At 38.2% G+C, this 72,089-nt stretch overlaps 2 protein-coding genes across 8 annotated transcripts; one reads left to right on the forward strand and one right to left on the reverse strand.

The window, feature by feature from the left end:
* Window positions 1-6,657: 6,657 nt before the first annotated feature.
* On the reverse strand, window positions 6,658-28,607 carry bcas1 (brain enriched myelin associated protein 1). Of its 7 annotated transcripts, none has more exons than XM_053643488.1 (16): window positions 27,935-28,607; window positions 27,517-27,578; window positions 26,825-26,903; window positions 24,963-25,315; window positions 24,068-24,355; window positions 23,153-23,437; window positions 22,237-22,521; window positions 21,363-21,647; window positions 16,386-16,538; window positions 14,869-14,928; window positions 14,150-14,185; window positions 13,872-14,063; window positions 11,782-11,820; window positions 11,338-11,463; window positions 9,481-9,702; window positions 6,658-7,963 (listed from the first exon to the last, which is right to left on the reverse strand). In XM_053643488.1, exons 2-16 carry the CDS (start codon window positions 27,553-27,555, stop codon window positions 7,898-7,900), a joined length of 2,508 nt encoding a protein of 835 aa, XP_053499463.1. In that variant the 5' UTR covers window positions 27,556-27,578; window positions 27,935-28,607; the 3' UTR covers window positions 6,658-7,897. The 7 variants fall into 7 exon arrangements, with proteins under 7 accessions (XP_053499463.1, XP_053499462.1, XP_053499464.1 ...); XM_053643487.1 differs by having other exon boundaries at window positions 21,363-21,650; window positions 24,068-24,352; window positions 27,935-28,606; XM_053643489.1 differs by having other exon boundaries at window positions 13,872-14,057; window positions 21,363-21,650; window positions 27,935-28,606.
* Window positions 28,608-39,454: 10,847 nt separating this feature from the next.
* Window positions 39,455-45,084, forward strand: pfdn4 (prefoldin subunit 4). The gene is made up of 4 exons (XM_053644226.1): window positions 39,455-39,531; window positions 41,943-42,050; window positions 42,156-42,296; window positions 44,718-45,084. Exons 1-4 carry the CDS (start codon window positions 39,505-39,507, stop codon window positions 44,847-44,849), a joined length of 408 nt encoding a protein of 135 aa, XP_053500201.1. The 5' UTR covers window positions 39,455-39,504; the 3' UTR covers window positions 44,850-45,084.
* Window positions 45,085-72,089: the final 27,005 nt, after the last annotated feature.

The following is a 72,089-nucleotide window of genomic DNA, read 5'->3' on the forward strand; positions in this document are numbered from 1 at the left end:
ACTATGTAATGTCTTGTCTTGATGTCTTGAAGTTTCTGCTAGCTTTTTATTTTTAAGTTCGAGTCAAACTTGTCTACAAGGTGTCCCAAAAGTCTCCATAAATAGGGGAAATTAGCACTTTTTAACAAAATGTCTTCCACATTTTTCCAAATGTTTCCTTTTTTAAAAAAAATAAATAAATACATAATATGTATAATATATTTAAGACAAAAGAAGAATGTTTTGAAATCATTCTCATGGCTGGATCGGGAAGCTCTTTCAAGGTTGTGATGGACTTTAACAGGAAACATGGCAAGGAACCACAAAATACACACAACACCACTGCCAAACCTATTAACAAATTCTAAATGACTGGAAGTGTTACGGATGTGTGTGTGTGTGTGTGTGTGTGTGTGTGTGTGTGTGTGTGTGTGTGCAACCCCAATTCCAAAAAAGTTGGGACACTGTGTAAAATGTAAATAAAAACAGAATGCAGTGATCTGCAAATCTCATGATCCCGTATGATATTCACAATAGAACATAGAAAACATATCAAATGTTTAAACTGAGGAAATGTACCATTTTAACTAAAAAAATAAGGTAATTTTGAATTTGATGGCCCCAACACATCTAAAAAAAATTTGGGACAAGGGCAATAAAAGGCTGGGAAAGTAAGTGTTACTACAAAGAAACAGCTGGAGGTTAATTGGCAGCAGGTCAGTTACATGACTGGGTTTAAAAAGAGTATCTTAGACAGGCAGAGTCTCTCAGAAGTAAAGATGGACAGAGGTTCACTAATCTGTGAAAAACTACATCTACAATTTGTGGAACATAAAGTTCCTCAACGTAAAATTGCGATGACGTTGAATATCCCATCATCTACAGTACATAATATCATCAAAAGATTCAGAGAATCGGGAGAAATCTCTGTGCGCAAGGGACGAGGGTGAAAATGAATGCCCGTGATCTTCGGATCCTCAGGCGGCACTGCATTAAAGACAGGCCTGATTCTGTAATGGAAATCACTGCATGGGCTCAGAAACTCCTCCAGAACTCAGAACGTGCCATCCACAAATACCAAATAGCCATATGTGAACATGATCCAGAAACGCCGCCGTCTTCTCTGGACCAAAGCTCATTTAAAATGGACCGAGGCAAAGTGGAAAACTGTTCTGTGGTCAGATGAATCGAAATTTGAAATTCTTTTTGGAAACCATGGACGCCACGTCCTCTAAACTGAAGAGGACTAAAGAGGAGAGGGACCATCCGGCTTTTTATCTTTGCTCAGTTCAAAATCCTGCATGTCTGATGGTATGGGGTGCATTAATGCCTATGGAATGGGCAGCTTGCACATCTGGAAATACACCATCAATGCTGAAAGGTATACACAGATTTTAGAGTAACATACGCTTCCATTCAGATTCCATCCCATCTTCACTTCTGAGAGACTCTGCCTCTCTAAAATACTCTTTTTATACCCAATCATGTAACTGACCTGCTGCCAATTAACCTCATTAGTTGCAAAATGTTCCTCCAACTGTTTCTTTTTAGTAACACTTACTTTTCCAGCCTTTTGTTGCCCCCGTCCCAACTTTTTCGAGACGTGTTGCGGCCATTAATTTCGGAATTAGCTTATTTTGTCCTTAAAATGGCACATTTGAAATGTTTCTATGTTCTATTGTGAATAACATATGGGTTTAACATTTGCAAAACATTGCATTCTGTTTTTATTTACACTTTTACACAGCATCCCCACTTTTTTGGAATTGGGGTTGTATATATATATATATATATATATATATATATATATATATATATATATATATATATATATATATATATATATATATCTCCAGAGTTCCCAGTTTGGTCCTGAGCTTAGGTTACTGTCCATGTGGAGTCTTTGTGAATGTTCTCCTCTGGTCTTCCAGGTTTTCTTATTTCCTCCCACTTCCCAAAGAAAACATGCCAGTAGGTGGATTGTGTACTCTAAACAATACAGCTTTTATTATTTGTATCGATTATATATGTAAAGCATTTGAAGACGATGTTGTTTATCTTTATCCTTTATATCTTTAGCAATATAAAGTTTTCTCATTTTCTACATTGGTGCTTCCTTTATATGAGGGAAGCAGTATGACAAAAATATATATATATAATGGACGTTTTTCATCTTTATCCTTTATATCTTTAGTGATAGAACGGTTTCTCATTTTTACACTGGTGCTTCCTTTATATGAGGAAAGCAGCACGAAAAAATAATAATAGATGGCCCAGAACTACAAATGATGTAATGAGATAATGCACTTGTAAAATATCATCTGAAACTCGTTGAATATTTAGCAATTCAGCTGTGCTGTTAAAGTTCCAAGAAAATAAATAAATACAGAGGAGAAACAGGTACAGTCTTAATATAACGAGATAGCAGATTACAATATGTGCACTATAGTGAACATTACTAACTTAAAGGAAGAGGAAGTATGTACACAAAAAGGCTTTACTTAGTATTACTTACTGACACTACAAATACCCCTTTATGCTGAGTTATATAGTATCTCTTTGGTGAAAACCAGAAATGTCTGTTACCATATCAAAACCTGCCATTCATTGCTTGCTACAGTAATTCCATTGAAGAACGTGCAGACTGAATAAATGCTGTGTTGTTGCTATTCATTTTTACAAGCTCGTGGCTTGCTACTGTCTTTTCTCAGAAGAAAGAGGGAGCTCTTAGGCAATGGCTGCAGCTGCTGGGGAGGAGATACGTCGAACAAATCCACATCAGACCATGTTCGTCGGCATTTGCCCAAACACCTCGATATTACGAATTACTCCACTTCCTTGTGCTGCGGTTAATTAGGAGAAGACAGACCTAAGGCTCTCAAACATAAGTTCATCACATCTCATGGCTTGCTTAAGCTCATGAAAGACAATTTGTGTCACAATTTGTTCAGTGTTGTATATGAAATATGTGACTTCCTCTTCCTAAACTTCAGCTATAGTTCCAAAAGCCTGAACTAATTTTCTTTCATGTCTGTCATTGCATCATACAGGTGTGGTAATGGTGTTCAGTGGTTTATCTGTAATGTAATATAGACATAGACATAGTTATAGATTATTGTATAACGTGAGTTTGACATCATCTGCTTTTAAAAAATAAGAATAATATTTTTTATATACTATTATTAATATACATGTGTTTGGCAAGTACTTTACAAACAGGCATGGTAAAGTAAGCAAGTAGGTATGAGGCAACAATACATTTAGGATTAAAAGAAGATATGAAATGTCTGTTTTCGGTTTTCATGGCACAACTGGAAACTTTTCGAGAGAACAAAACCTATTACTTCCTATTATTACTCACTATTTAGCTGCAGGGATTGTTCTGCATTATGTGGACATGGGACACGTTTTAAATAATGTGTGGATCCCTTTTACCTTTGGAGAATTCTTGCTTCTTCCTGAGTTTCTGTCATACAAACAAGTCTAGAATGGTAATCAAAGGCACCACATGTGACATGCCGAGGCCTCCTGCTCATTTGCTATTGTTGTGGCACCACAAAAGCTCTGTGAGCAGCTAGTAATCTGGAATGGGGTTATTATCTCTGGGGGAGATGAAGCTGCCTGAAAAAGATATGTGTAGATGTAAAAAAAAAAAACAAAAAAAAAACTAAACAAAACATGTAACAGTAAAAAGTCAAAGGTGTCCTATATCACACTTATATAAGTGTAGGTAATCAGCCAAAAGGTTTATCGTGTACATTAAAGCGTGCTATTTTTTAAATTACCTAGAAGTACAGCAACCATTTAGAGTTATCTAGCATTTATTGAAGATCTCAGGATAAACAAGTTTGCAAGAATGGTATGTTTGTTCAGTCGGGTGATTTTCTGGAATTTTCTTAGTCATGACACCTGATATATATGTATTCACAAAGCAAAATTGTCCAGTCAAAGCCGAAATGCTAAGAGAAAATGTCCAAGGAGTGCTTTTGACATTTTTTTTTCTTCTTTTTGGTACTTTTTTAATGCGACTGTAACATGACAGCACAGCAGAATTGTCCTTTTCAGCGAGTGTGAAGTTGACACAGTTGGGCCACAGGGGAGGGGGTGGATTCCCTCAGGGATTAAATCAGCCTGAATAGCTGCTCAAATCAGTAGATAACAAAAGCATGAAATGGAACAGACTGTTCTTATGTCTTCTGATTGATTAGATTAAAAAAAAAAAGAATGAAAAGAATGATAGGAGAATATGTTTGTTAATGCTTTAGATAGAATACAAACTTAGTGATCTACTGTATGCAGAAATAGATAGAAGACATGAATGAATGACTTATTCTACTCTACTCTATTCTATTCTGTATATATGTATGAAGTATGTCTATGTAGTTTGAAGTTAGTCTTTACACTGTACACTAACAGCACAATTTACTGAAAAGTATTTTTGATTGACTAAACACACTTTGTGTGTAAATATGTCATATAAAAACAGATTTTAACTTGCTAAATAAAAGATTAACACCGACCATTCTATTCTATTCTATTCTATGCTATTCTGTTCTATTCTATGCTATTTTATTCTAATGAGTTTATATTAAATAATGTATTGGTAAAACTTCAAATTTAACCCTTAACACTTCAGATGTAACACTTTAACACTTCCCTCTGTGGTACTGAAACCTTTGCATGTAGTGTGAGTTTGAATGTATATTCAGCAACTAGCTCATGGCTGCCTGAGAGATGTGTGAGTGTTCGTGTGTGTGTGTGTGTGTGTGCGTGTGCGTGTGCGTGTGTGTGTGTGTGTGTGTGTGTGTGTGTGTGTGTGTGTGTGTGTGTGGTGAAGTCTGGTTTTGTCTTAATGTGTCAGGAGCAGCTGACTTCATTGTTCTCCCTACGACTCTCACCATAGCCTGCTTGGAATGGAACGTCTGCCGGATAATATGCAGATATTATTATTATTATTATTATTATATTTATGTATGTATTAGCTCCATAACAAGCAGAGGGATAAATAAAGCAGGCAGATAAATAAATAAAACAATTTTCCTACAGTAGAGAACTTTAATACACAAAGAGGGAGAAATTAAATGATCAGTATGACTAAATCACATGGTTGCTTAAAGCATAAACAGTTCTTAAGAACTCAAATGACTCAACATAGAAATTTGGGTCTCAAAACCTACACTTATTCTGTTCTGTTAAATTGCATGTATTGAGAACTAATATTACACTGCGCTAAAACTCCTGACAAATTAATGACTTATATTAATTGTTTGTGTAATATACTTTATTTAATATAATAAGTTTTTCCCCCTTTCCCATCAAGTTTAATTTCCATATAGTTCCATATCTCATATATATATATATATATATATATATATATATATATATATATATATATATATATATATATATATATATATAATAGTGGGGTTTTTAAAAAAAAAAAAAAAAAAAAGGTCAGAGAAATTAGTAATAAGCATAGGCAGAATGAACGCTGAGAACAAATGCAACAGGTTAGGGGCCAAGCAAGTCCTTTGTTCTGCAAATCTATCACTGAAGTTGCAGCTCAAGCCCAAACAGGCGTCTTTTGAAATGGAAACGTTGCTGCTGGATGCACTGTGACATGACAAGTGGGAGTAAATGTCGTTGAGCTCAAAAGCCAGGCCATCTCACTATCCCAGCCATTGTGTATACCGTTTTAGGATGAGCACTCGACTTAGCAACATATGCTGATTTCCTGATGGATGTGTTGTTTCGCGTTGTGGAAAATCTCACTGGTTCCGAAAAAAAAAAAAAAAAAAAAGGGAAAAAGAAATTCTCACTGACAAACTATACTAAACTGCTTACATAAAATGTACACAGAAAATAAATATCTATGTGAATAACTGTGGTTGAATGAAGTCAACTCAACAGGATGTGGTTTGAGAGTCGAAGGCTTTCAGACACCATGCTGTAGAACGAAGGGTATGAAAAATAAGTATTTGCAGTAGATTTCATAATATCACTTTTCAACGTATGCCTAAATTTGAGCTAACTAAGACAAACAGGGGATTGCAAACAGGCATCTTTTGTTCTCACATATTTGCTGTAGCCTGACATACTATATACATATATGTATTCACAAATAATTGGGTTGTTACGTTCTTGCCAGGAAAATGGAGCAATTCCTATAGTTCGTATTATCCAGCAATTCATGTGATTCATACCAGACCTTCATTCATTATTGAGTCTGTACAATTTCATAAGATTGTGCTCCAGTCATCCACTCTTGTTGGAATTCCTACTAATTTGGTAATATAACAGGTTCCATTATTCATAAAGTGGCTTGGGACCCCTAGGGTCTTGAAATCTGATGCCTGCAGCCTCTCCCTTCCTCTCTCCGTCCTTCTCTCTCTCTCTATCAAACAGAAGGCTTTGAGGCAGTTCTGCCTGTGACACACATTAACACTGACACAGGGGCCTCCAGGCCTACTGCCACCCCCCCTGCAATGGCCTCCCTCCCTTTATTACACTGCAGCTGATAACACTGACAATATAGCTCTTTAGCCCTAATCAAAGTACTTTTTTTTTTTTTTTTTTTCATGCGATCAGAATGCCTGGAAAAATGTATTGATTTGACATATTTGTCTGTATGGATCGGAATAAAATGCAGGCCTGAATGAAAGAGAAATCTTCACCATGTTGTGTTGTACCCTTACATTTTATTAACAAAGACTGCATAATTACAATTACAGAGACAGATTTCATTTTTAACATTAGTTGATTACAAGCACAAAAAAAAAAAAAAAAAAAAAAATTGTAATGCAAGTCTGTGTCTCTCAAATTCAGAAATAAAATTCAGAACATGTGAAATTGGGACATGTGCAGTAAGAGTAGAAGGAAATTCTCATACTCAATACCATTTCACAGAAAGCAATTAAACTGGATCCACCAAAAGCTAGTGAGAATTCAGTAAGCGAGTAAGAGAAACCAGATGGATTCCACCCCATATGAACAGTGTGCTAACTTCAGTATATTCCATATAGTTAGTAAAGGCTTGGTTACAGATAGCATATGTTTTCAGTAGTACCAAAAAAAAAAAAAAATAATAAAGGAGTGCCCATTTTGAAAAGCTGATAACTAACCTATTCAATAATGAAGCCTGTATGCAATAGTCTGACATGACGATATGTTAAAAATACGCGTTAGCATGAAATACTAGCGACGGCCAATGGTTCTGAATGATTTAAGAGATCATTTTTAAGTATTGTCACCACTACACAACAAATGAGTGATGTCAGAGGTTTTGATGAAGCGCTGTAATGGAAAGAGTAAGCCTTTGCAGATTGTTTTTACAGCCGTATGAATGATTATTGTGCACAAATGTGCAAAAAAAAATATATCAGATGTTCCATTTAAAAAAAAAAAAATGCAGAAGCTGGAAACAAGACAGTGGTTGTAATACATCCTGCATGATATGCGATCAAGACCATATTGAGGAGTTACAGAGTGACGGTATAGACAGGCTTGACGTTTACATTAATGTTCCTGTTTAAGAGGAACAGCATGCCATTGTAATGTTGCGTAATCCCCCTTTTTCAGCTCTCTTCCATCACACGTTCTATAAAAAAAAAAATCTTGCAAAACATGCAAAGCTTTAAGCCGTTCGATTGCGTTTCAACATACCTCTTGCAAACCGTTAAAGAACCAACCATTTCTATGTGACTTTGATAGTATTAAAGGACAACCCAAGAAAGTGTTGGGAATGGGAATGAATAATTGGAATGGCCAGTTTTAAGATACTTTAGTTCTCAGTTCACCTCAAGTAGTGGAGATTAAATAGGAATTAATCCCTGGTCTCTGGTCAGGACATTCAGATAAGGATACATATGTACAAGCGATGCGTGTTTTCTGTGCAGACGATGAAACCAAAGCAAGGTTTTTATTTGGCCTTCTCCTGTGCCACTGGCTCCGTTTGCACTCCGGCATCAGAGTGGCGTTTTTGACCCTGAGAAACAATCAAAAGGCACAAACAGATGGAGACTTAGTTTCATTATTTGCGTTTGGTAAGTTTCACAGCCTTGAGCACAACTGATCGCAACCTGTCTGACAACTGGATTCTTATTTAAATAAGCTTCCTTTATGCATCGAGCTCAAACACGTCCTCACTGAAGCTCACTGCTAGCACCACGACTAATATATTTACTTCCCGTAGTGTACTATCTTGGCTACTGTGTACTTCTCAATTGACTTATATAATATAAAGATGAGAAAACATAAAAATAGACTCAACATGTGGACTTTTTGGCAATGTACTAAAATATGACTGCTGTTCTGCTGCTCTCTTGAGATACCACTACCATTTACAAGTATTATTATTATTATTATTATTATTATTTACCCTAAACAACTTGGAACAATGTGTAGAGGAATCCATGTATTATTAAGACCTCTTTTGGAAGAGTACTAACAATAATGTATGAGCTTACAAGTCTATTTTTGCCATCTGAGCTCACCTAGTGGTCAGAGCTTGTCACTGTTGGTCAGACACAACATGAAACAAGTCTGAAAGAAGTGTCTCAAAAGAAGTGACTCATTTTTTTTTTAGAACCTTTCAGAATGCTGGGTAAAGGTTGTTGTTGTTTTTTTTTTTTTTTTTAAACCCAGTCAATAATGCTCAACATAGAGTACGTAATATTAAATTACACCTCAGCACTGTTGAATGCTCAATTCTGATTGGTCAAAATATAATGCTCTCATTCTGATGTTATTGTTTTCTACAGTAACTATATATCTGACTCGACATTAACTTCAATAAAAGAGAAACTGCTAATGACAGGAACAAACTAGAAATGAAATAAAAAATATCATTCTTTTATGAATAAACGTTGTAAATGTCTGCAAACTTTTTTTTCTTTTTTTTTTTAACAACTTTGCCAAATCAACTTTGGCACGTCACATCACTCTGTCATTGATTATTTTCCTCTAATAACAAACCCCGTTATGTTTTATTCCTTACTTAAGTAAGGCCATGTTATCATAAGGCAGTTAAGCAATACAAAAGCCAGTAAAGACTATACTGTTATTGCAATACCTTATGAAATTTCTTTAAAGGAAAGTACAATACTGTGATATAAATATAAAATATCGCAATATAAATGACTAGTCCGTCCATTCTGGAGTAAGTCTTAAAGGGTCTACATAAAACCCTTCAATAGAGTGTTTCCTATCAGATAAGGTTCTAAGTAAAGTTGAAAAGCTCTTAAGAATGCTGGAGAAACCTTTATTGATCTCAAGCGTCTGCAAAAACGAGCAGATCTTTTCATTCTTGATATGTGCACAATTCATTCACTTTTTTAAAATAATTTTTACTCTTATACTGTCCTTAATACAGTGTGCTATCATTTCTATGTCCGTGTCGCTGTAATTGATCTGTCATTTGGAAAACAGAATGAAATGGTTATGCAATGCCTGACTTCCACCTTTAACATATCTGACTACTTGTTAGGGTTATTTTCAGTTTACCAAGCTTTTAAAGAACAGATGGATGGAGTTCCTCTTCTCTAGTTTGCGGGAGGTGCTGGGTGAAGAATTATCTGTACTCCCCACCGACTTGTTGTCTGGAGAGGCCGCAGCAGGAGCAGCAGCAACAGCTGCTGGTTTGGGCTCTTCTTTGGCCTTGGTGCTTGGGGTAGCCTCTGCAGGTGCAGTGGGGGCTGTAGGGGCTTCCTTCTTGGACTCTGCAGCCTTGTGGAAAATAAATAAACTAAATAAATAAACAAAACTTTTAAATGGCATATTATTTTATTTCACAAACTCCATGGCTTATGTTATCTACAACGCAAAGGCTTTGAAAAGATGAGAGAACAAGAGCACAGAGCAAAAAGGAATTAATGTGATTTTAAAATAAAGAAATAAATAAATAAAAAAGGTCAAGGGTGCATCTCGATCCGCTTCTTAGCTCCCTAGGTCAGTGGTCTTCAAAGTGGAGGCCGCAGCCCCCTTGGGGGCCACCAGGGGGCGCCCGGGGGGCCTCAACAATTTGGTGTGAAAAATAAATTCTCACTCTCAGACCACACACACACACAATCAAATCCTAATATAACGTAATGTAAAGATGTAAGATGTAATTATTAATAAATAAAAAAAGGGGGATATATTCAGAAGTCTGTATTTTTAATGTGTCTTAAAGACATCTTGCAAAAGGGGGGCCTCGGTCAAATGTTAACGCCATTTGGGGGGCCTTGCCCTGGAAAAGTTTGGGAACCCCTGCCCTAGGTCATGAATCAGTATATTGTGTACATGAGTTCGGACACTGGTAAGGACCCTGGCTCACTACACATTGGGACACTGATGACTCAATTTCAAGCGACATGACTACGTTGTAAAACGTCACCACTGGCATTTATCAACAACATGCAGGACTGATATCATTCTGACATTATATGGCATAAATTTGTTAGCTTAATCACATGCATTTCTGTCATGCTGCTTCAAGCAGGATCGTAGCCCAGCTAGTGGATTTTTTAAAAAATCATTAAACACTTGAAAGTTATTAGACTCAAACAAACCCTACACAGAACGTCAAATAAAGTTAAAAATCGCGAACATAAGCAATCATTTGAGAGCTACAACAACGATAACAAGCTACTTTCAATTGTAGACGAAGTTGTCTGAGAGTTCATCTGCGTTTTTTTTTTAGTTTGTTTTTTTAGCTGAGAAGCTTCAGAAAACATGATGTCATTTTCAGTAAGGGAACATAGTGAGCATCGATGGCCCCTAGTTTTTGCGGTGCGTTGTGGGATTTTTACGGAATGAACGTCCCAGCGCACTGGAAGGATTTTGCGATCGAGACAGCCCTTAAAATGGCCGACTCCCTGATCAGTGTCTGGACTACTGAACTAGGGAGCTGATTGAGACGCACCCAAGGAAAAGCCATTGCTATGACAAGATAGCTTTGCATCAGGAACAGGGTTATTGGTAAGGCATAAAAAGTGTAAAACGTGACAAGTAGTCCTGGTTTGTGTTATAATACAAGAATCCACATACAACATAATTATGCTAACGTTTGAGTCAAAAATCAAGCAACTGACAATAATAACGAGCCACAAAATCAAATCAGGCGTTAATCTGACCACTTTTTGTTTTTTAGTTCAGTCAGTGTTAACAAACAAAAATTGCCACAAGATACTGGGAATTTACCGCTCCTCCAGCACCAAGGGAGATGCTGGCTGCGGCACTCGAAGCAGCTGAATGGATCTTAGAGCTCACTTGGCCTAGCAGTACCTCAAATTCATACAAGTCATTTTTACTACATGCAATCACTCATACCACATGTTTGATAAGCTCTAGAGTTTTGCATCTAACTCCAAGTGTATTTACCTTTGGTTTGAGCAAGTTGGCGAAAGGTGAGGGCTTCTTCTCTGCTTTCTTTTCTTCTGGTTTGGGTGCTGGAGGGGGTTCGGGTTTGGCGCCGGCCTCAAGGGTGCTGGTCTTGGACGCATCTACCTTAAAGAGGGTGCAGCAGAAAGCTTGAATATGATAAGAAACATGACTCACGAAGAAGGAAATGAATGAGAAAGAGATAGAAAAGAGGAACAATGGGGGAAAGGTTCACAGCAGTATTGCGAGAGGAAGCACTGAAGCAATGAAATTGGAACAAAAAGGAACATAACTGGAATAAAAGATGCCATCTGAATTTCCTATAGAACAAAGACCCATATTCAGAACATAGCCCAAAAAGGACACGGAGAAGCTTTCAAGAAGTTGTCACTATGATCAGCTGTCAGCAGCTGATCATATTGGAACAGTGCTGAACTTATTTACCTGTATCTCAACTGGCTTTGGTTCCTCTTTCACCCCAGACTGTAGGTAAGCAGATATCTGGATTAACTAGGCATGAATCTACAATACCCAAGAGCATTCTCTTCAGTCTCACAAGAACACTAACTAAGCTGTTTGGAATACAATGCCTCCGTATCAATAAATGTGATGTCATTATTAAGTGAAATGAGACGGATTCAATAAAACCCAAAGCTCATGGTTTAGTTGGCGGACAGTGATAATACAGTATGAGGTAATGGCTGCTGTCAGAATGATGTCACTGCAATGAAGGCTCAGCTGTTTATTCATTATCATGGGTGTTTTTTTTTTTACGTCTCGTTGTTATGGCACAGTATAGACTCTGTTCACTGAATATCACTAAGGCCTATAGGAATGAGATTGCAATAACAAATGTCTCCAATTCGATTATAGGTATAACACCAACAAGCTGCAAATAATCATAATAATAAGACACATAGTACTTTCTTATTCTCAGGACCAGTGCTAAAGACTTGTGGGTGAAATGATGAGATTAATTAACCCAATGGGATAAGCGATGGAAAAAACACTGAATGCACTGCAAAAAAAAAAAAAAAAAAGGCTTCTTACACTCTCAAAAAATATAGGTTCTTTAATGGTTCTTTACAGCATCATAGACACTGCAAAGAACCTTCTTCTTGTCAAGAACCATTTTCCATTGTATAGGGTTCTTGAGTTGAGCTAAATGGTTCTTTGGAGATTAAAGAAGTTCTTTATGGTTCATTATACTTTAGGTCCTTCAGAGCAGTGTATTGGTTCTTCAAGGTATTATCCCTTAACCGGTTGAATCCTATGAGCTTCTTTGTGGGACTGGAAAAGGTTCCTAACCTTACTTTGGTTCCTTAAAGCACTAACTAAAGGATTACATGATAACATGGTTCCTTGTGGCACTGCTGCAAAGAACCGTTTATGGGTTCTTCAAAGCACCAGTAAATAGATGGTTCTCTAAAGAACTTGAGAGTGAAAGGTTCTTTGTGCAACCTCATAGGGTTCTCCAATGGCATTGGGTTGAAAAATTTTTGGTTCTAATTGGAATCTTTATTTTTAAGAGTGTAGCAAGTGGAAATACCTTGAATACAGTCAGATTTGTCTAGTATTTCTTATTATAAGATTACAGTAAGTCAAACATAAGGCCCCGGTGGTCCAGCAGCTAAGGATCCTGTGCTCTCACCACCCCGGCGTGGGTTCAATTCCCGAGCAGGGAACCAACCCGGCTGCTGGGTTGCACTCAGTGCCAGTCCCAAGCCCAAGATAAAATAAATGGGATCAAATGGGTTGCGACAGGAAGGGCATCTGGTGTAAAACCTGTGCCAACAATACATCAAATATACAATCATTAAACCTTTTTCTAGACATCATTATTCAATTCTAGCTTGTAGTTTTCCTGTTCTGTTGGCTTAAAATGAGCAAAACTATCTGCCAATAGAAGCTTGAAATGACATAAAATGGCTTGAAATTGGTTTAGTAGTCTTACATGTAGTTTCTATGTATATTGCAATCTTATAATTAGAAATACTAGATAAATATGACTACATTCACGGTATTTCCACTTGCTAAGATGACATTTTTTGCACTGTGGGTATGTCCTGTTACGTGTGTTGCTCTTTACCGCTGATGATGTCTTGGCAGGCACGCTGGCTCCACCAGCTGTTGAGACCTGAACTTTTGACACCTTCTTGCCTAGCAATGCCTCAAATTCACATCATTCTGTTATAGTGTGCTACACTATAGTCCAAAAAACAAATCATCTAATAACCTACCACTGGCTGTTCTGTATACAAATAAAATATTGCAATATGGAAATGTAGCAGAAAATGTCATAGATTTATACTTTAATATATTTTTTCCTTTTTCTAACTCTACACAAGTAAATTCTGGTCTAAGTAAATTCTATTTTATATCACAGACGGTCGTAAAAAAGTATTTCAGTACACGTCATACTCTGTATGGTTGTGTGTGTGTGTGTGTGTGAGTGTGTGTGTGTGTGACAAATAAAATGTTCAGATTTTCAGTATATTTTGGATATGGAAGAAGCAGATACTGTAGGTGCCTACCTTTGTACGGAAGAGTTTGCCGAATGGGCTGTCTTTAGTTTTGGCCTTGCTGGGGGTTTCTGGTTCTTTGGCTGCGGCGGCTGCTACGTCTATTGGTGGGGCCTCCTCTTTCTTTACAGCTGGCTCTACTTTACTCTCCATCTTGGGTGGTGCTGGTGGTGGAGGAGGGGGGATCTTTGATGCTTCCTGTACCTTGTGAGACAGACAGTCAGAGAATTGGAGCGCAATTTTCAACTCACTGCCAGGTCTAACATTGTATTATGGAAGGAGCTTCTTACATTTGCAGCTGGAGCTGGTGGAGTTTCTTTCTGTGACTGCACATACACATAAACATACACGAGAGAGTATATATATATATTTTGTTATTTAAGATTATTTGTTTGCAAATGTACATAGACTCCAAGAATATTTCTGTTAGTCTTTTTGTCCCAGAGCTTTGGTTAGATGTCAAGCTGTGAGGCCTGTGGAGGCATTGTTTGTAGAAGGCTCTTCTTTTGATTCAGCTGCTAGTGTAGAAGGCCCTGACACAGCAGGAACCGTTGATAAAAACACAAACACATACAGTAGTTCCAGCCTGACAAGTCATAAAACTTCACATCTCTTTTCCACCCAATAAAGGATTAACCAGTCAGCTGGGGATTACTATAAATGACTATCAAGAACGAAAATGGTTTTCTTCGGGCCGCAGTCTATCACGATGCATTAACTTCCACAAATTGAACGGCAGGAAATAGAGATCTGACTAAGCAACTGAAGAAAATGAATAGTGCCAATAACTTTGGCAGTGAAGGAAAAAAAAAAAATCTGTGAAACCTCATTACACACACAGAGTGCACCAATGAGCAAATGAGAATCAGATACACAATCAGAGAAGCTGTCACAATTACGATCTGAAAGGAATTTTATTAAGCTTTGCATTAAAATCAGCCAAAGTGCGATTGGAAATGATCTGGAACCTCTTTTGAATGGTGCAGTTGAGGTAGCTCGAGCTATTTACCTGTTGTTTTGAGACATCCGGACTAGCCGTCGCTTCTTTCGTTGTTTTGGTTGAAGTCACCTTTTGAATATAAAGAAGAATGTTTGGGTTACTCTGAAAAACCATGAAGGCTGCATGCTTTAGCAAAATACCATGGCGCTGTTCTCCAATCTGATTGGTCAGAAGATGTTGATTAGTTGTAGGTTTATAGTAACGTGCTCATTTTGAATATGCAAGTGTTTCTATAGTGTTCTGTAAGGATGGGAGTCCTTGGTGTGAGCTCTTTGTAACTGTTTAGGACAGATGATATTGTGCTTTCTAGTCCCTCATGACCAGTTCATTTTTTGTATTATTAACTTATTAAAGACGAGCGAATGGCAGGAAGATGTCGGTGATAACGGGAACTAACTATAAAGGATTGACGTTGCTTATTAATAAATTACAAATTGTTGGCGCTGGCAAACTGCCGCGGTATAACAGAAATAAAACCCTTTAGGACATGCTGTAATTGAAAAATGATTAACATCATACCACCCTGTCATTGATTACTTCGTATTATAGCACATCTTGAAGTATCTTATTCTTTACTTAATGTACTCCATCGTGAAATCCTATGCCTTTAGATCTGAATCTGGTGTCTGCCAGGATAGTAGTACTAAGGCTAGACAACTCAGATACATGTCTATTTAAAAATATAGATATTCTTAGAGTGCAATGTTTCACTGTCAAGTCTCGCGAATTTGAACCACAAACGCACACAAAAAGGCTCCATGACAGGGCTCACAGTGAACATGGTCTCTCATATTGAGTCAGCCATTGTCCTCTAGAGATGGCGTAGGCCTGCCCATGCTTTATCACAGCCCATCACTACTTCCAAACACACAGAAGTCTCTTGTGAGCACACATTATGCAGCACAACAAAAGGCTGCCACATTCTGACATGTTCAGAGGCTTGATTTAGCACAGTGCCAGAGAATAGTTTACGTCCTGAAAGAGATCAACTTCAGTGCGGTCAGGAAACGATAAATCTCCTGAAAAGCAGCAGGCAATTCATGGAGGGTTTAATGTACAGGGTGTAATGTACAGATATTGATCACTTACAGTTATTATCCAATTTACTATCATTTCCTTTTCTTTTCTTGTCTTTTTTTTTTTTTTTTTACAGCGAGGCAAAATGAATGACTATACACATGGTGATGACCGTACCATAAAAAGAAATACTGTTGTTTTTATTCCTGTGCCATTTTAAAACATAAGAATTTAAACAACATTATTGACTCAAGTGTTAAGTGTTTAACAATTTATTCTTATTGATTCTTTTTACGCACGGTCAGTAGATTTGACACGTGAGCCAATTAGAAGCCAGTATGAACGGTACATATTCTTGATTATAAACCGTTTCAAACATTTCTGTTCCTAACAAACAACCTAATAATACATTCCTGATATCCCTCAATCATATTCCTCATTAAACATCTCACTGAGACTAAGCATAAAATGGCTGCTAATTGGTTTGGATAAGAATAAAATGTACTTACAAGTGTTTTGAAAAAGTTCATAACTGACTTTTCCTCGGTGCTGGTCTGCTCAGATTGGGTGCTGTCTTGCGTGACCTCAGTGGTGCTGGGTTTGGGAGCTTCACCCTGTGGCTCTTTCTCAGTCTGTGTATTTGCCTTTATGTCTGTAGGCTCCTATAGACAAATGTAGAGACTTAGCGCTTGCAGACGCGTTACGGCCCTACAGCTGATGTGCAGTAGCTGTTAATCGGCGCATTGAAGCACTGCACAATTCCAGCCATGCCTCTGCCTACTCGGGGCTCGGGCAACAATCACCCTTTCATTAATGCCTGCTTTTTCCCCCTCACTCATTGATATTCAGCAATGTTCTGGACTTAAGGCCTGTGTGTGTTCCATGCCTGCCTGTCTTGCTACTGTATGTCATCTTTATTTAATTTACACAGTTCGAATTGATACTGGGTGCAAACTTCCAACATAAATATATACAGTATAGTATATAGTTAGTATAGTACAGTATAATTAGTATATAGGTAGTTATTTGACTTTATGGTGCATTGTTAGACTTTTGATCTAACAAAGATCTCAGTAAAAGGAATCTCAACTCAACTTTATTTTATTTTACTTCAGTTTAATTTGGTTAGTTATGATTGACCCCTTGAAGTCTGCTGTCGAACCATCGAGCTAGGATTAACTTGAAGTTGCTCCAGATTGTTTCAAGAGGGTATCCATCAAAATGCTCTCATGCCACTTTACTATAAATTGGAGCAAAATGGTTTACTCCAGTGTTTTAAGTATTGGTCAGTTGAGATGCTCTGACATTGTTGTAGTTTGAGTAAACGGACGACGGTATTTTAGTAAAAATATGTTCTTGAGTGAGATTAGCTTGTATTATAGTGTAGATTAGCTCTATTAAAATATTACATGTTAGTTCATTGGTGAATCGCTTCATGCAGTGAGTTCATCCATGCAACGGATCTCCATTTTCTGGTTCAAATCCCAGATTCCATGCGTTTATCGGAGACGTCAGACTTACGCTACTCCACACATTGTCATCATCTGGGATATCACTGGCGAGTTGATTTTCCTCGGCTGTTGATTTGACCTCTGCAGAGTCCATGTCATAACTAGCGTCATCCACATATTTGATATCATTGTCCATGCTGGAGCAAACATCAATTGTAATCTGAATGGACCTTCTGTTAGTATGGACATTCACACGGAGAGGTTTATAGGAAAAGTCTTCTACAGTCTCAATGCACACAGACTTTAACCTACAGAGCATCTGTGTGTATTCTGCTGAATCACCTGCACACACTGGGTCTTCAATAATCACCCAGGTTTCCTCTTCAGAGCACTCAAGATAGTCAGTCTCATTATTCAGATCCTCATCTCCCACTAATCCAGTTTCAGTTATTTCAGTGTTACTGTCTGAGGTGTTCTGAATAATATCTTCAGACATGGGTGCAGACTGAGTGGAGGCAATCAGCTCCAAAATCAACTTCTCTGCAGCTTCTGTAATGTCATAATCAGGGTCAAGGGACAATAGCAGAGACACATCATCAGCTTCTTCTACGCTTTCTTCTATATCCTGTGTGTCTGTGTCCTTTTAAAATGAGGGATCAACAAACAAGTCAATGAAAATACCTTCGTTCTTTACATGGATACAGTACAGGTCTCTGGTGTAGCATGCCTGCCCTACAGTAAGTGCATTTGGAAGCTGTTAAAGCTCAAAGCATGAGAAACAGCATACATGTAGAATTATCTATTATTAAAGATGTACCGTTATGAAACCATTCATCTTCACAGTCAATGAAAATATAAATGTTGTGTAATGAGCATAAAAGATATGTTTTTTTTTTTTTTTTTAGTAATATTACAATCACACCTTGCGGATATATATATATATATATATATATATATATATATATATATATATATATATTTATATTCTTACATACTGTACTATATTATTACATTTTTAGAGTTTTTAAGGTACATTTCAATGAGGAAAATGAGTTTTACTGTCATGGCTATGCTGAAACTGGTGCTCGACTACACTTCCCAGCAGCCCCAGCAGGTCACATGTCTCAATCAGATAAGTTCCTGTTTCTCAACCTCTTATTGTCTAGCTTCTGTTGTGGGTGTGTGTCGTCATGTGTACCTTAGTTTGACTCTAAGTATATGTATGTTTGCCTTGTGTCTCCTGATCTGGGTTATGTTTCTAGTTTCACTGTCTTGGTTGTCTGTTTTTCACTTCCTTATTTAAAAAATCTGCACTTGCAACCGCCTTTGCCTCCATAACGTGGCATTCACAGAGATGTTGGTGAGAATATTTCTTTACAGTTTAATCAAGAAAATACAATTTTCAATATTAAATCTAATGTAAAGCCAATAATAATGAACAATTTAGGAAATTCCTCTGTAATATCCTTCTAATTAGGGATAGGGATGAAGATATGAAATTTCATGCGTGCTGGTCATCTGGAAACTGAGATTTTTGGTTCTGAATATAGAATTTTTATTTATTTAATTATTTTTTGTAACACGGTGTGGTTTAACTCTGTCTACCAGAGGCCTGTTTTGGGGGTGCCCATCACACTCTACAGTAGTAGTTAATGGCTCATATGAAAGTAGACACTCAGGGCTTCAAGAATTTGCAGGTTTTCTGTTTTTAAATGTTATAATTTTATTGTGGTAGTTTTATTCAGTGTTTTAGTTAAAAAAAAAAAAAAAAAAAAAGAATATTTTTATTTACTTTATTTGTGCTGTCTGTTTGATCTCTGTACCTATGTTATTGTGGGATGGTTTGAAATGTTTGCCCAGCCAGGGCCTCACACCCCTCCCCTTTCCCTTCGCCCTGCTCACCAGCAGCTACATAGCCACTATACTCTACACACAGGAACCCAACCGTGTCCTGACTAATCTTATAACAGTCTTGTGCCGATAAGATAATTCATTTGTTTATACTGATTGAAAATGTCTGATAAGTTGGTTTCAATTTCGCCACTGGAATGGAACGCCAGTGTTACCACTCTAGTTAGTATGGTTTGTAATATTTATAAAGGAAATTGATAACTATATCATAATGACACATAACAGCAGGAATGTGTGACATATTATGCCAAGTGGGCGGAGCTGAAAGCCTTCATCAAAGTTGGGGGTCACGAGTTGACAAAAACAGTGGATTAAACAATTGAGTCTTGATATTCTGTTGCTACAGTTTAAGAGAAGACATGTCATAGATGCAGGGTATGCAAAATGTATACTGTTTCAACCTGTAGTGCCTTGCCATCTAATAAGCATAAACCTATGGATTTTTAAAAAATCCTTCACATTGTAGTTCCTGCTTTCAACTGTTTAGTACTAACAGGATTGTTTGATTTGGATAATGTTTCATTGATTCACTAGGGATGATTCCAATGCAGCCAAACCCTTATAACCCTTAAGAATATATCCATGTTTGTGCATACCAAGACTGTGCATACCAAGCAGCATGAAGAAGCATTAAGAAATTATGAAATGATTTGTACTATCAAAAAACAGAGTGGTGAGATGTAACAGAGTGCACTCACTTTGTTACTGTACATAAGTCTGGTTTTTAAGTATCTGAGTTTTTCTACCTTTGCTTGAGTTTTGCTTTCACCTAACTTCCCTTATGAATACTTTACTACAAAAATCTCCACAGTTTGTATTGTGACAGCTAGCTATTAGCATTCAGCTAGTTTGTTTGGGCAGAGATATCATGCTAGCTGAAATTTCAGAGATATTACACTGTCGTTAAAGCTGTTGTTTATTAGCCCTAGCTAATGTTTCCTAACATTACAAATTTACCATGGTTATCTCAAATGAATGTGTGATTTCAGGCAGGCAACTTTTTCCTTTGTGAATGTCTCCTGTTTTTTATTTATTTATTTTTTTTCACGCTTTATGTAAATTTAAGATTTTATACTTTTATAGTTTAACTGAGCAAAGAATTAGAAGCTGTTCTTCAACTTTTTTTTTTTTTTACCTGAGTATTTATTTAGGTGAATAAAGAATTTGTGTACTATTACCATCTCTGTGAAAAACTCACTGACATAAGTTTCTGAGGTTCCGCTTTAATCATGGTTTCATTTGCACACTCCGGTGATGTTGCTTCACTGACATCAGATCAATTTTTCCGTTTGCAGATTACAAAGTCAAGGAGGATTTAACGCTGAAACTACAACTAAGCAGAATTTGTGTTCAGAAACTGGCTTAAACACGTCTTTGCATCTATGAGTACATATATATATATATTCTTGAGTCACGAGACAAAAAACTAACTCTATTTTATGAGATTCCTGCTGTATACCATCTGATAGTCATGTAGTAATTCACAGCCAGTGCTCCGTCAGGGTGTCAGGTTGGACTTGGCAGGAAATTTGTTCTCATACATCATGCAACAGATAGTTACAATGGCCAATAAAGTCCGGCTGCACGGTAACACATGAGCGTCAGCAGCCATTCAGGGACGCGAGAGTAAGAGCATTATAATGTAAAGCAAGAAAAGTTGATGTAATAGTCAAGATTATACTATAAGTGGAAAATGGATTCAGGACTGATGGAGTTTTAGTTTTTTTTCTTGCTGAATAGACTTTTTTTCCCATAGGATTTTACTCATTATCTGGTGCTAAGTAACAATGACAGTTAAACTGATTTGCGCTCTAAAATGTTTATTTTCATAATTCTTCTGTAACATTGCGAACAGCATTGAGAAATATTGTTGCAATATTTGAGAAGTGAGAAATTTAATTTAATAAGCCTATAATTATGTCCATAGCACAATAGGACACCATTGGTGTCATTACTATTTAGACAGTCTACTTAGTATGCATTATGCCATTTGGGACACGTTAAGAAAAATATTCATATGCAAGTAGCTTTAAATAAACCATATAAGATCTTTGAATTTCAACTGTAACACTTATGAGGAACAGAGGTGAACTATGTATAAAACTCACGAGGTGATGTACTTACAGACTTCTGGCTGTCGGTCTGTACTTCAGGGACGATCACTACTTCGGCTACCACATTAGCCTCAGATGCAGGAGAAACAGGTCCGGTCTTCTTCTTGAACATCTTATTGAACACGCTGGGAGTCTCAGCTTGTTTCTGTGTGTCTTTGGCTGGCGTACTGGACTCTGCTGGAATTTTTTGTTCAGCTGATACAGTTGTAACACTGACCTGGTTACCAGCTGCTTCCACAGACACAGTCGGACCTTTTGCTTTGGTGCCATTAGCTTCTACTGATGCTGGTGTTGGCTTCTGTAATATTGAGGAAAATTAAGCATATAATTAGATATTTGGGCCACATCTGATCCGATAGCTTTAAACGGACATCTACATTTGTTTGTGTATTTTTTTACTATGGCAAATAAATATAAAATATAATTTATGAAAGTTTCAAATTATTATTATTATTATTATTATTATTATTATTATTATGTAGAAAATCTTTACATAAGGCATTCATCAGAATGCAGATGTCAGTGATTAGAATAATTTCAATCTTAAAGATACACTGTTAATTGATAAATCATTGATACATTGATAAATCAATTTCTTTAAGCCAAACGCACTTAAATAGAGTGAATTTTTGTTATGTTAAGTGTATTTGGCTTAAAGAAATTGATTTATCGACTTAAAATTTTTGAGGTAATTAGTTTCCTCAAATGTTTTGAGTTAAGTGAACTTATCCGGTTTTACAGTGTATATTCTATATGAACAGGGACAAATTGGAGGCTATTTCTCCCATAGAGCTCACATACCGTAAGTTCATTAACTTTCAACTGTAACACTTATGAGGAACAGAGGTGAACTATGTATAAAACTCATGAGGTGATGTACTTACAGACTTCTGGCTGTCGGTCTGTACTTCAGGGACGATCACTACTTCAGCTGCCACATTAGCCTCAGATGCAGGAGAAACAGGTCCGGTCTTCTTCTTGAACATCTTATTGAACACGCTGGCAGTCTCAGCTTGTTTCGGTGTGTCTTTGGCTGGCGTACTGGACTCTGCTGGAATTTTTTGTTCAGCTGATACAGTTGTAACACTGACCTGGTTACCAGCTGCTTCCACAGACACAGTCGGACCTTTTGCTTTGGTGCCATTAGCTTCTACTGATGCTGGTGTTGGCTTCGGTAATATTGAGGAAAATTAAGCATGTAATTATATATTTGGGCCACATCTGAAAGTGTATAGCACTGTACTAAATAATACACCACTGGTGTCATTACTAATTAGCATTACCACTAAGTATACATTCTGCTATTTGGGACACGTTACAAAATATTCATAGGGAAGTATCTTGTAATAAGATTTTTATTACCAGAGAAGGAAATTACAAAATCTTACATCTGCCAGTTTTAAATAAACATCTACGTTTGTTTGCATAATGTTTTTTACTATGGCAAATAAATATAAAAAATTATTATTTAAGGTTGCATTATTATTATTATTATTATTATTATTATTATTATTATTATTATTATTATTATTATTATATGCAGAAAATCATTACATAAGGAATTGATCACAATGTTTGGTGGACAATGTAAGTGTGCAATTTGTAATGCAGACATATTTAAAGAGCTGTCAGCGATCAGAATAATTTAACTTTAAAATATGTATTCTATATGAACAGGGAAAAATTGGAGGCTATTTCTCCCATAGAGCTCACATACCGTAAGTTCATTAACTTTCAACTGTAACACTTATGAGGAACAGAGGTGAACTATGTATAAAACTCACGAGGTGATGTACTTACAGACTTCTGGCTGTCGGTCTGTACTTCAGGGACGATCACTACTTCGGCTGCCACATTAGCCTCAGATGCAGGAGAAACAGGTCCGGTCTTCTTCTTGAACATCTTATTGAACACGCTGGCAGTCTCAGCTTGTTTCGGTGTGTCTTTGGCTGGCATACTGGACTCTGCTGGAATTTTTTGTTCAGCTGATACAGTTGTAACACTGACCTGGTTACCAGCTGCTTCCACAGACACAGTCGGACCTTTTGCTTTGGTGCCATTAGCTTCTACTGATGCTGGTGTTGGCTTCAGTAATATTGAGGAAAATTAAGCATATAATTAGATATTTGGGCCACATCTGAAGCACTGTACTAAATAATACACCACTGGTGTCATTAGTAATTAGCACTACTATTAAGTATGCATTCTGCTATTTGGAACATGTTACAAAATATTCATAGGGAAGTATCTTGTAATAAGATTTTTATTACCAGAGAGGGAAATTACAAAATCTTACCTCCGATAGCTTTAAACGGACATCTACATTTGTTTGTGTATTTTTTTACTATGGCAAATAAATATAAAATATTATTTATGTAAGTTTAAAATTATTATTATTATTATTATTATTATTATTATTATTATTATTATTATTATTATGATGATGTAGAAAATCTTTACATAAGGCATTCATCAGAATGCAGCTGTCAGTGATCAGAATAATTTCAATCTTGAAGATACACTGTAAAACTGGATAAGTTCATTTAACTCAAAACATTTGAGGAAACTAATTACCTCAAAATTTTAAAGTTGATAAATCAATTTCTTTATTTCTCCCACAGAGCTCACATACTGTAAGTTCATTAACTTTCAACTGTAACACTTATGAGGAACAGAGGTGAACTATGTATAAAACTCACGAGGTGATGTACTTACAGACTTCTGGCTGTCGGTCTGTACTTCAGGGACGATCACTACTTCGGCTGCCACATTAGCCTCAGATGCAGGAGAAACAGGTCCGGTCTTCTTCTTGAACATCTTATTGAACACGCTGGCAGTCTCAGCTTGTTTCGGTGTGTCTTTGGCTGGCGTACTGGACTCTGCTGGAATTTTTTGTTCAGCTGATACAGTTGTAACACTGACCTGGTTACCAGCTGCTTCTACAGACACAGTCGGACCTTTTGCTTTGGTGCCATTAGCTTCTACTGATGCTGGTGTTGGCTTCTGTAATATTGAGGAAAATTAAGCATATAATTAGATATTTGGGCCACATCTGATCCGAAAGCTTTAAACGGACATCTGCATTTGTTTGTGTATTTTTTTACTATGGCAAATAAATATAAAATATAATTTATGTAAGTTTAAAATTATTATTATTATTATTGTTATTGTTATTATTATTATTATTATTATTATTATTATTATGTAGAAAATCTTTACATAAGGCATTCATCAGAATGCAGATGTCAGTGATTAGAATAATTTCAATCTTAAAGATACATTGTTAATTGATAAATCATTGATACATTGATAAATCAATTTCTTTAAGCCAAACGCACTTAAATAGAGTGAATTTTTGTTATGTTAAGTGTATTTGGCTTAAAGAAATTGATTTATCGACTTAAAATTTTTGAGGTAATTAGTTTCCTCAAATGTTTTGAGTTAAGTGAACTTATCCGGTTTTACAGTGTATCTTCTATATGAACAGGGACAAATTGGAGGCTATTTCTCCCATAGAGCTCACATACCGTAAGTTCATTAACTTTCAACTGTAACACTTATGAGGAACAGAGGTGAACTATGTATAAAACTCACGAGGTGATGTACTTACAGACTTCTGGCTGTCGGTCTGTACTTCAGGGACGATCACTACTTCGGCTGCCACATTAGCCTCAGATGCAGGAGAAACAGGTCCGGTCTTCTTCTTGAACATCTTATTGAACACGCTGGCAGTCTCAGCTTGTTTCGGTGTGTCTTTGGCTGGCGTACTGGACTCTGCTGGAATTTTTTGTTCAGCTGATACAGTTGTAGCACTGACCTGGTTACCAGCTGCTTCCACAGACACAGTCGGACCTTTTGCTTTGGTGCCATTAGCTTCTACTGATGCTGGTGTTGGCTTGACGTTAATTGCGACAGTCACAGGAGGAGGTTCAATGTTCTGCTGCACTGATGTCACACAGGTTACTAAAAGTGAGTAATAGGTGAATTTTTTTTTTTTTTTTTTTTAAAGAGACAATCCAATATACATGTACTGACGTCTAAATAATCACTGATATACGTATATTTGTGACTTCAAATGCTGTGCATAAACAGTCAACACCATAATTATTAGCACCTGTCAGAAAACAGGACTTTCATCTAACATGGACCTAATATCCATGCCATTGAGATAACATTTTCCCCCCATTCTGATGTTTTATGTGAATATTAACTGAGGCTCTTGACCTGTATGTGCATAATTTTATTCATTATGCTGCAGTCACATGATTGGCTGATTGGATAAGTGCATTACTGCACAGGGGTATGGGGTGTCTCATAAAAAATTTTTTTTTAAAAAAAGGTGTTGTGTTTCTGTATTAGTATTAATACATAATTTTCTTCAACTTGTGATGTTGCCTCATTGACCGACCGCATCATCCCTAGTTACAGCACTAAGACTCTCGGTTCTGTACTTGCTTATGATTAAAAACTTGTACAACTCTCAACATTAATTAATGAGTTAATGAGCAATTCCAGCGTTATGGACGTGACATTTACAGCCAAAACTTGAAAAATAAATTCTCAGAGAATGTATTTATTATCAGTATATCGAACCATCTTTTTATATTTCCTAACCCACTGACGATGAGTCCAGACATGAGAAAAGTATCCGTCTATACACATCTGAGTGTATTTATTTCTTAGACATTTCTTTTGAAAACATGAAATATGGCTTGTTGAAAATTTGAGTGTTTTTAATGTGGTAGATGAACACGGCAATTTCCTTAAAATTTCTATTACAGCACATCAGTGCAGTAAAATACAGAGCTAAATGGACAACTTAAAAAGAGTTTGGTTCTTTTGTTTCATTTTTAAAGGTAAGGTTGCAAACCCAAATGGCTGACACCAGCATTACAGACATGACTGTATTTACTTTTCTTGCTCTGTGCTTAGACTCTATCTCTAGTTTGTCAGTTTGATAACCACTCCCTAACGAAAGCTTTGTCAAAGGTGTTACCAGAAGTTGCAAAGGGTTTATCCAACACTACCAAGTGTACACAAAGCCTAGTGGACTTGTACTGCAGTGCTTTCCAGTACAGATAAATGCCATGAGCTAACTGTACACTTATGAGTCATCAATAATGACTTATGCAAAGTTGACCCAAGAAGTCTCTGATTCCGCCTCAAATTCTGCCATAACATAAATATTTTCTCAAGGCATCATTCTCCATGCAGCTTAGTTATATTAAGCTTACAGAGCTAGATGTTGTATGCACAAGAGAAACTCAAACAATACTCACCAGTCTACGCCCAAAGATTATATAGCAACATTATATCCTACTCAAAAATCCCTAAACACATGTATGGAGTTGAATTTGTTTGTAAACTGTTTTTTTTTTTTTTTTTTAAATACACCAGTCCTGGGGTGAGGGAAAATCTACCCAAATAATGATAGACCCCACAATCGATACAATTACATTCAGGTTACATTACCAGCGTCAGTCAAATCCAAACCAGGTATCGCGTGCCCATTTGCTTCGTCTTTTTTAACATGTTTTACATCGTGCTCCGCCTGGAAACAAACAAAGATAACAAATAAGATATGTATGTTATAATGTCTAATTCATCGAAACGTTTCGTTTGTGTGCTTCGACTATTACGCTACTTCATATTTACTTATAATAGCTGAGGAACTTTTCAACCGATAATTCATCAAGGAATGTAATAGACATGCATAAGAACATTCATAAGAATTAAGCATTGAATTATACACTGTCAAAATGATTCATTCTGTTATCATAACTTTTTTTCATTTTGTCAACTCAACCAGATTCACGCACATAGCGTAATAGTCATTTAATGAGTTTTGAGCATATTTAATGCGACTAGGATACTAGGATGCTTTTTTGTTTAAACTATGAATGTGTACAAGGGTGACATGAACGTTTATAGCTAGTATTATAGAGTAAAAGAAAAGAGAAAAACATGGTAGCAAGACCCTGGAGGTCGCTTGCCTTAAACGTGTGTTGCATAATGAAACAACAACATCGCTCAGGAGAGGGACTTTACAATCTGCAGCTGATACAAAGCCAAATTTGATACAACGTCCAGCTCGAATCGATCTCTAAACAGTTCATACGCAGACACGAAACAATATTTAAGAAATGCAGATAAATGTTGGATACCTTTGGATGTGTTATTGTAACAGACTGCCTATTCCCCATCTTGGAAAAAATAATCTGAAAGCCTGTGTTAAGAAAACAGAGAATGATATGTTTTAGATTTCATTTCTGCATTTTAGACCTGAAGAAAATTAGCTTATTGTGCTTAAATTATTCGATAAGTTGATGCCATTTGGTTCATTTCTTTTCACATGATTCTTTTCAAAAAGGTTTTTTTTGTTTTGTTTTGTTTTGTTTTGTTTTGTTTTTTTACACGTAAGACCTGTGATTTTATTTTTCACATATTTTTCACATGTGGTTACTTACAGTTCACATGTGTAATATTATGACACACTGTTTGGGTTTTTTTTTTTTTTTCACATGAGTAGTTTTAATTTAAAAAAAAAAAAAAGAAAAAAAAAGAAAAGATGTTTGCCCTTACCTTTCTAATGTTCGTCTGGCTTTTTTGCCCACTTAGGCAGTAGTTTGTCCTGAAACTCTGAACAGTAATCCAGGTTCTGAGAGCGTGATCAGCAGTAATGAGTGACTAAATCAAACAGAGCACACATATACCTACCCTAAGAAAAATGGGTTGGGCCCAAAATTCGGCAGCAATATAAGAGCCTGGTTTCTGCTCACAGCTCGGCCCACCAATGGTGTTATCTCTCACTGATATCCCTTTCTGATTCATTGTTCTCCAGTAAAGAGAACTTCAACCTTGCAGGAAAGTCCTACAAGCTAGCAAGCTTTAATCATGCATTAATCAATACATGCAGTACATGGGGAACAACTTTTGGCACATGCTGCACTCAGATCTATAAGACCCCTAGTCTAAGATCAATCCTAAAAAAAAAACAAAAAAACAAATTCAGGCTGTCCTGAGAGCACCTTGTAAGGAAGATGTTCTTTCTGCCTTAGGTGTGGCTGTCCTTAAACAGGATGTATGAAGGATATTCATGCACTGGGTGAGCCACTGAAAACAAGGCGTATTTGCTTGGCATGGCTCTTGCCCAGAAGTGGAGCACGTGCTTCGTTGGTGCTACTTCAATACAGTATATATCATATGACAATATACAGAGCCCTCCACTAATATTGGCACCCTTGGTAAATATAAGCAAAGAAGGCTATGAGAAATTGTCTTTATTGTTTAAGCTATGGATCTTGTGTTGACAAATTCACAAAACATACTCTGCTCTCATGGATATCAACCAATTGCAAACAAAACACAGGTTTATCAAAAAAAAAAAATATATATATATATATATATGTTTTTGTTAAACATACTGTAGGTGTTCAACAATTATTGGCATCGTTTTAGTCAATACTTTGTGCTAGCTCCTTTGCCAAGTTAACAGCTCCGAGTCTTCTCCTATAATGCCTGATGAGGTTGGAGAATACATAGCGAGGGATCTGAGACCGTTCCTCCATACAGAATCTCTTCAGATCCTTCAAACAGTGGTGGACTCTCCTCTTCAGTTCACCCCACAGGTTTTCTATGGGGTTCAGGTCAGGGGACTGGGATGGTCATGGCAGGACATGATTTTGTGGTCAGTAAACCATTTCTGTGTCGATTTGGATGTATGTTTTGGATCATTGTCCTGCTGGCACCTTTTAATCTTTCTGGCAGAGGCAGTCATTTAATATCTGTTGATATTTGATAGAGTCCATGATGCCATTTGGTTACTTGGTTTCATCTGAGCATAGAAGACGCTAGAGTGTGTTTTTGGATGGTAAATGGTAAATGATCTGCACTTATATAGCGCTTTTATCCAAAGCACTTTACACTGTGTCTCATTCACCCATTCACACACACACACACACACACACTCACACACCAGTGGTAGCAGAGCTGCCATGCAAGGCGCTAACTTGCAATCAGGAGCAACTTGGGGTTCAGTGTCCTGTCCAAGGACACTTTGGTATGTGGAGTCACGTGGGCCAGGAATCGACCCGCCAACCCTACGATTAGTGGACAACCCGCTCTACCACCTGAGTCACAGCCACCCCTGGATTAGAGTAGAGGCTTTTTTCTTGAAACCCTTCCAAACAACTTGTGGTGATGTCGGTGACTGCGGATTGTAGTTTTGGAGACTTTCTGACCCCAAGACGCAACTAACTTCTGCAATTCTCCAGCTGTGATCCTTGGAGATTTTTTGTCCACTCGAACCGTCCTCTTCACAGTGCGTTGAGACGATATAGACACACGTCCAATTCCAGGTCGATTCATAACATTTCCAGTTGACTGGAACGTCTTAATTATTGCCCTGATGGTGGAAATGGGCATTTTCAATGCTTGTGCTATTTTCTTATAGCCACTTCCCATTTTGTGAAGCTCAACAACCTTTTACCGCACATCACAGCTATATTCTTACCCATTGTTATGAATGACTAAGGGAATTTGGCCTATGTGTTACATCATATTTATACCCCTGTGAAACAGGAAGTCATGGTTGAACAATTTCCTGTTTCCACCAAGGTGTACTGATTTATTTATTTATTTATTTTAAATATCAGTGGGAATATACTTCAAATATATTTTGCTCATATGAATTTATGGGGCTTTTATAATTGTTGCACACCTATATTTAACGAAGATATTTGATGAATCTGTTTTGTGTTTGCAATTGTGTGACACCCATGAGAGCAGAGTACTTTTGAGATTTTTTTTTTTTTTTTTTCAAAAGCTCAAACATTTAAACAATAAAGACAATTTTCACAGCCTTCTTTGCTCATATTTACCATGGGTGCCAATATTAGTAGAGGGCTCTGTATATTACTTTAATGTACATAACCAAATTTTTGTGATTTTTTATTTTTTTTTTACAATATTTAAACATGTAATTATTTACTGAATAAATCACCTGTATTTAAAGCAGTATTCGTCTGTCTGTTGTGTTTTTAAACATTTTAATGACTTCCTCACGGTTAATTGGAATGTCACGCTCGATAGAGAGTATCAGTAGGTCAGGGAGCCTCTCTTCATTGGATTTCATGAATTTTAACTTTCAGCTGTAGATGTGGAGACAGGTAATGTGGCATATATTTGTAGGAGTTGAGAAAGAGAGGGGAAAACAGTCTCGATCTCATTGTCTTTTAGGCAATTGAGCATTTCCTGCACGTTGCTTTTGAAAGACGTTGATACGGATACAATTCATAACACATAAATCAAACAAAAAAAAAAGGGATATGATAATATTACTAAATATTAATTTCTTTTATTTTTACGAAACAAAACAATGAGAATCAAGAAGGTAATCATGTTGAATTCGTGTTCAATTTTGATGATGTTGTAAACTTGCAAGCTATCATGAAGTCAAAGATATGAATGCCTTACACATTCACTTAGATGCATTTCCCCAAAACATACCACAAAAGCATTAAAACGTGTCAACTATTACGCACTGGTAACTAACACTTAAATAAGCACGTGAGGACGTGCTAAACCACTGTATGATTCTGTCGTTGAATGGTTTTGGATAAAAAACAAATAAACAAATTGGATGTCATTGTCAGAAATGCCACAGCAGTGGAGTTAAACCTTTATTATAATTAATTAAGCATAACTCGCATGCTGCCGCATTCTCTACGTTTGCAACAGCATGGTATATACATGTAAATTTTCCGTATTATTTGGAAGTACCACTCCACCCCCACCTAATGCTTCTGCCAACAATAAACGTATTGTTATATATATATATATATATATATATATATATATATATATATATATATATATATATATGCCACTGCTGCAAAACGCCTACAATAAGTTATTTCTGCTAAAGGGGAATTACTTAGGGTGTACTTACTCTTTCCACAGAAGACCAGAGCACCATCCCATCTTTTGAGATTTCTGTTGACTAAATGATTGAAAAAGCTCATTTTCCTTGTGATTTTGTTCAAGGTATATCAACTTTATTAATAGGCACTGTTACAAAGATGATCAAATGTTTGTCAAAAAAGCCAACAATTTCCATGGGGTGTACTTATTTTTTCACATGACCATATGTGCCTAAAAAAAAAAAAAAAAATGATGTGATTGTTTACATGTGAAGTTATTGTGATTTGTCTGTAAGGGGTATGAAATATATAATAAAAAAGTATAAAATATCATCTATTTGCACTCCAACGTGTGTGTTTTGAAATCTAAAGCTTGTGCATTGATTATAGTTCATTATCTGAGCACAAGAGTCACTTTGGCTTGAGGTAGGTTCATCATATTTCCATTCTGAAACACCCCAGTCACTGCGAGAACAGATGGAGTTGCTGACGTTTCAGTGTTGTGTCCAAAACCCCACATGTATCCACCTGGAACACACTTTATACTCGTATTAAAAATGTTACTCGGGGTTTGGATGGGTTCTTCACTTCCTGGACGTGTGCTACTTGGAAGATTCTTTTACAGTATATGTGGGAACCTTTACAGGCTCTCCTAGAGAGCCAAACCAAAGAACCCTCTAGCGTGGATATCTAACCAGTTATTTTCTAATATGTGTTTCCAGAAGATACCAATTCCAAAGCAAACACAGCACTAATGTGAAACCATAATCGAGATCCACTGGCAATACAGTTCATGTTTCTACTTATGACATTAGAGAGGGCTTCGTTAAGTTTAAGCCTCTTTCAGATAGCCACCATACTGTAGGTTGTGGCAGTAATGATGGAGAATGTGAGTACGCATCTCACATTACAAATGTATCATGCTTAAAAAATTTGTGGTTAATGTTTATTTTTTTTCCATGAGTACATTGTAACATGAGTTCAAGTTATAAATGACGAGTGGATGCAATAAGTTTTTCATTCATGAATTATTTACAATGTCCAGATTCTATCTATCTATCTATCTATCTATCCCTCTATCTATCTATCTATCTATCTATCTATCCCTCTATCTATCTATATATCCCTCTGTCTGTCTGTCTGTCTATCTATCTATCTATCTATCTATCTATCTGTCTGTCTATGTATCTATCTATCATCTATCTATCCCTCTATCTATCTATCTATCTATCTATCTGTCTGTCTGTCTGTCTATCTATCTGTCTATCTGTCTATCTATCTATCTATCTATCTATATATATATATATCCCTCTATCTATCTATCTATCTATCTATCTATCTATATATCCCTCTATCTATCTGTCTGTCTGTCTGTCTGTCTATCTATCTATCTATTTATCTATCTATCTATCCCTCTATCTATCTATCCCTCTATCTATCTATCTATCTATCTGTCTGTCTGTCTGTCTGTCTATCTATCTATCTATCTATCTATCTATCTATATCTATCTATCTATCTATCTATCTATCCATCTATCAATTTTTTGTAATCAGCATTATATATTTTAGATTTGAATGTTAATTTTTGTTTATATCAGATCTATCTATCTATCTATCTATCTATCTATCTATCTGTCTGTCTGTCTGTCTGTCTATCTATCTATCCCTCTATCTATCTATCTATCTATCATCTATATATCCCTCTATCTATCTATCTATCTATCTATCCATCTATCCATCTACCTATCTATCTATCTATCTATCTATCTATCTCTCCCTCTATCTATCCATCTATCTATCCCTCTATCTATCTATCCATCTATCTATCCATCTATCTATCCCTCTATCTATCCATCTATCTATCTATCTATCTATCTATCTAACAAAAATTAACATTAAAATGTAAAATATCTAATGTTGATTACAAAAAATAAATAAACAAAATCTAGCAATATTCTTGAAAGAAAGTACACCGTTTAGGACGGTTGCAAGATTAAGGCATTCATTTGCGTGTGCCACAATTTAATTTGATTTTTTACTAAGTTTTGGACTTTGTGTAGAAAGTTAAATACTAGTGGCATGAGAAACTAGCCTAGCAAATAGCCTAGAAAGCAACTGAAATCAGGACAATGACTTATATTAAATGGCAGCAACGGTGATGTACCTCTTATATGTTGCTACTATGCATGAACGGGTGAAGACATGCACATTTGTGCTACCTGTTGATTTGTTATTGCAAAACACACAAAAAAAGTGAAGCCTGTCTTAAGAAAACACGCATTTTCTTGATCCAAGTGTGAGAGCAGCATTCTTGGTCTCAATTTAGAATCCCACATTTTGTCTGTGTTGCACAACAACGACAAAAAAAAAATTATGCTGAATCTGCCGCTTTCATTTTGATGCAAAGAAATATTTTTGTTGATTTCATTTCTGCTTTTCAGACATGCCAAAATGAGCTTTTCTTCACTGCTTAAACGATTTAATAATTTTGTACAATTTGCCTCCCATAATGTATATGGTTAAGTAGTTTAAAAAAAAAAAAAAATTTTACCTTTCTAATGAGAGTGTGACCATCGGTAATGTGTGACTAAATCAAACGGCATAATTGTACTCCAACATGTGTGCTTAGAAATCTAAAGCTTGTGAGCACTGAGTATAGTTCATTATCTGAGCAAAGAGTCCATTTTGCTTTAGGTTGATCATCTTTCGATTTTCACGCTCTCCGCTCAGCATCATGTGTTGCTAGAACATTCCATAAATTCCAGTTTTTTGAGAGACTTTGAGGCTTTGTGTCCAATGCCACCCTTATAAAGAAAAAAATAAATAAATAAACATGTCTGACCCAGAATCCACCTGGAACCTGGTTTGGAAAGGTTCTTGACTAGACATGTGCTACTTGGAAGAGTCTCTGAAAAGGAAAATATTTTGTATGTGTATGTGTATAAACCTAAGAACCTAAATCTAACTCTTTTTTTCTTCCTAATATGCATTTAAAGTGGAATTAGAATGAAATCTTTAAATGTGATTTTCACTGTTTTCACATTCGGAAGTAAACTTTAAAATGCTAGAACTTGAGATACATCAAAAGAGAAACGTATTTCAGTTCAGGAAAGCCCGTAGCTTCCAGAACTATATATAGTGTAAATTGGTATTATTTTGTTTAAATATCTCATTATTTTCATTTAGTACTGCAATTCAGAATCTACATAAGATATCTAAATGTTTCTCCGAAGACAAAATAATAACAATTTATACTGATCATCAAAAGTTCAAAAGTTTACACCCCCCTGGCTCTTAATGTATCGTGTTGCCTTCTTGAGCATCAGTGAACGTTTGCACCTTTTGTAATAGTCGTGTACGAGTCCCTCAGTCGTCCTCAGTGTGAAAAGACGGATCTCGACATCATATAGTCGCTGTTGGAAAGGGCTCAAATATGCAGAGGATGCTGGAAAAGTAAAGAATGTGCAGGACCTGGAGGATTTTTCTGAAGAACAGTGGGGCAGTTTAACTGCTCAGGACAAACAAGGGACTCGTGAACAACTCTCACAAAACACAAACGCAGTAACCCAGGTAACGACACACGGGATTAATAATCAAGGGTGTGTAAACTTTTGAATTGGCTCATTTGTGTAAATTCAGTTATTATTGTGTCTTGTGGACTATATGTAAACATCTGTTATGTGAAATAGTTTATTCAGGGCAAGACTAAATACACAACAATATAAATTTTTTTTATGATTCCTCTTATTTATTTATTTATCTATTTATTTATTTAAAATGAATAACATTTTGCAGACTCTGTAAGGTGTATGTAAACTTAAGGCCTCAACTGTATAGTAAAAAGTTTACCGTCTGAAGGGTTTTCCCAGGCCACCACACAATTGTAGACTGGCTTGGGGGTGCTCTCTACTAACCTACAGCCCTGTATGTAAAGTCGTTTACAGCAGTGGTTCTCAAAGTGGAGTCCGGGGACTGCAAGGGGTCCGTGTAGTGTTCCCGGGGGTTCTGCAAAAAAATTTTTCCCATTTAGTTACAGCAGTGGAAATCCCAAAACACCAGTGAACTCGTATACTTAGCAGCCAGTTTGACTGATCACTTGAACTGAATTGGTTTAATACAAATCTCAATAAATCAAAAACGACCTGGACTATAAACAACACTTACTTGGATCTATTGTGCTTTCTCTCAAACTTTACAGGAATTAAAAGCTTTAAGGCTGTAATAAATAGACATAATATTATTGTACACATTTAAACAAAAATGATCGTGGAAAATTTATATATATATATATATATATATATATATATATATATATATATATATATATATATATATATATATATGTAGGGGGGGAGGGGGGGTTCTTTTTCAATGATAGAGTCCCTAGCTACAAAAAGTTTGAGACTTTACAGTGTCTCTAATGTTTTTTAATCTGCGCTCTGAGTCAACAATACAAAGTCTATTCTTTAAAGTCGTGAAATTTTTCTGCTGCTCACGCCCAATCCAGGAATTTAGTTCATTCTCATGCATTCCTATAGTGTAGAGGCTTGAATTTAATCACGGAAACAAGAAAGAACATTTCCTTTCACTCAAACTAATCTATTATTTAAAAATAGTTTGCCCCCTGAACAAAGAAGCCAACATGCCCAAAGTGTATAACCCTAGTCACAGTGATGCATGATGATGGAAAACACGAACAAAGCCATAAACTGCACTCGGACCGATCGTCTATTGCTCAGAGTTAATAATGTGGTAATAAATGGAGGCTGGAGTTACAGTGTAAATGTCACATTGTAAATGTACACAGTGGAGGCGGAAGAGAAATTCCTTTCTGGTTGCCCTCTGCCATCATGAAAGGAATTCTTCAGACATGCGAGGCATCGAAGTCCTTAAAGGCCCCCTAGGAATTCCAGTGTGTATAGCTTCACCAGTCCAAAAATCCATATTTATTCAAATAAACCAATAGCCTTGTGTGGCTGAGCATTTAACAAAAAAAAATAATACATTTTTGCAAAAGTAAAAAAAGAAATATTATTATGTCCCTGCACAGCTGTAATATGTGTTGGTATTTATTAGCTATGTTTAAATCTAAATCAGAGGTTCTCAACCTTCTTTTGTAACTAAAGCCCCCCCCAAGCCTCCTCTATCATGTGGCACCCCCCCCCAATAATGGAGGAGACCGAGTATAATGATTATCTATTCTATATAAAATCTATCTGTATAGTATATATACACCTAATCTATAATCTGTTTTAGATAGATAGATACATAGATAGATTTTTTTGCTTTTGTGTTTTTGTACTTTTTAAATTATTTTTCATAGCTTTTATGATTTTTTAAAATAACTTTTACGACTTTTATAAAACTATATAACGGACAGGTGTGGACCATGAATGATCAAAAATGTTTCTGAACGCTATAATTACTTTGAACGAGAGAACTAGGCTGTAATAACGTGGACTGTTTTACGTGTGAAACATGTTGCATTCGTCTCGCGTTCTAAAAGCATTCGCATGTGAATGATGTAAATTGGGAGGAAGGGCGCGTCTCGTCATCCATGACGTTGTTAAATCTCCGGCTCTCGGCCCCTCGCCGAACAGAGCGGACGCAGAGAGAGGTGAGAGTGCAGCGGGAAAGCAAGACCTCGCACTCGCAGGACAGAACTAGTGATATTTGGAAAGTCGCTAAGGTTTGTCCAAAAAGTCACTAGATTTGTCGTTAGGTGCTTTTTTTTTTTTTGCAAAAAAGTCGCTAAGTCAGCAGCACTGGTACTGCACTGACAGCGAGATAAACGGCAGGCAAAGCTCCGCCTCTCCCAGCAAAAAGAACATACAGAGGGAGAGGGAACGCGGGGTTTTTCATCTATACACATGCTATTTGAAAAGCAATAAAATACACTGAGTACACAAATGATGCCCTGTCTGTGTTTTTTTCTTGAAAATAATTTGCGACCCCCTTCCGATCTCTCCGCGCCCCCCTGGTTGAGAACCACTGATCTAAATCAATAATAAAATCATCATAAAACAGGCTGCAAGCATTGTGCTAATATTTGCCTTAGGGTGCAGCAAGCTTGCTGTTTACAAAGTGGATGTTTACTAAAGAGACACCAAGGAACAAGATAGAGAGAATATCTATTATTAAAATAAATGTTGTTTACTTTTCAAACCAGGAATTGGCTCTGTCTAGTGAATTGTGTAAAGATTGGTTTAATGATTAATTTTGACACTTTTTTAAACAACATATGTGAAGCAACCAAGAGGTCACGGGTAACTCTGAAGGAGCTGGAGAGATTCCACAATATATTGGAGAAACTGCTCACAGGGCAACCATGGCCCAGACGTGGCAAGCCATATGAAATCCTGTTTGAAGTTTGCCTAAAGGCATGTTGGACTCATGTGGAACAGGTTCTCTGGTCTGATGAGACAAAAAAAGGCCTTGGAACCAAGCACTACATTTGGCACGAACCAATCACTGCTTATCGTCTTGAGAACTCCATCCCCACTATGAAGCATGGTGGTGGTAGCATGATGTTGAGAGTTACCCTTGGCCTCGTGGTTACTTCTCTGACTTGACAGCCTCCTCGAGGCAAAATATTGTTCAGGAATGGTCTGAGGAACACGACGAAGAGTTCAAGGTGTTGACTTGGCCTCCAAATTCTCCAGAACTCAATTCGATCGAGCATATATGGGATGTGCTGGACAAACAAGTCTGACCCATGGAGGCCCCACCTCGCAACTTACAGGACTTAAAGGATCTGCTGCTGACATCTTGGTGCCAGAAACCACAGCACACCTTCAGAGGTCTTGTGGAGTCTATGGGTCCGAGCTGTTTTGGTGGCACAAGGGCGACGTACACAATATTAGGCAGTCGGTTTTAATGTTATGGCTGATCATTGTAGAGTCACTGTTGTGCCATTATATTCTCATTTTTAATGGAAATTAAAGTATTTTTTTTTTAATAAGCAAACCATAATTGGAACATTTACCAAGCTTCCTCCTGGATTTGTTTTGATGTCTCCAAGGTTTTCATGATGCTGTCTGTTAAGGTGTAATCTCCAATAGACACTGGGGCCTTCCAAGAACAGCTTCAAGGGGAGTGAATAATTATGCAAGGCACTGGACAAAGGCGCATTAAAACAGTATTGGAAGCTATGTTCACACAGAAATGTACTGAGATTCAAAAGCCCTGACTAATGAACAGAACTGTAGCACTGATAATACATTGAATGCACACATACACACACACTGAAGGTCTGAAGGTGTATGATTGAATGTTTGAAATCAGTGTTGCAGACAAAAATATAATTGTGCCAACATATTCATTCCTTTCATTAGAAAACATTTTATCTACAATTTTTTTTTTTTAATGGATGACTTGGAGAGTATTCCGAAAAGCAGAAATATTCCGAAAAGCAGCCAATAAGTGTGCAGCAATGGTGGGAATGCCTTTAATACTGTTTAAAAAGCATCTCAGGGAAATTCCTCAAGAAATCGGTTGAGAAATCGCCAAGAATACATTTCTGGAAATTGTAGTCAAAAAGGGCGTCGACTTTGAAGATGTTAAAATATTTAATTATTTTGATTTATTTTGGATTTTGTTATCACAACATAATTCCCATAGTTCCATTTGTGTTATTCCAGAGTCTTTAAGACTTTATTATTATTATAAAATGTGTGTGTGGGGGGGGGGGGGGACTGGTGGTGTATATATAATATAATATTTAAATATCTTGTTATAATAACAACAACAATAACAACAACAATAATATGGTATTATTATTATTTATTATTTATTTTTCACCACTTATTGTTTCTTTATTTGTTGTTACATTAGTCACACTATTTTGTCCAGTAGATGTCAGTATTTCTACAACGTCCTTATTTCACCGCACATGTACAAAACAGGAATTTCAGTGTTTTTTTGTAAACTGTTATAAATCAGTTTAAGTCATCTGTTTAAAAAAAACTGTTAAAAATCGAAGCGACTTGAAAGAAATTTAATTTCGCATTTAATAATCGACACTTTCTGCGTCGCTCACCGTTTACTGACAACGGGTGTTCTTTTCCCCACCCGCATTTCGATCAATTCCGGCTTCTGCGCTAGGATTGATTAAGTGAATTGTCCAATCAGATTGAGAGTACGAACTAATAGCCAATCCTCGCGAGGGAGGCGGGATTTGTTAAAAATACAGGGTTGGAAGAACGCCATAAGGGCTTCCACTTCCGTTTTAAGATGGCAGCCACCGTCAAGAAATCTGTCGTAAGTCTCTCTGCGCTTTGTGTTAGTTTTAAAATTACTATCGGATTTCTGTTTAGGTTTACTTAGCGTTTTGACTTTTGCGTAAATGGTAGTTTGTATGTGTGATTCTTTGGAAATATTATTCGTTGCTAATTCTGTTGCTAGACCGTTAGCTAGCGAGTCACGCCAATTAGGACCAGGTTCAGAATGAATATCTCCCTATTTGGCAACACTGAACTGGATTTCTAAGGCATTTTATACACTATACACTATAAAATATCATTAATCTTACCTGGTTTGTGCATATTAAGCTTGTTTCTGCAAGCGGCTTCTTATAATCAAATCCATTAAAGGAAAAGTCCACTCTCAAACGCATTAAATATGTCTGCATTGACATGTTTGTGTTATATTTAGTGATTCTCTTGCTAAACTGTTAGTTGGCGCTGTATTTTCATTCTCCCTGTGAGAAGGTAGGGATTGTGCGCCGTGCTGACGTCACAGGAGGGCGTGCCTAACCCTGGTGCAGTTATGATGGTGGTTGATGGGAAATTTCGAGGCATGAAACCGTCTTTCGCAGTGATGTTTGTTGGTAAATGAGACATTTTTTTTTTAGCTGTACTCGTGTTCGACGCACATGAATCGACGATGGCTGAATGCGCGTTATGATGACATCACATGACGTGTCTGGGCTGAAGTCTGTGGTAATTTATTAAAAAAAGGAAGGGCGAGTTTCCCTGAATATTGTGGTGTGTGCTTGCTTTTGCGTTAATTTCTGCGATCGCCAAATCCTGGTGGGACGGACAACACAAACTAGCGATATACAGTGCAGACAACAAACAGCAGGCATATTATATACGGTTTACAGACGATATACTCGAAGAAATGGAGACAGCAAACACTGGACACACCCCGTATGCGTTGCGGCTCTATGACGTATACTCTCGCTGTCCACTTTAATAGACACACCTGCTCGTTTATACCTAATGTCTTGCAGATACAGGTCAAGAGCCTCAGGTAATGTTCACATCATATCAGAACAGGAGAAAAAACCTCAGTGGCTTTAATCATGGCATGGTTGTTTGTGCCAGAAGGGTCGGTTTGAGTATTTCAGAAACTGTTGATCTCCTGGGATTTTCACACGCGGCGGTCTCTGGAGTTTACACAGAACGGTGTGTGTGGAGGGTCTGCAGGCTGAGACAGCTTGTTGAGAGATTTCCGAGGAGAATGACCAGACTGGGAGTCTATAGTGGTGAGCTGAAAAGCGTCTCCGAATGCACAAGACATCGAATCTTGAGGTGGATGGGCTGTCGAGTTATGTATTATGTCTTATGCATTCTGGGATGCTTTTCTGCTCACTACGGTTGTACAGAGTGCTTATTTGAGACATCAGGTTCCCCTCCTGTCAGCCAAGAACAGGAATCTGGGGCTATCATGGGTACTCACCCAAACTGGACAGTTGAAGTTTTTGGTTTTTTTTAAATCAATTGGACTTTTCCCAGTCTTCATCTGTTTATTTTGAGTGAGTCTGTGCCCATAATAGCCTCAGATTCCTGTTCTTGGCTGTCAGGAGTGGAACCCAGTGTGGTCTTCTGCTGTTGTCGCTGATCTCCCTCGAAGTTCGATGTTTTGTGCACGCTGAGATGCTTTTCTGCTCACCACGGTTGTAAAGAGTGATTATTTGAGTTACTATATCCTTCCTGGCAACTCGAACCAATCTGACCATTTCTTCTGACCTCTCTTATCAGCAAGGCGTTTCCACCCACAGGTCTGGCGCTCATACAATGTTTTGTTTTTTCTAGACAACATTCTGTGTAAACTGTAGAGAACGTTGTGTGTGAGAACATCCCAGAAGATCTACGCCATGATCAAAGTCATAGAAATCACACTTTTTTTTTTCTTTCTCTCTTTCTTCTTTTCTCCGTTCTGATGTTTGGTTGGATTTTTTTTTTTTTTTTTTTTGCGTTAGTGCTGCTGCCACATGATTGGCTGATCGGATAAGTGCATTAATGAGCAGGCGTTCCTAATAAAGTGGAGGGTGAGTGTACATTGACTTCCAGCTTGGCTAGCTAGTGATCTACAAGATGATGAGTACAATGCCTGTACAAAGTTGAAGCTTTGGAAGCTGATCTGTTTAAGCAGAGTGTACACTAAAAGACTGAAGGTCTCTTTAGCTAGACGTGAATTCCCACTGGTGCTGCAGGTAGTCAAACGGCATTGTGGGTAATGAAGGAAACCAGCATAAGGAAGTTTAAATCAACTTAGGATTTAGTCGTTAAATAACGTTCTGAACAATTAAGCATAATGTATCGATTACGCAAGTCATTCGGGGTGTATTTTTCTTTTCTTTTTTTTTTTTTTCTTTAACTTTCTTTAGAAATGAAAAGATGTTCTGCGTTTAGACAGTAGTCATTACGCACTTATCTCCTTCTCAGGCGGTCGAAGATGTCAATGTCACATTCGAAGACCAGCAGAAGATTAATAAGTTTGCTAGGAGCACAAATCGGGTGACCGAGTTGAAGGATGAAATAGAAGCCAAAAAAGTAAGCCCGTGTTTATGCCATTGACTGAAATATTAATATTCTGACGCTCCACGCCGATCACTATCCTGTTTATTGGAGTTCTTTCTTTCTTTCTTTCTTTTCCAGAAATCTCTTCAGAATTTAGAGGATGCAAGCGAGGACCTTTTAATGCTGGAGGACGATGATCTCCCGATCCCATATCACATCGGAGATGTTTTCATCAGTCACACGCAGGAGGACACGCTGCTGATGCTAGAGGCCGCTAAGGTCAGCGATTACCCTTTAAAGCGCAACTCGAGCAAATGCCATGAGTAACAAAAACTGTGTTTTTTATCTCTTATATCGATCATGTGACTTTAAACAAACGTGATGTTCAGTTACTGGTGTGTTTCATGACAAAACGTTGCCGTGGACAGGAGTCGAGTAAGGTGACTTGTACTAGAAAGCGGAGTTTATCACTCGGACATGCTCTTCTACCCAACACTAGTGAGGACCCTGAATATTGGGCTTCATGAATGTATAGTTGCAGAGATCAGTTAGCGGTGGGAAGTTTAGGCTGTGTAGAGTTTAGAAGTTTAGAGGAAAGACAACCAATTTGTCTTAGTTTGGTTGTCGCTGTGCATTCTGAACTCCTTAAGCCTTTATGTATTTTTTTAAATGAGGTTTTAACGTCCCTGGTTTTAAAGAAGCTGTGGTTTTTGTTTGTGCGCCACCCGCAATTCCCCACCCCCCCATACTGCTTATTTGCGCCATGGAGGAAAATAAATTTAAAAAGGTAATTGCGACGTTATATCTCGCAATTCTGACTTTATTACTCCGCAATCGCGAGTTTAAATCTCACAATTTTGACCTTTTCTCGCGGTTTGGACATCCACTTGACATTTAGTGGCTTGCAAAGAACGCACCGACGAAGCGTCAGTCATTCTCTGTAAATGGGCTATATACTGTAAGAACAACATTCGTCAGCTAGTCAGGACGAGGAAAGCCAGATGCTAGCGCACTCGTTACCTGTAGTCAGTCACATTTCAGGTACTGCTTCAAGTGGATGTCTAAATTGCAAGGAGGGGGCAGAATTACAAGATTTAAATCGGCCGTTGTGATAAATAACCCCCCCCCCCATGTCGGAAATGGGCTCCGCTGAGAAAGCAGTAAGTGCAAAAATCCATTGTCACTCCCATTGTTTTGAAAACTTACTATTCTGATACTGGAGACTCCTTCCATAAGTGTGAAATAAATGGATTTCATGTGATTCGTTCACATGAAAATCACATGAAAATGAATCATACGTAAATGAATCACATGAAAATGTATCATACGTAAATGAATCACATGAATATGAATCACATGAAAATGAATAAATAATTAAATAAAAAATTAAAAGACAAAAAAAATAAATAAACGGATTTGTACAGAAACCGTCACCATATCAACGGTTATACTCCATAAATGTCCATATGAATGATTGTCACTGTAGAAATGATAAAGTATTAGAATTAGTAATTAACTGTTAATATAAACATGTGATTTGACATGCAGTTGGTCTTACTGTCAGAGCTGCTCTAAGGGAAACACCTGAATACATCTCTGCTGTGTCTTAGTCATTAAAGTCTTGCATTTATTTATTTATTTATTTATTTATTTATTTATTTATTTATGCGTGTGGCAGCCTGGGAAATCCATAGACATGTCAAATTGTTCAATTTTTATGTTTTCTATTGTTCTGAACACTATACGCTTTGCTGAACTGAAATGTTTCTCTCTTTTTTGCATGCGACTAGAAGTGAAGGTACTGCTTAAGATGTACAAATAATATCTTTTTTTTTAATTATTTTAAAGCTTTTAGGTTTGTTCTTTAATAAATAAAATCTTTCCACAAATGTTTTTGGTGACATCTAGGGCTGTGATGGTGGCCTTAATGTCACTCTATCTATCTATCTATCTATCTATCATTTTATAGGCTAAAATTAAATCAATTACATGAGGGTTTATTTTAGAACTTCCATCAGTGAAGCTCAATACCGCCTTGTTGTCGTGTTGTTGCAATGAGAAACGTGGCGTGGGATATGGTATTGTGATTGCCGCAGGGAGAAGGAGAAGTGGATGGAGTGAAACACAGTCGCACATTTCTCTCTCGTTAGGCACAAATCCAAAATGCTCCCAGATCGCCAACGTAACATTTGGCTTCCTAACAAGATCCATCACAGCAGCAGAACCCGAAGTGAAATAGCAGGATTTGCCTGGCTGGATTTTGCTCAAACAAACTCGCGCCAAACTAACAGACACCACCATATAAGGCGTTTTGATTATGTTTACGTAATTTGTGTATTAATGTAAAATCTCCCGCTATATGGTAGGCTATGAATACAAATGAATATAACTATTGTTATTATTACACTTGTATACAAAATGTTGTAATTTATACTTGTCCTAGTGCCCACTCATGCAGAAACCTTAATGTGGCGTGTGATGTGACACTACCACAGGAGACAAACTACCACTACGGTTGTCATGGCCACACTCACAGCCCTAGTGACCTCAAAAGCTGATTTTTCCAGAATTCAGCCACATTGATCCATTGACAGTTTTTCCCAGGCCACTACACCTGAGCTAAATAATGTAGACTTTGCCATCCAGGCCAACATATAGAATTTTTTTTAAAGAATGTTCTCGATGTCCCCATCTCTACAGGAAACACTGAAGGAGGAAATCAAATCTCTGGAAGGTCGAGTAACATCAATACAGGAAGTCCTCGGAGATCTCAAGGTTCAGTTGTATGCCAAATTTGGGAACAACATTAATCTGGAAGCTGATGAAAGCTGAGTGCTTCAGTATTTGGACTATTTCACAAACTGACACCACCAGTTCCCTATATGGAGCTTAGAACCAGATCTGTTTGAGTTTGCAGCACTATTCATGGTTTCAGTGTTGTATGGGTGGTTATACTTCTGTACTTAAAGCATTGTTTGTGATTCTTTCAGAAGAGACTAGTCATGAGCATTCATAGTCCAGAGTAGTTAACTGTTGTTAAAATAAAAAGTATGAACTGATGATTTCACTTGAGTGTTCCATTATTTTCTAGTGCTCACTTTTTGACTCGACATGCCCAGACTTGTGTGTGTGTGTGTGTGTGTGTGTGTGTGTGTGTGTTTCCCCCCCCAAGCTTTTAAATTTATCTTGCAGCTTTAAATGCCAGCTTATTTAAAGTTTTTTAGAAAGTTTAGGAAACTCCTATAAAGCTATATTGAGTCCGTCTGTGGAGGGCTGCATGCATTAATTAAACACTAGCCATTTACAGAAGAGGTGAAAATTTCCTGTGAAGATAATGTCTGGGAGAAAATATAAAGGGCATGATTAACAGCAACACTGCAATAACACATTCTTCCCAAAGAACAAACCAAAAAAATCTCTCACATAATGTGACCGGAATAATAAAATCATATTGCTTCTAAACAGACTAGGAAAGTATAATACTCTTCCTAGGATGTGTAGATAATGATCTATAGTTAACTCTTCTGTGACATAAACACTAGATTTCATGTGTATTTTAGTAACTAGAACATTTGGTTATTTTAAGAAAAGTCTTAAAAACTAGAACGCATGCTAAACTATAGTCCATGCTGAGATTTCATCATGGTGTAGTCTAGATGATTGTATTCATTGCAAATACTGTAGCCTACAGTGGGTTTGCAAAATTTGTGTTTACAGATTTAATATAAAATGGGTTCAATATACTTTCTGCCACTAATCTACACATAACAAAACAAAAACATGTTTTCGGAAACTTTTTTTTTTTTGTGCAAATTTAGATAAGTGTTCAGACCCTTTATTCAGCGCTTTTGTTGAAGCACCTATGACGGCAATTAGAGCTACGAGTCGTCTAGGGTAAGTCTCCACAAACTTTGCACACTTGGAGTTCTCTCGTTCTTCCTGGCAGAACCTCTCAAGAACAATCGGATTAAACTGTGAACTGCTACCTTCAGTTCTTATCACCTATGTCTGGGTTTTGGCTGGACCGCTCAAGGACATTGAGACTTGTCTCAAAGCCACTCTAGTGTTGTCTTGGTTGTACGCTTTGGGTCGTTGTTGTGCTCAAAGGTGAAACGACATCCCAGTCTGAGGTCGTGTGATATCTGGAGCAGGTTCTCAAGAACCTCCCTGCATTCATCCTTACCTCAATTCTGATCAGTCTCCCCATTCCTACCTCTGAGAAGTGTGTGTGTATGTATGTATATATAATATATATATAGCATGATGCCGCTGCCACCATGCTTAACCTTAGGGATGGTTTTAGCCAGTTGATAAGCGATACATGGATTTGCCAGACATAGCACTTGGAGTTCAGCCCAAAGATTACATTTTTTTTCTCTCTATCTTTTTCCTTATGCACTCAGAATCCTTTAAGTGTCTTCCATGTGCCTTTTACTCAGGAATGGCTTGCATCTAGCCAGTCTAACATAAAGGCCTGGTAGATGGAGTATTCGTGCAGGTTCTCCCAACTCTGCACAGGACTTCTGAAGCTTCCTTAGAATGGCCACTGTGGTTCTTGGTCACCTCACTGAGTAAGGCCCTTCTAGCCAGGTTACTTAGTTACAGAGCACTAGCAAGATTCCTAGTTCCTGGTTCCAAACTTCTTCCATTTTACAATAATGGAGCCTGCTGTGCTCCTGGGAACATTCAGAGCATTAGAAATTGTGTTAAGCCTTTCCCCAGATCTAAGTCTCGGCACAATTTAATCAGAGTGGTGTACTTGGACTTCATGCTCCGTGAAATGTGGGACCTTATAAAAACTGGTGTGTGCCTTTCTAAATCATGTCTAGTCAATTAGAACTTGCCTGGAGTCCAACTGTGGCAAATGTAGAGACATCACACGATAATCAAAACAAACAGGATGCACCTGAACTTCATTTGGAGTGCCCTAGTCAAAGGTCTGATACTTTGCTAAATGAGAGATTTCAGTTTTTAATTTTTAATATATTTGCAAAAAAAATTTTTAAAGCATGTTATGTGTAGCTTAATGGCAATTTTTTTTCATTAAATCTCTAACAATAAAAAGTGAGCCCACAGTATATCAGTTTTAATACTAAAAAAATAGCTGAAAGCAGCAAGTTTATTCACAATTCTAACATTCAATTTATTGTGTAATAAAATGTATTGATCAGCCACAACATTAAAACCACCTGCCTAATACTGTGTTGGTCCCCATTGTGCTGCCAAAAACAGCTCTGACCGGTCGAGGCATGGACTCCACAGGACCTCTGAAGATGTGCACCAAGACAATAGCTGAAGATCCTTTACGTCCTGGGGGATGGGGGCCCCTTAGATCAGAATTGTTTGTCCAGAACATCCCACAGACGCTCGATCAGATTGAGATCTGGGGAATTTAGAGTCCAAGTCAAATCCTTGAACTATTTGTCATGTTCCTCAAACCATTCCTGAACAATTTTTGCAGTTTGGCAGGGCACGTTATCCTGTTGAAAGAGGTAGGTACTAACCACTGCGTACCGAGAACCACCCCTCAAGACCTGACGTTTTGGAGATGCTCTGACCCAGTCGTCTAGCCATCACAATTTAACCCCTTGTCAGAATAGCTCAGATGCTTGTCCATTTTTTCTGCTTGTTATGGCTCATGAAGTGGTCATATTTGTATATATTTCTCAGCTGCACGTTCATGCTGTAAATCTCTCATTCGACTACATCCCAAAGGTGCTCTATTGGGATTCAGACCTGGTGACTGTGGAGGCCGCTGAAGTACATCGAACTCCTTGCCATGTTCACGGAACCAATTTGAACTTCTGCTTTGTGAGGAGGTGCGTTATCGTGCTAGAAGTAGCCATTGGAAGGTGGGTAAAGTGTGGCCACGAAGGGATGCACATGTTCAGAAACAATACTCATGTAAGCTCAGTTGGTATTAAGGGGCGCAATGTGTGCCAAGAAAACATTCCCCATAACATTATACCATCACCACCAGCCTAAACTGTCACAAAGCAGGTTGGCTCCATGGATTCATGCTCTTGATGGCAAAATCTGACCCTACCATCTGCATGTTGTAGCAGAAATCGAGATTCATCAGACCAGGCATCTTCCACTGTCTCAGACTCCTGTTCTTGGCAGACAGAAATGGAACCCCAGGTGGGTCTTTTTTGTTGTTGATGTAACCCATCTGCCTCAAGATTTGGTGTGTTGTGCATTCAGATGCTTGTCAGGTCACTATGGTTGTAATGAGTAGTTATTTGAGTCACTATAACTTTCCTGTCAGCTTGCGCCAGTCTCTCATCAACAAAGCATCAGAACTGATGCTCACTTCGTGTGTTTTCTTTTTGTTTGTTTTGTTTTTCGGACTGTTCTGTGAAACTGTTGTCTTTGAAAACCCCAGGAGATCAGCAGTTTCTGAAATACTCGAAGCAGCCCATCTAGCACCAACAATCATGGCACGGTCAAAGTCACTGAAGTCATCTGGTACAGAATTGTCTCATTGGATAATCGTGTCTGGTAAGTGTGTGTGTGGACGACTGGTGCCATTATGCTAATTAGCATATAGCAGGCTATTAGCTAGGTATTTGATAGGCCATAACTTTTTATCACGACAGTGTTTACGGTAATCTTTATACAGCGTCCCTGTTGAATACTCAATTCTGTTTGATCAGAAGGTGTTAGTTATTTATTTTTCTAACAGCACGACACTGACAATTTTGTTGTGTCTGCGTGGCAAATCACCGGCATATATAGTAACAGCTTACACGGGGAAGTGAATGCTCAGATTAAACCGTGTGGAATTGTTGATCTCGTGATTCTTTCTCTGAGGAGGCATTTATTTAGCCTTTTTGGAAGGAGTCTCCAGTGTCAGAGCTTTATAACAGTCAGAAGTAAAACTGTTCAAGTAAATAATCTACTTCGGGGTGGTCACAGTAAGTACGCTTCACAGTTTCCTATATCAACATGACTCCGAGGGTTTTATTCCTTACGTATAACCAGCATTGATGCAGCACATTATACTCTGTCCAATCAAATTATAGTGTATTCCTCTTAATGAAAAACGAGACATTGAGTCTCTTGGGCCTGTGGCTAATTGATTGAACTAATGGCTGTTGAAATCATTGTGGTCTCAGGCACATGGCGGAGCAAGCTTATAATTAATTAACTTGATCTAATTAGACAGTATATCATGGTTAATTTAGCCTTCATGTTTGTGGGTTCAGAAAACAAATGAACACAGTGTTCAGTCATTCACTGCACTGTAGACTAAACCGAGCTGAAAAACTCTTTGTCAAGTTTAAATGGAATTTTTTTGTTTGGGGTGTGTGATAAAAATTTTTCCCCCAAGCAGAATGTTTAAAAGAATCAATCTTAGCCTTAAAGAATCCATCTAATCAATATAGAGATCCAGAGATTGCTGATCTAATCCTGTAGCATATTCCACAACATATGCCACTCCTGGCTGTAGTAATAATATTTGTGTGTGTGAAATCATATTTGTATACCTGTGTGAGATAACATTTCCAATAGATTCTCTTTTCTATAGTAGCAACCCATTCACGGGGACTTGCATGGCAGACGCTCCATGTAATTTAAGGCTAATAATAAATGAATTGGAAACGTTAGTTAACAAAGAAAAGCATGTCCATCCATCCATATTCTGTACCGCTTATCCTACACATGGTGTAGCCTGTAGACTCGATGAACAAGGCAGGGGCCACCCTGGCGGGGTGCCTTCTTCTCGCAAGGCACAATCTCTCTCACACACACACACCCATTCACAAATTCTGGTGAGATAACTGTTTATAACTGCTAGAACAGAAACTATTGTCCATCACATTAAATATAACTATACAATGCTTGACACTGTCAAATTGCTGTAGAATAAGGGGAATAAAACACTTCAGAACATGCTGTTATTGGAAAATCCAGCATCACACCACGCTGTTATTTTCCTGTATCAGCACAACCTGTCGTTTTATTCCTTATATATTTACATTTATTCATTTAGCATTTGACGCTTTTATCCAAAGCAACTTACAAATGAGGAAATACAAGCAAAAAAATAAAATAAAACATATATAAGTTGACTTCCATATATAGCTACATACAGATTATAACTGCTGTTGGTGCTATAATTAGCTGCCATGTCAAAGTATAAAAAAAAATTCAAATGGATATGATTATTGTGTAATTATGTAAAGATGTCTGAGTAAATGAATTCTGAACATGTTTTGATTGAAAGAGAACTAAAGGTTTTAGTATGAGGCAGCAGGAATTCCTGCTTTCAGAACACACTGCCTGAGGACCCTGAACCTTGAGTTAAAAGTAATGAGGATAACCAACATCCTGAAATATATTGCAGTCTTAGAACTGGCATAAATTCATTTCTGAATAAAACAGTAACAGTATTCTTTTCTGACAAAAAAAAAAAACCACACACAAGGCGTTGTCTGTTTCCACAGGCACTGAACAGTTTTCTTATGTTTTCTGCCACTTCAAAGCCTGTGATTGTTTTGAAATCAATTTCTCACCACCGTGCTTTGAGTATTCATTATACAGTGCAGTATGTATATGGTTTAAAACATTTTCTAAGTACAGTTGTGCCCAAAAGTTGACATACCCCTTGTAGAATCTGCAAAGTCTTTAATACTGGTAACAAAATAAGAGGGATCATAAAAATCTATTCCACATAACATATGTTTACAATATGTACTACAATAGGACAACAGGCATATTAAGAGAGCTAAGTGTGAATACACACTAAAAATGATGAGTTGTTTTTTTCTACCCAAACTCTTCGTTGAGCCTTTTGGGTCATTTAATTTGGTTATTTTCTCAGTCTTGGGTCGTTTTGGGGTAGTTTTGTGTAACCCAACTGCTGGGTTAGTGGCTGGGTCGTTCTCACTGACCGCTGAATCAATGCACCCCTCTCCCACCCCGACACCTCAGCCCGGCTCCCTGGGTCCAAATGAACTCCGCGTGGACTGTTTGAATTCGCTTCAGGTGGAGGTAGCGGTTTTCAGATGGACAACGTTCGTATCAATATATTTATCCATAAAACCATTACTATACATAGAAAAAGCAAAAATGTGCGATAACGGTCCAGTTTGTGTGACATTAAACGCACCGCTATCTTCGTTAGCTTCGGCGTACTTGTGTGTAACGCCCACTGGATCGTAAGTTGGTTATTCAGTTTATTGGATGTTTTAAACGTCTCCTTTGATCAAAATCTGACATTTTCGTCTTAAAGATATGACTTATTTGAGTCATTGACTTCAAAGTCTATATATACTGTAAACCATCCTTTGGGTTAAAAAACAACCCGTTTGCTGGGTTAAAATTAACAACCCAACTTGATGGGTTAGTTTAGCCCAAAATGTGTTCTGTCCTATATTTACCCAGCCGTTGGGCTAAAAATTTGGGTCGTTTTAAACCCAGTGTTTTTTAGAGAGTAAGTGTCAGATGTAACAGTTAGTGCAAAAAGATATACAATTGTGCTCATAAATTTACACACCCCTTGCAGAATCTGCAAAATGTGGACTGTATATTGATATATCAATCAATATATCAAGAGGGATCATAAAAAATTTTTGTTTTTTTATTTAAGGGGCATGGTGGCTTAGGGTTAGCATGTGCGCCTCGCACCTCCGGGGTTCGGGGTTCAAATCCCACCTTTGCATGTTTCCTCCTCTAGTCCAAACACATGCACTGTAGGCTGATTGGCATCTCTAAATTGTTCGTAGTCTGTGAATGGGTGTGTGTATGTGTGCGCAATTGTGCCCTGCGGTGGGTTGGCACCCTGTCCGGGATAGGCTCCAGGCAACCCTTTGTAGGATAACCGTAAGACAAGTGTAGGACAATAAGATAATATCCACAATCTCATGGAACTAACCTAAAAAAAAAAAAATTTGCTGAGTGCACCAACATATATAAGAACTAAGAAAAAAAAGGATTTTCTAAACACATCCCGTGTAGTCCTTGCTGTAAGGGGAACGTGGCAACAGGCACAGGCCTAATTAAACCATGCCTGCGAGTGTGGCCTGCTTGAGCTAATGAAATATCAGATAAATAAATGGAGTTTGACGTTCCGGTGGCAAACCTCAGGAGGATTGAGATCTCAATTAACAAGTTCCTGCACCCCGTGGGCATCCTGCTAGCCAGCGCCAGCTTACGAGCAGGGCCGCCTTCGCTTGCTCAGCCTTTATAAGTGCAGCTTGTTAAAGTTTGCTTTCAAATAGCACAGGGAAATAACTGCTCTTATTTCCCGCATGGCCATCATGTGTTCAGCTCTGCAGTGTAGCCAAATGCGCTCCCCTCTCTCTCTCTCTCTCTCTCTCTCTCTCTCTCATTCTTTCTCTTTTCTCCTAGACCTCAGTTAAACTGTAATCTCAGAACAGTTTAGCATTGTATAATTACACACTCATTGAGGTAACAGTAATGTCTAGCTTATTAGACATAGTTATGCATGTAGGTATCAATAAGATGTTAAATTTATTTCACATTTACTGAGGTGATAAGAATGCTGAAGCTCATGGACACACTGCAACAGTCTGTAAGGTTCACTTTACCACACTTCATGCACACTCTTCTTTTCTGTCAGAAGATTCAGCATTTTAATAATGACTTTTCATTATATACTGGTCTACTACTGGTCTACTACCTATGGGGGGGCGGCACGGTGGGGCAATGGGTAGCACTGCAACCTCAAACAGCCTCACGAGATTAGATCCCGTGCTCGAGTTACTGTCTGTGTTGAGTTTGGTATGTTCTCCAAAATAATAACAATAATAACAACAATAATAATTCCTTATTATTTTTAGGCACTCAAAGCGCTGTGCATTGTATTGGGGATGTCTCCTCAACCACCATCAGTGCATTGTATTGGGGGGTGTCCTCAACCACCATTAGTGTGTAGCATCCACCTGGAGGATGTGACGGCAGCCATAGTGCGCCAGAACACCCACCACACACCAGCTATTGGTGGAGAGGAGAGTGTTCCCAATTCAGGGATGCAGATTATTAGGGGGACATGATAGATAAGGGCCAATGGGGGAATTCGCGGGATTTTTAATAACCACAAAGAGAGTGAGTACCTCGATTTAACGTCTCATCCAAAAGACCGTGCTGTTTTTAAAGTATAGTGTCCCCGTCACTATATTGGGGCTTTAGGACCCACACAGACCACATGGTGAGCATCCATAATACCACTTCCAGCAGCAATAGCAATAGACCTCCCCAGGAGGTCTCCCAACCAGGTACTTGGCAGGCTCAACCTTGCTTAGCTTCAGTGTTTCCTCTGGGTTCACCTTTTCATCCCACCTCCTAAAAACATAACCCTGATCAGTATGAAGATTAATGAAAGAATAAGTAGCATGCATGGTATGCTCCACTGTATAGGACGAACACTGAGCATGTACAGTCGTTTGTGCTAGTCTTTCCACTCTGTTTAAGATGTGCAGGGAAATGTGACTCAATTAGAAAGTAAGGCAAGTTCTTAACACTCTCACTATGTGGTGAATGCACACTCCAAAGAGGTGCAAAAGTGGATTTTGGACAACACTGTAATGTACTAATCTGTCCACGAGGTGGCTCTGTTTCTCCAGCTATCTCTGCTCAGTCCAGCAGCTTGACAAACCCACTCAAATCTCAACCGTGCCATCAGCAAACAGTAGCTAAAGAGTTCAAACTGCATTCGCACAAACTGGGTACCTGAAATTCATCACTCTGTTATTAAATTGTTCAACAGCACTTTGGACTGTTTGTGCCTTTACGATGGAGCTTTAGCACTAGCTTTCTCAATGAACAGATGGCAAGCTTAGAGTTCTCTGGATCCCTTTGGGAAAATGTTAGCACAGAACCGTCTACATGTTTCTCTCCTCTCTCAAACTCTTACACAACCCTCACACCTTTCACTGTGCATTTGCCATACGTACTGTTCACCTGTGGCCCTATTGTGTCAGCGATAATCTCAATGCCTAATAAACAAACACCATTATAATGTGCTTTTGGAAATCGCATTATTCCACAGGTTGTGATTCTGTAGTATACTGTAGTAACACTTTATTTTAAAGGTAGCGGTGCTGCGAAATCTTGTTCATGGGACAGTAGTGAAAAAGAGCATTTGTGAGGTCAGGCACTGATGTGGGTGAGGAGGCCTGGAGTGCAGTTGGTGTTCCAGTTCATCCCAAAGGGTTGAGGTCAGGACTATCAAGGATTTCTTCTTGATAAACCATGTCTTCATGGAGCTCGACTTTGTGCACACAGGGGTATTGTCATGCTGGAACAGGTTTGTGCGCCTTAGTTCCAGTGAATTGAAATTCTAATGCTACAGCATACAAAGACATCCTATACAATTGTGTGCTTCCAACTTTTTGGGAACAGTTTGAGGAAGGCCCATATATGGGTGTGATGATCAGGTCTTCACAAACGATTGGTTTTATAATGTAATTATAAATTGTAATGGTAAAGAATGACGTGTCATTTGTTGAAAAGTTTGACATCAAACTTGATGTATTATGTTAATATGTCCATTGACCCCCCCCCCCCCCCCAACTGAGTTAAATTGCATTTGATTCTCAAAGAGAGAATTTGGGATGTAATTGAAGTGGGATATGAATATCGACTCATCTCAGTGAGCTAACCTTGCACTGAATGAATAAAGTCCTCTTTATGTAGGATAACAAGACTGAATACAGTATGCGCATTAGTTTAAAAGCCTAGTGCACTTGAGGGATGACGGGATTCCTCACTTGTGGAACATATCTAGATGATCGGACATGTACGACATGGCTCTGGGATTATGAGCACAGCCCTGGAAGGCAGACTAGTGGACAAGGGGCCACCAAGACAGGGAAAGAGGACCAGGGACTGTTGACATGATGATACACAGGTAAAAGGAACCAGCTCACTGACTTTGTAACAGGGACGAGAGGCTGCCTGTCTCTGGGTGGACCTACACTTAAAGAACAATCACCGCCAGAGTCTTGGAAAATGAATTCAATCGCCACTAATCACAGTTTTATCCATGCAACTTGAATGCCAGGCGGGATGAAAGTGTGCTATATGAGTGGAGATTAGCAGGGTTTGATCTTGTCAGTTTGTAGACTCTGAAATAATCTTTTCAATGTAGCACAGATAAAATAATAATGATAATAATGATAATAATAATAAACAAAAAAGGAACAAATCAAAACCGAAAAAACAATCAAACAGAATGGTGGTGTTGTCAGTGAAATTCAGCTTACTGTGTGTTGTGATTTGTGTATCACACCGCATGAATTATTAGAACAGCACATCAATATCACATCCAGCAGTATCTGTAGTCCCTCTTCAATGAGGCGTGCTCTTGAGACTTCGAACGCACCATGCACCGTGATTTCCATTTGTGACAGCATCAAGTCAAAGAGGTTTTTTGATGATCTGGGCAGTAGGATGAGAAGTGAATATTTTGGTTTGTGCGGTTAATTCACCTTTGATTCGTACACAAATTCATTCATAGTTGTTTTTTGGGGTTTTTTTTTTTTTTGGAGATTATATCAGATTGACTTGCTGCATCAGTGGCCTGGTATTAGCCAGACTTTTATTTTTGTACTGACTGAGGTTGAGATTGTTCAAATACATAATGAATTGCTTTCACTGGCTTCCCAAATCCAAATAATAAACCAACAGAATGACTCCATGCGTATTTGTCAGTCACTCAGCAATATACATTAGTAAGGTACAATTCTGCTGCTGTCTCTATTTTTTTTTTTCTTCTCATCTTTTCTTATATTTCTCATTCTTGATCTGTCGCATAATTTTTTTTTTTCCTCACCTTTGACTTCCTGGATTAAGCACAGGATCAATTGTGTTCCACAAGGCTTTGGGGCATGAAGGAGAAAAGAACATTTGCATAATTTCTGACTGTAATGAACTTTTGATAAACCTAGATGCTGTAATAGCTTTATATATTAGTGATGGGAATTATTTATATTAGTGATGGGAATTGCTCTTTTCAGTTATTCAGATCACTGGGTTCAGATCAGCAATAAGAGCTGATTCACTTAAACTGTTGTTTTTTGTTGTTGTTGTTTTTTTTTTTTAAATATTATAACATTACAGTGGATTTCATAAAATGTATTTAAATAAATGCTAAATCAGCACGGTATTATACATTTGCTTGCAGAAAGCATCTCTGCAGGAATATTAATATTAACGTTAATGTTGGGGGTACGGTGGCTTAGTAGTTTGCCTCGCACCTACAAGGTTAAGGGTTCGATTCCCACCTCTACACACTTCGGGGGTTTCCTCCTGGTACTCCTGTTTCCTCCCCCTAGTCCAAAGACATGCATTGTAAGCTGATTGGCATTTCCAGATCGTCTGGAGTGTGTGATTGGGTGTGTGAGATTGTGTCCTGTGATGGATTGGAACCTTGTCCAGGGTGTCCCCTGCCTTGTGCCCCTAGTCCCCTGGGATGGGCTCCAGGTTCCCCTGCGACCCTGTGTAGGATAAGCGGTACAGAAAATGGATGGATGGATGTTAACGATTATACAGATAATTCATCATTCATTCATCTTAGTAACCGTTTTATCCTTGTCAGGGTTGCAGAGGGTCCAGAGTCTATCCTGAGAGCACTAGGCACAAGGTGGGAGAATACACCCCGGGTGGGATGCCAGTCCATCACAGGGCAACACACACATACGTCCACACAATCATTCACGCCTAAAGGCAATCTATCATAGTGAATCAACTTACCTGCAGGTTTTGGAAGCTGGAGAACCCGGAGGAAACCCAGACAGACAAAGGGAGAACGTGTAAAACAACACACAGTCAGTAACATGAGCTCAGGATTGAACCATGGAGCTGTGAAGCAGCAACTCTACCTGCTGTGCCACCATTCTTCACTATTCTGATAATCACCTCCCCTAATACACCTAACCTCATACAGGTCAACAATCAACAGTGCAGCTGATCCTCTCTGTCTTCATGCACACCGCTGATAGTCAAACATACTCCTCACCATTCACAGTAGGCTCACATGTTGAAAAGAAGTTTCCATGGAAACATTTCGATTAAATTACGCTGCAGGAGTAACAGCATTGACTGCAGGATGCTGTAGAGGGCATTTTTCTGGCTTGATTTGGGCCCACTTGTCCCCATAGAGGGAAGGGTCACTGGAAATCAATAAAAAAGATATTCTGACTTGTTCTATGAAGAAATTTTACTGTTTTGATTGGAGTGGTCTCTTCCAGGGTAACCCCGCCCTCATTCACACAGCGTAAGGACTCGCTGAATGGTTTGACAAATAAAAATTCTTACATTCATCTTAAGTAACCACTTTATCTTTGTCAGGGTCACAGTGGGTCTGGAGCCTATGCCAGGAACACTGGAGAGTATGCAAATATTAGAGTATGAAAATCATATGCTATGGCCTTCGCCGTCACCAGCTCTCAATCCAGCTGAACACCTACGGGAAATTTTGGATGAACATGTTAGACATCGCCCTCTATCGTCAAAACTCCAAATGACGGAATATCTTTTAGAGGAAAGGTGTTCGTTCGTCTAGTTCCAGAGACTTGTAGAATCTATGCTAAGGTGCTCTGGTGGCTCTCAGTGGCCAAGCTCTACTAGCATACCAGCACCTTTTATTTTACGCTATTTTATACACACCCATGGGTCTAGGTAGCGAGCACATAGGTTACACTGCATTGAGTGCCATGTAAGACATAAAACATCCTCTTCTGATTGTGATGAAATAAGCATTATCACTTAATGCTCTCACTTGAGAGGACTTTACTCATGCATCCAATTGTGATGAATCAGAGGCTTCTCATATAAACGCATTTGGTAAATTACCCTGACTAATAAATCAAAATTCTCTCTTGTTATGATCATCTTTCACTATTACTAACAATCTGAGCAGATTACACTGGAAGCGCAAAAGACTTTCACTATCTTACTTCTTTTTCTTCTTCCAAACAGAGACAGAGTGTGATTGGGCTTATGGGATGAAACATTAATCTTCTTTTTGTGAGTGTGCTTTCTTCCTTATTCCCACGAGCTCAGACAGAGCTGGTTTCAAGAGGATCTACTAATGTGTTTCTGTTTGCTCTATATACACACACCTACAATCTGTGGACTGAAACCTTTACCCAATCTCCAGGGGAGACCAACTGGCCACAGTACGTTAATTCAACACTGGCTCCCCAAATCAGTATTACAGAAAGTATTAAAAAAAAAAAGTTTGTTGGCTGCATTTTGTGTAATTAGATATTCTAGTTACGTATGTGACTGTTGTTACAGACTATCATTCCTTGGAACCTTCTTGCTGAGCTCCCACAGCGTCGGTGCTGTTTCTGAATGACAGGACACCTGTTGTAACGTAAGACAGTTCTTCATGACATTGTAGCGTAGGTTATCCATGTGATTCTCACTTCCCTTGGAGGTTATCTGTTGTTCATAGAACGACAGTTACATACACAATCAGATCTACTTCTACTATGACTCTTGAAAAGTGTTTGGCGATGACCACCACACTCATGCCACTAAGAGGGGCAAATTTATCCTTGTAGAACCTAGAGGTAAACACTAATGCAGGCCTATTAATATGCTCTATTCGGAGACTTCCATTTCAGTTTAGAATCCTGTATTGGAGCTTTAAATGAAGATCTTATGGGACACCAACAAAAGGATGAGATCTCACACATTAGTTCCTTCACAAAGGCAGTGACAAGTTTATGAGCCCCCGGTGAGATACACCTTCAACATAATTGGACTTTCCACCATCAAATAGTCCCAGTAGGAAAGCTAGTACTCTAGGAATTGAACTGAATCCAAATGATGTATGTAGTGCTCGGAATTTGCAAGACCTAAGAGCACACAGTGTTCATGTACTTGGGGCTTTTGAGTTCTGTGGTGTCTCTTGGACTACTGGGGCCTCTACCTGCTCTTCACTCAGAGCAGGAAACCACTGACATATGATGTTACCTGGGCTAGTGTGTCAAATTCTGTCCATTTTGGACAACTGATGTATTCAGGAGAAAGCTCCCAATGCATCCCATTCACAAATGATAGCAGCAGTGGAAGCCAAGGCATGAGATGCCACAAGGGCCTCAAGCAGGACTCTGTACAGTGTGGACAGAATCAGCGGTAGAGGCAGAAACACGTACAGAAGGCAGTGAGGTCAGTCATGAGCTGGTGTGTGCTGACCTAATGGACTATCCAGCTCAGTCATGGAGAACCATAATCAACAGTGAGTTGATTCGTCATCTACAAAGTGGTCCACCTAAGACCCGCCAAAGCACCGCGTCAGTGACCGACTGATGAGATTCGCGTTTTTAGTTCACGTGCCCGGAGCACGGAGTTACATAAAATTACGACTTGCTGGCACTCAAGTACAAAAATGTCTTGCCGAAGAAGAAGAAGAAGAAGCAAACAAGTTGCAAGTTGACTGTTGAGCTGCTGGTGTCTTTGATGTCTGAACACAGAGATCTTTATGATAAACGCCACAGCGACTGCAAGAATGTTGATAATAGGGATTTGTTGTGGCAAGGAATTGCCAACAGAATAGGATTGGATAGCGAGTTTCATCGCTGTTTCATCACCGTTTCCTCACCAATCGCCTGTGTTCTACCATCCAGTCACCCCGCAGACCTCTACAAACTATGAGCACCACACCATTAGGTCTTGGCCACAACAGTAGATATGTGTGTGTATAAACAAGGTATCCTTTGAAAGCACCAGATATATACTATATACATACTAAAATGTATGTGTGTGTGTGTGTGTGTGTGTATATATATATATATATATATATATATATATATATGCAAATGATAATCCGCTGATTGATAGTCCATTGTATTTATTTTGCACATATATGCATATAAGTATTCTTGACCTCTTATTCAAATAGCTGAGTGCCCCATTATTTAGGCATTGTATTATCATACTGAAAACAAAAAAGACTATTCATAATAAATATTTTTGGCCACAACAATAGTTGCCTTATACACACCCCCTCCCAAAAAAAAAAAAAATCTGGGTCTTCCCAAAAGTATGTGAATGCTATTGCTGTGACTTTGAATGAATATTGTTGAAAATTATAACTTTAAGGATTTAGCTTTAAATAAGTATTTGTTGTGGTGGCCAAATCACCAAATAACCTACATTTCGATAGAACATGTAGAACATGTTAGATCAAAAATATTATATATCAATTGCTGTAGTGAGTGCTGGTGCTTATAGATATTATGTATTAATCTCAGTTAGCCAGTTCGCAAAAAGTGTGTGAACGGCTTTTTGCAAAGACGTAAACACCGAAGAGATAAGCGGGTGTCGGAAACAGAAAGTTGTGCAGTCCCACCTTGTGTACCAGGGTATTTCTGATTTTCAATAAGCGCCATCTACTGTCAGGGAGTGAATTTGCACTTTCATTCAGCGCATCCCCCGTGTTTAACGCGTGGGTGTGAACACACACACACCAAAAAAAAACGGATCGTTTAACGTGCAGCGAAAAACTTCCCAGTGTGAACAGGCCTTAAGACAATAGACAGACTGGCCTCAGTTCCAGCTGTTTGATGTCTTCTGCTATTACACTGGGGCTTCACACACCTCCTGAGCCTCTGTGGCACCAGCCAGTGAGGAAGCACTGCTTCCAGATGGAATCCTGTCAAGAAAAAGCCTCAAGTGTGTACCAAGGTAGAGCTTGTGCCCTTCTCACTGAAACAAGGATGCATCACTGTCTGTGATCTTTGGAGTTTAGTCACAGACTGATAACCCACATCTGAAATCTCTTTCATTGCAACAGGCCCAAGGAGGGTACTATTGCAGCTAGTTAACTGAGCATCCTTAACAGGAATTTGATTGGTGAGCACAATAATGGCAGAGTGGGAAGCATTCTCAATGAATCCAGTGGTTCTAAGGAGGTTACTGGTGCTACCAAGGTTAACATACAGAATAGGTGGGGAGTTTCTGGCAACCCAGGCACACTGGGTTGATTATTTACACACGTCCAACAGTATGTATTGTGCCAATTACACTTGGCCAGGCCGAGAGTCATACTACGTCCTGTCCTAGGTGTTCCAATGCCAAGAGCAAGATTTTGATCAGCTCCATCACAGAGGAGTCAACAGCTGCATATTGGAATGATCATTCCAATACAAGCAGAAAAATGGCTAACGAATTACGTATTTGTGCCATGTACGAGTGCCGACTCAAGCTAGCAGCTGCAGCGTTCCAAATGGCTCCAAAATGTATGAAATACACTCACCACAGCCATGAAGACATGAAAGGTGATTTTTCAGAGATGATAGGGTCTATTGCCAGCCTTGGAGGAGCTGTTCCACAGATCTCAATAAGGTGTACATGAGGTCTGTCATTGTGTACAAGGTGAGAAGATGAAAAGGGGATGATGGCTGTTTGACAACACTACAGTATCGATATCAAATACGAAGTCAAACTTGGCTCATGACTTTATTTTGTGTCTGTTTGATTTTCACTGCTCATGTTGTTTAGGAGGGGTAAAATGGAGCTCGGTACTGTGTAACATCTGTACAGGTAAATTTAGAAATATTTTAAACGTGCCATCACTGATGACTCAGTCGAAGTGCAAGGTGTTTAGGGAAGTAAAAGAGAAGGGAGAAGAGACAGAAGAGGTGTGTAAAATAAACAATGAACAGCTCCTACCTGTCTGCGCTGAAGGCCAATGGACCGCCTGGGACCACTTTATTCTGAGGGACAAAGCCAGCTCTCTCCTCCAGCAGCAATGTTCACATAGACAACACACAATTTACTGCAACCACAGAAATATTGCACTTTTTCTCCCCACAGCTTGAACGTTCATATTGTGAGACTGGGCTACATGCTGTACTCCTTTTCCAGGGTTTCCTGGGGAAAAAAAAAAACACTGTCCTTGGCCATTTCTTTGGCATTTGGTGATTAAATCAATAATGGGTGTGACAGGTTTGACCTATGGTCATAGACTTGTGAAATAAATCAATGCCGTCTAACATACCGCTAGAAAACATTGTCAAACACAATACATTACCGCAAGTCTTGAATGGTAAAGTTAAAGATTGTTGTCACGGACTTTGACTGGCTTATTGATATAGCAGCCTCTAATTATACTGTATATCTAGACATACTGTGATATCCTGTATGTTCCACTATGTTCTTATACCAAACATAAATGTTACGTCTAATACTTGTCTATAATGATTACATATGTGCCTTTGTAGGAACTACAATGACTGTGCCGGTTGTGGACCAATAGGTGACCAATGTGAGAATGTTGATTAGCTCATAACCTCAATATTCCCAAACATCTGACGGCCTGCTGCAACATCTGCTGCCTCATTTGCCATTCTAATTGTAATCCCACCGTGGGCAAAATAGAGTCTGACTGCACTAATTGGCTGGAATTGCCTCACACTTTTTTATGAATCATATTATGAAGTGTTTATTTTCCAGTGGCCATGGCCATGACTTATTGTTCCAATCATCCACAGACAAGCACTGACAAAAAAAAAAAAAAAAAATCTGTTTCCTTATTTATTTAACCCACTACGACACACTGCAGAGCCAATACTAACTCTTTTCCCAGACTTAACATTTTATCCAACTGGAAATGTTGAATGCTGCATTAATTGTTTTTCGTTCCTACCAATAAACAGGAAAGTGCTATTTAACGGCTTCATTTGGAATTCTACTCTCACTCTCTAAGCCTGCGTCTGAACTGCCTACACACATTAATGCAAAACTAAGCAACCAGCACTAAAAGTAAAGGCTACTTCTCCCTCACCAATCCAACCATAATACATTTCTGCTCAGGGGATGATTAAAGTTAAAAGCTTAGAAGTTCTTTCTTTAACGTCGCATTTGGAGATAAGGGAATATAATGGAAGCACACGGGATTGTACATTTCTTTAAAAAAAAAATAAATTTTTTTTTAAAATTGCACTGTCCTTTGTACTATACTACTTATTGCATTATGAAATATCTAAAGTTTTGGAGAAAGACCTCACTTGGAACTCCTCCCTCCCTACTATATTCCCTACTCACCACAACTGCCCTCTGTGACGAGTTTTCACCAATTAACTGACACAAAATGTCATCTAGATTCGTAAATGAATCATTATAGACCAATTCGAGTAATGTGAAACGATGCAAAGCGTACTGCATTATAATAATCCCGTGGACGTGTTTGCTAAATGCATCTGAACTGTGCAATAGATTTGCGTATTAAAAAGTGCAGATAATAGAACAGAGCACAGGCAGAAACAGAAAAAAAAAATTAAGCAGTAAAATAATGGCAACGCTTGAACTGAAATTTCTGAGTGCCTGAAACGACATGGTGTGGTTTGGTACAGTTTACCTCTCAGAAAAACAACTGTAAATGTCGCAAATTTATTACATCCAAGCAACAAGGACCCACTTGTGTCTGACCGAGCCTTTGATTCTGTATGCGCTGCTTTTGTTGTGGGTGTCTGGCATTGCTTATGTCTGTTATTTCCCAGTTATAAAAAAGATTTTTGTGGGGTTTTTTTTATTTATTTATTTTTTTCACTTGCAGTAATTAGTCTTTTGCCTTTCATTGCCTTTCATTTGTTATGGTAGGACGTGATTTTGAAATAATTTATGAAACACTGCAAGACCTACTCATCAGACGGTACTGTAAATCAGTCAGCTGAAAAAAAATAATAGGTGCCAAATTGCCAAATATTGTTCCATTTTACTAAGAACACAATGTCCGCATAATTACTTTCACCACACAAGTGACCATTTTTGCATTTGGCTTTATCTACACTAACGTTTAAAAGCTGAGTTGAATAACGAGACAGCAGCATTTTAACAGCAGCTAAATGCTGCTTGAGAAGCACATTACATGGCATTTAAATTAGAAATGAAGGAAGGGAAAATCAATTTTGCATTAATGCAATAAAAAAGAAATTAGATCAGAAACTTGTTAATGAGATAGCTCCTCTTTTTGTTCCACTGAAATGTGTTGCATTATCCATATGCTAATGCAACATTACAATGTACTTTTAAACTGTTCCCAATACAAAAAAAAAAACAACAACCTTATATTACCAGAGGAAGGATCGATGGAGGCCGAGACATCATTGTGCGTGGAAGAAAACCTTCCCTGGCCCACCCCAGTGCCACACAATCCACTGCAAACACCACCGTGGTTGACATCCTCTGAGTCCATTCTGTCTCAACACAATCACTTATTATTATAGGGAAAGCCTGGGTTACAACCTGACAAGTGTGCTAGCGTCCCTAGCTGATAATTATCCCTGAGCAAAAAGAAGCTGCTCCTAATGAAAAAAAAAAAAAAAAAAAAGAGTGAATGGTTATTTGCACTTGTATTCCCCTATATAACAACGATTGCCTTGTGACTGATAGGAGACCAGAGATCTCCCATAATCCTTGCTAGTCTCAGGATTTTTGCTGGGCAGCTCAAGTTGGGCAGTGTATTTAAAGTGTGATAGATGTTTCGTTAAAGCTTGCCTGCCGTTTCATTTCGTGTGCCTGCTGTCCCCGAGGACGAGAGCCTGCACAGGAATTGCAATATAGTTCTGTCAGTAAGCTTTTGTTTTCCCTCAATCTGCCCTGACTAAAATGTTCCACGCTTTTATTGGTTTCTTACCTTGCTTTTGGCTGGGACAAATGCCTGTGACTGAGAACGCAAAGGCTATCATTTGCTTTTCCCCCTGAACTACTACACCACATTTCCTTAATCTTTCTCAGCAAGTTCTTTTCAAGAACACAGAACCTCATATCTTCAATCTTGCTTCCTACTTAAATACATTACCTCACAGCTGGCCATTTAATACGTAAGTGGAGCAAAACACAATAGGGCATGCTGTTACAGGAGAATAATCAACGGCAGGGTTCACATCAGGTCCTTATTAACTGATGTGATTATTTTCCAATAACAGCACATCTCAGAGTGTTTTATTCCTCTTTTACCATTGCAATTTGCCATGGATTAATAAAAACAGCTTCCGTTTTTGTCTCTCTTGAAGTTAATTCAGTCCCTTCACGATTTTGTTATTCGCAGAAGCTTGCAATTTTTCAAAATTGCTGCAGATTTCCTGCCGTTTTTGGCCAAGACGATAAATGTGGCATCATCACAATGCAGCATGTGACTTCATCGCTTAAACGCATTCAGCCAGCGCCCCCTCCGATTCACATGTGTCGAACATGAGTACAGCTAAAAGGTTTCATTTACCAACAAACATCACTGCAAAAACGATTTTCTGCAATTGCAACTCAAGTAGTTTTCTACAGAAAAGCACAAACACACGCAACAAATTGCATCGCAAATTTAGGAAAATAAGCAGCTGTAAAATCAAGCATTTTTGGCTGCAAAAATCAGAAAAAAAAAATTTATGAAATCCGGTATGGACTGTTAATAAGACAAAAAAAAAACAATGCAGCTGTGTATGATACCATGTCCTGAGGACTTTCCTGTGGTGGAAAACCTACTGATGGCAACAAACCTCTGACACTGAGCACTCCTTCCATATCCTTACAGAAAATCTCTCCATATCAACGATTATACATCTTTGTTAAATGACAACATATATATTTTTAATCCATTTATATTAGGCTTAGAATACATAGAGCATCTGCTGAATGAGCTCCTACGATAGAAACGATAACATTTGAGAGCGAGCTGTGATTTGAATCACCAGAGCTGCTGTTACAGAAAATTAATCAACGCCTTCTGACCAATCAGATTCATGAATCCGACATCACTGTGGTTTAATATAACGCTATCTTACCATACAATATTAAATTATTTCTTTTATTCATAATACTCATCATGGCTCCCAAATATCTCACCAGAAATCAAGCAGTGATGTGATTGAAACCTTTCGCGTCTCATCGATAATGCATGTTTGTATTTCATCTCTGCAAAGGTATCCAGTGGGGTTTGCATAAGCAACTCCATCAATATGTGGTAAACAGATGCTCTCCCAGGCACAAGATACACAAGCTGCAGCTGAGCTATGTATAAGACTCCACACACACACACACACACACACACACACACACACTCTGTTTGGAGTTAGTAATGCCACAATATGGACAGATGATTGCTTCCAACAACAGCTTAGATGTGTACTTGTGATTAAACAGAGAACACTATGAATATTCTATTGTATTTTTTTTCCCCCACAATATTCCAAAAAAAAAAGAATAGAGGAAAAAAAAACACAAGTAGATAAAGTTATAGTAAGAGCACACATCCCAACACACACATAACTGTCATATCCTTGTGAGGACTTTCCATTGCTATACTTATTTATGCATCTAATCCTAATCTCAGTAACTAATCATATTTAACAAAAATGAGGACCAGCCAAATGTCCCCACAAGGTCAAAATAATTAGATATAGCAGTCCTCATGGGGACATTTGATCCCCACTAAGTTATAAACTCACCTGCCCATACAAATATTACATTAATTATACAGGTTACAGACTTACCCAGCAATGACAATTTGCAAATGGAAGGGACATCATCAGAACTTCAACATGTGAAATGATCAGAAATCGAAACTGTGAATTAAATGCCAGGTAGGAAGAAAGGAATACACTATGATGTTCTATTATAATTTGGGCAAATCTCAGAACCCTCCATTATCAAAGATATTACATTCATCACTACTGAGTTCTTACGGTTGTTAGCCTTTACACTAAGAGTGAATAGGTTTAATTCAAAGCTCAACATCAAAAACACGTAGGTCTATCCGTAATGGCAACTTCGACCCTAATGAGTTCTGTTGGTATAAGGTTCAGGAATGAAAATCTCTATGGCTCTTATAAATCAAATATTATAGTATACATTTACATAATGTCAAGGAAGTCTGTAATGAGGTGGTTCGTAGAATTTATTCGGAATGAGACCACACGGAAAACTGCGACATTTTCATCTCATTCGAAGCGCCACCATTTTCTTTTGAACACACCACCATACAAAGTGCACTTTCACCTTGTACTAATTGCTGTTTACTCCACAGGTATGTATTTGATGGACCGCTAAGATCCTCTTACTGTTTGGAAACACCACGAGGTTGCAGAAGTTCTTTTTTCGGCGACTGAAGCACTTGTAACAAAACAAACCAGACACAAGTCCATTTCAAACATACACTCAATCATGATGCTCACAGACCTGATATTCAGTACTCAATGTGTGTGGGATGGCTGGCAAGCAATGTGTTTCCTCTCAATGCTAAACTGTCCTGACCTGCTTCAACCGTTTTATATTATCATAATATCACAGTTTGTTTACAACATTTTCTGTCATTTTCCTCTTGAAATAAATTAGGGAAAGACTGGTAAATAAACCATTTAATCTATGTTGCTGAAAGTGATGGTAAATTGTTAAAAGTTATCAAATAAACTATGCTTGTACATCAGTCAAGGCTCATAAATCATTTAAATTTGAGTTGAGTTTTATCCGTTGTGACCCAGATGAGTCCGGTTCCTCTCAAGGTTTCTTCCTCGTATCATCTTAGGGAGTTTTTCTTCACCACCGTCACCACCGGCTCGCTCGATAGGGATAAATCCACACACTTAAAATCTCTATCCTGTGTTTATATGTTTCTGTAAAGCTGCTTTGAGACACTGTCCATTGTTAAAAGTGCAACACAAATAAAATTGTATTGAAATAAATTAAGTTACCAAAATACCATTTATCATGAGACTTTTTTTCAGAAGCATTAAAAATCAATTTCATGTTGTAAGCATTACAGTTGATTAGATAAGTGTTCAAGAACATAAAGTCGACTGTTACATTAACGCAGGATTATAATAACGGGGGGAAAACATTCTACATGCTAAACAAAATCTTTACCTATTTAATTCAAAGTGTGAATATAATATAGATTCTGATATTTTTTAAGATAAGAATAAAATTTTGTAGAAATCCTTCCTTTGCACCAGAGATATAGGGAATTATATACAGAACGTGTGAACATACAGACGCAATAAATGATTCAGATAAAATATAAAGTATTCAATATCGCAGCGTAATGTAATTTGATTTAGATTCTACCATCTTCAGAAGGTTGGAAGAAAAATGTATTTAGCTGGATGGGAGGAGATCAGGAGTGGCGTAGCAGACAATGCATAATACAGTTAGTTATTAAAGGCAGTATGCTGAATTATTTAGAGTCACTTGCAGTTTTGCTCTATGACAAGGTCGGCTTAGAAAAGTGGCATTAAAGTTTAATATTTGTGCTTTCCCAGGATCAAGTTAAGTTTCAAAGAATCGATTATCTTCATGCTTGTGAGAAATAAAAACGAAATCAGCTACAACACATTTTGATGGCCACGTATTCTCATGCCACACAGTAATTACTAAAATAATTAAATAACTGGGGGAGAAACAACATAGATGTGTCATGGCCCCCAGGGACAATTCCATCTTTGGCCACTAGAGGGCACCCTGACTGCCTTTGCAGAATAACTTCTTCTTCTGTTTCCTTCCATTTCGTGTCTTAACCATTCTCATGTGTTTTCATTTTCCTGATTGATTGGCGTTCTATTTAAGTTGCCTGGGTTTTCCGCCTCAGGGGCTGGAGTATTAATTCTAGTCAGGTTATGTTTGGGTTGTTCATGATTGAGATTGGGTTTTTATGCACAGTATTTTGTTTATGTAGCACTTTTTCTTAGGGTTTATTTTGTTAGTTCCTATGTTTCTGATAATGCCGATTCCTGGTGTGTCTTCCCTTGTGTTTGTTTCCCTGAGTCTGTTTCCCTGAGTATGTTCCCGGTGTGTGTCAATAAATCAAGAAATTCTGCACTTGCATCTGGCTCCATGGGCTCACTTTGACAGAATGCTCCAGTCACTCATGAATGCAGCAGAGCTCCACTGCTGTGTTGGGAGTGGGTCTTGGCTGTTGAGGTGAGGTGGGGATACCTTTTAAAGCCTTTTCATCAACAAGAGGGACATTTTTGGGGTGGTGGGATAGCCTGGACTAGGAAAGGGTTTGAGCTCTGAGCTGCCCCACTGAGCTTGGCGGCCACCCTCATACCCCCTCCACCGGTCGAGGATACCGATCGGCTTCCGTGTTCCACTGAGGACATCGCTCCTCCTATCTTGCTGAGGTCGTTGCCCTGTTTTCTTGTCTTGTTGAGGTCACTTTGCCTCTGCATTCCGTTGAGGACATTTTTCTGCTCCACGGTCCCGTTATGGCTGCTGCTCCCTCACCCTTCCCAGCTAGTGTACTTGCTCTCCCACCCACCCCTGTTGGTGGAACAGCGCTGCTCCCTTGCTCCGCTGAAGACGTCGCCCTGCCTCCAGTCTCTGCTGAGGATGTTGCTCCGCCTCCTCATTTCGTCAGTGTCACTCCCCCCTCCCTTGGTCCCGCCATCGTTGTCGCTCCCCCCTCAGGCCTTGCTGCGGTTGCTGCTTCGAGCCTCTCGGATTGGTGGCACTTCAGGAGCTGTGCCTTAAGGGGGTGCTATGTCATGGCCCCCCAGGGACAAGTCCATCTTTGGCCACTAGAGGGCTGCCTTTGCAGAACTTCTGTTTCCATTCATTTTGTCTTAACCATTCTTATGTGTTTTTCATTTTCCTGGTTGGGTGCTCTATTTAAGTTGCCTGTTTTTCCTCCTCATTTGCTGGAGAATTAATTTTAGTCAGGTAATGTTTGGTCTGTTCATGTTTAGTTTTTTTATTTTTTTTTATGCACTGTATTTTGATTATGAAGCACTTTTTGTTAATTCCCATGTTTCTGGTAATACCGGTTCCATGCGTCTTCCCTCATGTTTGATTTCCTGAGCCTCTTTCGCTGAGTCTGTTCCCAGTGTCAATAAATCAAGAAGTTCTGCATTTGCATTCGCCTCCATGGGCTCACTTCGTGACAAGATGTTCACTTTTTCTGTACTTTTACTCTGGTTAAGTAATTCTAGAAATACAGGAAGACAAATGGACTCTAAATGTACTGATTATTTTCCAGGACAAAAATTCATATACCTTAAAATTGCATCTGAAAGCAATATAAAATTGGCAATGTACCAACTAATTAGAATGAGCTTCTTTTTTTTTTTTGTGCTCGGAAACAATCACCTCCCACCTTGTTCTTTCTCTCAAACACAATTAGATTGTATAATGCTTACTGTAGTCATATTGTTAAAGAAAAAAAAAGTTACAATTAAAATATCCATGTAATTTTGCTCTACACTTGTGGAAGACTAACCCCAGCATGTTTTTGTCTAACAAATCATATTGATCTGTTTAGGTAATTATAAAGCCCAAGAGAGCTGAGTCAGTATTGTTCGGAGGATCTGCCAAAAAATGCAGCAATGTGTTCATACATAAGATCCATAGAGCAAAACCATTATACAGTGTAAATGTGGCTACAACACCATGCATATAATAAACTGGTTAAAGATCCAGATCTGTTCCAGATGCAGAAATGCACTTTAAAATATTTCAGCAAGCCCCTGGATCCATTTGACCTTCCCTTCTCTGCCATTCATGAGGCAGTTTTATTGATTTAAACAGGGGTTACAGGTCCTCAGACTGCAGATTTAAATCGAATCTTGTCCCAAGTCTGTAGGCTCATTGAACAAGACACTGTCACTGAATCCAAAGTCACTCACATGTCACACAAAATGACACTGGATGTTTTCCAAATGCTTTCAAATGTGTCTGAAAGTATGCTGGCTTCATGACTATAAATGAAACCATTCATTACACGCGTACATAAATTCGTTGACGTGGTCTTTCTTTGAGAAATGTCACAGCAGGAAGGACGGAAGTATTTATGAAACGTGCATCAGGGGGTCTCTCTATTCGCTTTCAAACAATATTTTACATTGAGGTGAAGAAGAAGAAACAGGAGCGCTGCACTTAGGAAAAAACAGAAACTATCCTATTATAATTTTAGACCGCTGAGACTGTCGTACCATCTGGCAGTCAGGGCTAGCATGCCTTGGGGAGGTGTACTTCACACCACCGATGAACTGCAGCTATAATAGCAATGGGTAAAGGTTACACGTCTGGGATCACACTATTAAAGCCTGAAAAGCCAAAAGACGATGCAAGTTCACAACACTCACATCACCTCCACCATTGCAGAGTAGAGAAAGAAAAGGACTCCTACTCTCGAACAAGTTCTTATTATCTCTGTTGATGAGTGTAGTGTGTTTGTGCCTCTGCTCTACAGATAAAGTCCTCACAACATGGACTGAAATATTCACATCATGTGTAAGCAAGGATGGACTAACCATTGGGCTGATTGGGTCACTGCAGAACTGCTAAGAGAAAAAAAGGAGAAAGAAATGAAAGATAGTAGTGTTGGTTGATGTACCGGTGCTATGGACCTCTTTTAAACCAATAGATGTTAATGGAAAATTGTGTGCTGGGGATATTCATTTGTATGGGATTAATTATTGGTTTAATGAGCTTCTGTCATATTGTTCATCCTGAGAAAGGACAGGATAGCAGTAGGTAACATGATAGCAGTGAGCAGAAAAGATCGGCCCAGTGGTTTTTATTTTTGTATTATATAGTGAAAGTGAGCTGATAAATTTGGTTCTAAATACAGTGTGTCATTGATCTGGGAAGGAAAAGAAAATGCACTGGAACTATTATTCGTGATGAGCACTTGTCTGGCAAATGTCATCCTCACCTGGCTAGTTGTGATCTGTCTGAAACAGACAGTCTCTGGATGATGTGTTGCTTGTTGAATTGGCTGGAAGTCCTCATGACAAAAGGCAAATCACTCTTTCAGTATTTTTCTTTCGAGAATTTTGATAAATAAAAGGATACAGTTATAAATGCTATTTACAGATGTTTTAATTACCATGCAGTATGGGCATGTACTTGGGGGTGGGGAGATCGTGTGTTTTAATACTGTCCCTATCTCCAATGTTTCATTTTCACAAATGTACGTTTACTCATTAGTTTCACTGCCATGATTATGCATCTGGTGTGAATGTGGGGTAGGCCCGAGTTGCCTAAATAGCCCCGTCTTCGATCGTTTACTAGTTTGGGCACATATGTTTCGCAATAAAATGCTTTCTAAGCCAATATTTTGCAGGATATTTTCTAGACTTTGTAGCTAGTCTGTATTTAGAC

Source organism: Ictalurus furcatus, chromosome 15, assembly GCF_023375685.1.
Source record: "Ictalurus furcatus strain D&B chromosome 15, Billie_1.0, whole genome shotgun sequence".
Taxonomy (NCBI): domain Eukaryota; kingdom Metazoa; phylum Chordata; class Actinopteri; order Siluriformes; family Ictaluridae; genus Ictalurus; species Ictalurus furcatus.

Bases quoted from the DNA above. Each gene is read 5' to 3' on its own strand.
- pfdn4 (XM_053644226.1), top strand. From the start codon at position 39,505: ATGGCAGCCACCGTCAAGAAATCTGTC. The intron at 39,532-41,942 runs GTAAGTCTCTCT...TCTCCTTCTCAG, and splicing joins CCACCGTCAAGAAATCTGTC to GCGGTCGAAGATGTCAATGT. The intron at 42,297-44,717 runs GTCAGCGATTAC...CCATCTCTACAG, and splicing joins TGATGCTAGAGGCCGCTAAG to GAAACACTGAAGGAGGAAAT.
- bcas1 (XM_053643486.1), bottom strand. From the start codon at position 27,555: ATGGGGAATAGGCAGTCTGTTACAATAACACATCCAAAG. The intron at 24,356-24,962 runs GTAAGTACATCA...TCAATATTACAG, and splicing joins AGACCGACAGCCAGAAGTCT to AAGCCAACACCAGCATCAGT. The intron at 23,438-24,067 runs GTAAGTACATCA...ATATTACTGAAG, and splicing joins AGACCGACAGCCAGAAGTCT to CCAACACCAGCATCAGTAGA.